At 51.0% G+C, this 69,764-nt stretch overlaps 2 protein-coding genes and 1 long non-coding RNA gene across 9 annotated transcripts; 1 reads left to right on the top strand and 2 right to left on the bottom strand.

Annotated features, from left to right (window-relative positions):
• The first annotated feature begins 15,333 nt into the window (after positions 1-15,333).
• On the top strand, positions 15,334-28,988 carry LOC133232716 (uncharacterized). The gene is made up of 2 exons (XR_009731442.1): positions 15,334-20,608; positions 27,165-28,988. It is a non-coding gene; the product is annotated as an uncharacterized LOC133232716 (long non-coding RNA).
• A 10,171-nt stretch (positions 28,989-39,159) lies between these two features.
• Positions 39,160-42,644, bottom strand: CD7 (CD7 molecule). Of its 2 annotated transcripts, none has more exons than XM_061392475.1 (4): positions 42,358-42,639; positions 41,008-41,322; positions 40,619-40,752; positions 39,160-39,611 (listed from the first exon to the last, which is right to left on the bottom strand). In XM_061392475.1, exons 1-4 carry the CDS (start codon positions 42,407-42,409, stop codon positions 39,504-39,506), a joined length of 609 nt encoding a protein of 202 aa, XP_061248459.1. In that variant the 5' UTR covers positions 42,410-42,639; the 3' UTR covers positions 39,160-39,503. The 2 variants fall into 2 exon arrangements, with proteins under 2 accessions (XP_061248459.1, XP_061248460.1); XM_061392476.1 differs by having other exon boundaries at positions 39,524-39,611; positions 40,541-40,752; positions 42,358-42,644.
• Positions 42,645-44,872: 2,228 nt separating this feature from the next.
• Positions 44,873-56,451, bottom strand: LOC133232712 (secreted and transmembrane protein 1-like). 6 transcript variants are annotated; one of them, XM_061392473.1, is made up of 6 exons: positions 56,330-56,451; positions 48,040-48,193; positions 47,538-47,852; positions 46,929-46,961; positions 46,518-46,678; positions 44,873-46,145 (listed from the first exon to the last, which is right to left on the bottom strand). In XM_061392473.1, the coding sequence occupies exons 2-6, from the start codon at positions 48,125-48,127 to the stop codon at positions 46,131-46,133; spliced, it is 612 nt and encodes a 203-aa protein (XP_061248457.1). In that variant the 5' UTR covers positions 48,128-48,193; positions 56,330-56,451; the 3' UTR covers positions 44,873-46,130. The 6 variants fall into 6 exon arrangements, with proteins under 6 accessions (XP_061248457.1, XP_061248455.1, XP_061248458.1 ...); XM_061392471.1 differs by having other exon boundaries at positions 46,929-46,964; positions 56,330-56,446; XM_061392469.1 differs by lacking the exon at positions 44,873-46,145 and adding an exon at positions 46,152-46,292 and having other exon boundaries at positions 46,929-46,964; positions 56,330-56,449.
• Between the last annotated feature and the right edge of the window lie 13,313 nt (positions 56,452-69,764).

Genomic DNA, 69,764 nt, shown 5'->3' with positions numbered 1-69,764 from the left:
GTGGTTTCCCTCTGTCAGAGCTTGGGGCAGCCCAGGGTCACCAAGGAGGGGTTTTGTGGCTCAGGCTCACACCCTGGAGGGAAGGCTGAGCCGATGGCTACCTTCCTTGACTGGGACCTACCGGAGCACCCAGGAATGATTCTCCTCCTTTCTGCTAAGTTAAGCTAAGCTAAGCTAAGTCACTTCAGTTGTGTCTGACTCTGTGTGACCCCATGGACTGCAGCCCACCAGGCTCCCCTGTCCCTGGGATTCTCCAGGCAAGAGTACTGGGGTGGGCTGCCATTGCCTTCTCCGCTCCCTTCTGCTACATGTCAACAAACCATAGGAATGCTGATTCATGTTGTTCCCTTAGAGATCATCATTACATCATTACAAGATGCAGAAACAGGCCTAGAGAGGCCATCTGAGTAAAATTCCAAGATTTTCTGGGGCACCTGCAATTTCAACTTCTCTGTGATTTTAATAAAAGCCAACAAAAAGAGAGATTCAAGAGAGGATGGGATAACCAAAAGATGAAAGCAACCCAAGATGGATAAAGGGATAAACAAAATGTAGCATAGACAGGCAGGACACCTGGGAGATATTTCAGGTTCAGGTCCAGGCTATCAAAACAAAACAAATATCACAGTAAAGTCAGTCACCTGAATTTTTGGGTTTCCTAGTGCATTTGAGGAGAACTCATTTGAGTACTCTTGCCTGGAAAATCCCATGGATGGAGGAGCCTGGTAGGCTGCAGTCTATGGGGCCGCTAAGAGTCCAACGTGACTGAGCGACTTCACTTTGACTTTTCACTTTCATGCATTGGAGAAGGAAACGGCAACCCACTCCCGTGTTCTTGCCTGGAGATCCCAGGGACGGGGGAGCCTGGTGGGCTGCCGTCTGTGGGGTCGCACAGAGTCGGACACGACTGAAGCGACTTAGCAGCAGCAGCAGCAGTGCATTTGAAGAAGGCTGAGCGCCAAAGAATTGATGCTTTTGAACTATGGTGCTGGAGAAGACTCTTGAGAGTCCCTTGGACAGCAGGGAGATCCAATCAGTCAATCCTGAAGGAAATAAACCCTGAATATTCATTGGAAGGACTGGGGCTGAAACTGAAGCTCTGGTACTTTGGCCACCTTGTGCGAGGAGCCAACTCATTGGAAAAGACCCTGATGCTAGGAAAGATTGAGGGCAGGAGGAGAAGGGGGTGACAGAGGATGAGTTAGTTATATGGCATCACTGACTCATTGGTCATGAGTTTGAGCATACTCCAGGAGATAGTGAAGGACAGGGAAGCCTGGCATGCTGCAGTCAATGGGGTTGCAGAGTCAGACATGACTTAGCGACTGAACAACAACAGTCATATGAAAGCTGTGTTTACAGTTTTTCCAGAGAGGAAATGTAGATGGCCAAAAAGCAAGTGAGAAGATGTTCAACATCACTAATCATCAGGGAAATGCAAGCAAAACCATAATAAGATACCACCTCACACTTGTCCGAATGGCTATCATCAAAACGAATACAAATAACAAGTGTTGGTGAGGATATGGAGAAAAGGGAACCCCAGTTCACTGTTGATGGGAATATACATTGGTGCAATCAGTATAGAAAACGGTATGGAAATTTCTCTAAAATCTAAAAATAGAGCTACCATGTTACCCAGCAATTTCACTTCTGGGTGTAGAATATAAAGAATATAAAAACACAAATTCAAAAAGATACATGGACCCCAATGTTCATAGCATTATTTACAGTTGCCAAGATATGGAAGCAACTAAGCGTTCATCAACAGATGAATGGATAAAGAAGATGTGTATACAGTGGAATATTACTCAGCCATTAAAAAGAATACATTTGAGTCAGTTCTAATGAGGTGGATGAAACTGGAGCCTATTATATACAGTGAAGTAAGCCAGAAAAAAAACACCAATATGGTATACTAACGCATATATATGGAATTTAGAAAGATGGTAATGATAACCCTGTATGTGAGACAGCAAAAGAGACACAGATGTATAGAACAGTCTTTTGGACTCTGTGGGAGAGGGCAAGGGCAGGATGATATGGGAGAATGGCATTGAAACATGTAAATTATCACATGTGAAACGAATCTCCAGTCCAGGTTCAATGCATGATACAGGGTGCTCGGGGATGGTGCACTGGGATGACCCAGAGGGATGGGATGGGGAGAGAGGTGGGAGCGGGGTTCAGGATGGGGAACACATGTACACCCATGGTGGATTCATGTCAATGTATGGCAAAACCAATACAAAATTGTAAAGTAAAATAAATAAATAAATAAAACTGGAAAAAAAAAAAAAAGAAGATATGTATATATATAATGGACTATTGGTGGCTCAGAGGGTAAAGCGTCTGTCTGCAATGCAGGAGACCTGGGTTCGATCCCTGGGTCAGGAAGATTCCTTGGAGAAGGAAATGGCAACCCACTCCAGTACTCTTGCCTGGAAAATCCCATGGACAGAGAAGCCTGGTAGACTACAGTCCATGAGATTGCAAAGAGTCGGACACGACTAAGAGACTTTAAAAAAAAAAAAAGAATTAAAAAAAAACAAAGAATTGCCATTTGTAACAACATGGATGACTTGGAGGATATTATGCTAAGTGAAATAAGTTAGACAGAGAAAGACAAATACTGTATGATATCACCTATATGTGGAATCTAAAAAATATAACAAACTAGTGAATATAATAAAAAAGAAATAGACCCACAGATATAGAGGACAAACTAGTGATTACAAGTGGGAAGAGGAAAGGGAGAAGAAAAATATAGGGGTAGGGGACTAAAAAGTACAAACTATTATGTATAAAGTAAGAAATACGGATATATTGCACAACACAGGGAATGTAGCCAATTATTTTATAATGTAAAATAATAGCCGTTTATTTTAATGGGGTATAACTTTTAAAAATTGTCAAACACTGTATTGTACACCTGTAGCATATAATACTGCTGTACAACTATACCTCAGTAAAAATTATGTTTACACTATTCTACAGTCTATTAATTGTGCAAAAGCATTATGGCTAAAAATACCCCAATTTTATTTTAAAATTTTATTTGTCTTTTGGCCACACCACACAGCATGTGGGATCTTAGTTTGCAGACCAGAGATGGAACCAGCGCTCCCTCCATTGGAAGCGCAAGGGGAAGTGCGAGGTCTTAACCACTGATGGCCAGGAAAGTCCCTACACCTTAATTTTAAAACAATGCTGTTGAAAAATTGTGTCTATAGACTTGCTCAATACAGAGCATCAATGTTCAAATTTGTAAAAAAAAAAATGCAGGACTTCGCTGGTGGCACTGTGGATAAGAATCTGCCTGCCAATGCAGGGGGCATGGGTTTAATACCTGGTTTGGGAGGATTCCACGTGCTGTGGAGCAACTAAGCCTCTGTGCCACAGCTACTGAGCCCACGCTCTAGAACCTGCAAGCTGCAACTACTGACCCCGCCTGCTGCAACTGCTGAAGCCCTCGAGCCTAGAGCCTGTGTTCAGCAACAAGAGAAACTTCTCAACAGTGAGAAGCCTGCACACTGCCATGAAGAGTAGACCCCACTCACTGCAACTAGAGAAAGCCTGCTGCTGCTGCTGAGTCGCTCCAGTCGTGTCTGACTCTGTGCGACTCCATAGATGACAACCCACCAGGCTCCCCCGTCCCTGGGATTCTCCAGGCAAGAACACTGGAGTGGGTTGCCATTTCCTTCTCCAATGCATGAAAGTGAAAGCCTGCACACAGCAACAAAGATCCAATGCAGCCAAAAACAAAAATAAATTAAAAAAATGCAATATCTGCAAGGCACAATAAAATGAGGTGTGCCTGTACATACATTAGAATATTACTCAGCCATTAAAAAGGGAGGAAATTCCAACAAGTGCGTAACGTGGATGAACCTTGAAGACATTGTACTAAATGAAATCAGCCAGTCACAAAAGGCCAAGGGCAGTGTGATTCCATGTGCATGAGGTCCCTAGAGCAGGCAAATTCATAGCAACAGTCAAGTAGAAGTTCCCAGAGGAGGGAGAGGGAGAGGGAGAGGGAGAGGGAGAGGGGAAGTTAGTGTTTAATGGAGACAAAGTCTCAGTTTAGGAAGGTGAAAAAGAGTCTGGAGATGGATGGTGGTAATGGTTACACAATAAACTGTGGAAAGTTCTGAAAGAGATGGGAATACCAGACCACCTGACCTGGCTCTTGAGAAATCTGTATGCAGGTCAGGAAACAGCAGTTAGAACTGGACATGGAACAACAGACTGGTTCCAAATAGGAAAAGGAGTATGTCAAGGCTGTATATTGTCACCCTGCTTATTTAACTTATATGCAGAGTACATCATGAGAAACGCTGGACTGGAAGAAACACAAGCTGGAATCAAGATTGCTGGGAGAAATACCAATAACCTCAGATATGCAGATGACACCATCCTCATGGCAGAAAGTGAAGAGGAACTAAAAAGCCTCTTGATGAAAGTGAAAGTGGAGAGTGAAAAAGTTGGCTTAAAGCTCAATATTCAGAAAATGAAGATGATGGCATCTGGTCCCATCACTTCATGGGAAATAGATGGGGAAACAGTGTCAGACTTTATTTTGGGGGGCTCCAAAATCACTGCAGATGGTGACTGCAGCCATGAAATTAAAAGACGCTTACTCCTTGGAAGGAAAGTTATGACCAACCTAGATAGCATATTGAAAAGCAGAGATATTGCTTTGCCAACAAAGTCAAGGCTATGGTTTTTCCAGTGGTCATGTATGGATGTGAGAGTTGGACTGTAAAGAAGGCTGAGCACTGAAGAATTGATGCTTTTGAACTGTGGTGTTGGAGAAGACTCTTGAGAGTCCCTTGGACTGCAAGGAATCCAACCAGTCCATTCTGAAGGAGATCAGCCCTGGGATTTCTTTGGAAGGAATGATGCTAAAGCTGAAACTCCAGTACTTTGGCCACCTCATGTGAAGAGTTGACTCATTGGAAAAGACTCTGATGCTGAGAGGGATTGAGGGCAGGAGGAGAAGGGGACGACAGAGGATGAGATGGCTGGATGGCATCACTGACTCGATGGACGTGAGTCTGAGTGAACTCCAGGAGTTGGTGATGGACAGGGAGGCCTGGCGTGCTGCAATTCATGGGGTTGAAAAGAGTCACACACGACTGAGTGATTGAACTGAACTGAACTGAATGGTTACACAACAGCATGAATGTACTTATTGTACTTAATGCCACTGAACTGTACACTTAGTGGTTTAAATGGTGAGTGTATGTTATGTATATTTAACACATTAAAAAAAAAATCCATGGATTAAAAAAGAGACAGAGGGGAAGAGGGGCAGAGGAGTGGCTGGTGTAAACAGCTTTCTGTCCTAAAAGGCTCCAGGGGCCTTGGGACCCTTCATCCTAGAAGACTTTCCCCCTTCAGCACTTGCTCTTTCTTACCCCTCCGCTGCACACACACACCCCTCCCCCACCCACCATAACTCTGATGGCTCCAGTCTTTCTTGCTTTCCTCACTTGGGTGTCAAGAGCTTCACACAGCTGCAACAGTGTTGTGGTGTCTGCTGGAGTCTTGCTTGTTTGTTTGTGTTTTAACTCTGTAACCGAGACTGTGGATAAGGCCACAGGTGCCGTGGAGATGGTGCCAGGAAGGGGGCAGGTGGGCCAGCCCATGGCAGCAGCCAGCCCAGGGCAGCCACCAATCCAGGACAAGATGATGGCTTCGTCCTCTTCACTGGTGGGACCACAGATGCTGAGCCCAGTATCCCCTCCCATCAGACCCGGCACCAACGAGGCAACGATGCAGGGGGACGAAGACCCAAGCCCAGGAGTCAAAGAGGAAGATCTGCCAGAGGAGGCAGTGTGAACATCCCACCCCTCTGCCCCGACAGAGAAAACCTGTGTGCACACATTTGAACACACACACACAAACACACACACTAGTGTGCTCACACGCAGAGAGGACTCCCTGCAACTGAACTAGAAAAATGAACTGAAGGAGAGGTGGCTGTCAAAGAACACCTGGATGTCCAGGTAGAAGGAACACCTCATATCACAGAGGGAAAATGTAAGGAGAGGCAAAGCACACAGGAAAAGGTGAAAGGCTTAGACCTCAGTTGTGGATGGAGTCCCAGAGGAGCAAAAGCAACAGGTGGTCAGTGCAACCAGGAGCACTGGATAGATAATAGAACATATCCCAGAAGATCCAAGGCTGTAGGCACACTAGCCCCGGCGAGCTCCAGGCAGGAGGCCAAGGTAGGCCCCGCCCAGCCCCATCCTGGTTAAACTCCTAAACCCCACGGGTAAAGAGATTTTCAAAGCTTCATTGAGAAAGAGGTTGCTGACAAAGGAAAGACAGTCAGACTGGCATTGGGCTCCTTATGTGACCAGAAACCTGCAGAGGCGGGGGAAGAGCATCTTTGAACAGCCTGGACCACTCCTACAACTCATGTGCCGGCACCTGACAACCTGAGCCCAACCAGAAAGGGGCCCAGAGAGGCCTCCTGGTAAACAAGAATGAGACGGAGCCAGACCTCCGGGCGGAGACATAAAGGAACCAGGAGAGCTGTGCTGAACTGTTTTTCCCCTAGCCCCTTATCTGTACATATGCACACCTGCACAGACAGACATGCACATCGTGCGTGCCTTCATGTGTGCACCTATACATAGGCATGTGAGCACTCACGTGTGTGTATATGCACACCACAGTCATGGATGCATCTGGGAGTTCATGTGTGTGCCTGCACGTATACCTGTGCAGACATGCATGCAGATGTGTGCCCAGATACACATGTGCACATACATGTGGTTTGCATACATGTACTCACATGCGTGCTGACATATAGTGGAAAATAGGTAGTGATCATATCCAGGGAACTGGGGGAAGTAAGTGTTAAAAATAAAGATCCTTGATACATAGAGGTGGCTGCCAAGAAGTCTATCAGCCGACTGAAAGTGAAAGTTAGTCACTCAGTCATGCCTGACTCTTTATGACCCCAGGGACTGTTAGCCCACCAGGCTCCTCTGTCCATGGAATTCTCCAGGCAAGAATACTGGAGTGGGTAGCCATTCCCTTCTCCAGGGAATCTTCTTGACCCAGGATTGAACCCAGGCCTCCCATATTGCAGGCAGACTCTACCGACTGAGCCGCCAGGGAAGCCACTATCAGTAAGCTAGCACTACCAAATCTGAAATTGAGGGGAAGGGGTCAGGGAATAGACTCCTCCCCAGGTCTTATGATAGGTGATCAGGAGCGGGGGAAACAGGAAAGATTGTTCCACAGATTTCATCTTGTTATGGGGCGGAGGGTGAGGAGTAGAGCATCTTGGTGAGAAAAATAGTTGGTGTCTTCCTTTCAAATAACAGCAGAAAAAAAAAAAAAAAAACTGTGCTTATTAACGTCAGGAAGGGGAAGGAACGTCATGGATGAATGGAAAGTACTGCAGGGCTTCCAGGGCAGAAGCAGAGCGCGGGGGAGCCCATGTGGGGAGAGGAAGGAGCAGGGAGGGCCAGGCATGGCTGGGCAGCCTGAATCTGGGGGCCAGAGCAGGGAGCAGCTACGACTTCCTCCCCGCTGTCCCGAGCCTGGTCTGAGAAAACTGCTTTTCCAGGCCCGATGGGTTTTCTGGGCAGATCTGTGGTTTCTGGCCTCTTCATTTATTAAAGCCCAAGTCCCAGGGGGCTTCCCTGGTGGCTCGGTGGTAAAGAATCTGCCTGCCAATGCAGGAGACACATTTGATCCCTGGTCCCGGAAGATCCTGCAGGCCTCTGAGCAACTAGGCCCATGTGCCACAACTACTAAGCCTGTGCTCTGGAGGCTGCAATTACTGAAGTCCTTAAGCTCTGGAGCCCGTGCTCCCCAACAAGAGAAGCCACTGCAGTAAGAAGCCTGGGCGCCACAACTAGAGAAAAGCCCAAGCAGCAACGAAGACCCACCACAGCCAAAAATAAAAAATAAATAAATTAAAAAAAAAAACCAACCCCAAGGTAGTTAGCCTTCCAGAGATCCCAGGTCCAGTCTCTCGCTGGCCCAGGTCGCCTACAGTTCTTGGAACTGGAGGGGACAGTCCCTTCATCTCCTGTGTCTGCTTTTTTACCCTGGTGGTTGGAGCTGAAGAATTGATGCTTTCAAACTGTGGTGTTGGAGAAGACTCTTGAGAGTCCTTGGACTTAAAGGAGATCAAATCAGTCCATCCTAAAGGAAATCAGTCCATCCTAAAGGAAATCAGTCCTGAATATTCATTGGAAGGACTGATGCTGAAGCTGAAGCTCCAATACTTTGGCCACCTGATGTGAAGAACTGACTCATTGGAAAAGACCCTGATGCTGGGCAAGATTGAAGGCAGGAGGAGAAGGGGATGACAGAGGATGAGATGGGTTGGATGGCATCACTGACTCGATGGACATGAGTTTGAGTAAGCTCCGGGAGTTGGTGATGAACAGGGAAGCCTGGTGTGCTGCAGTCCATGGGGTTGCAAAGAGTCAGACACAACTGAGCAACTGAACTGAACTAAACTGGAGCTGGAGGAAGAACAAGGAAAGTGGGCGAACTTCTGGACCCTCAGTGCTCTCTGTGGGGCTGGTATGCCGCCTCCCAACACTTGCTCTCTGACTGACCTTCTCCTGGGTCCCCACAATGAGCCAGTGTTTCTTGCCTGAGTTGGGGTTGGGGGGCGCTCCTAAGTCCCCAGCCCCTTCCAGGTAGCCACCTTCCAATCCCCAGCCCTGAATACATTGAGATCAATAAGTACAGACTGTCTCAGTCAGGCCTGGATGGATAAGCTGAGTAACAAACAGCCCCCAGACCTCAGGGACCAAAAGCAAGAGTTTCTTGCTTATCCCCCATCATGGCTGGGAGGAGACTCTGCTTGTCAGTCATTCACAGGCCCAGAGAGATGAAGCAGCTGGCCTCTCAAAAGGGAGAGCACATGAAGAGACTTCGGTGGGTCAGCAGGTGTGGGAGTACCACTTCCGCACACAGTTCACTGCTGCCCATCCCTATCCAGGGGCCTGATGTGCAGTCAGAGAGCTGGGAACTCTCTCTTGGGGCCCTCATCTGAGCATTGGGAAGAGCTGTCTGAGAGCTGCTCTTCTGGGCCTTCCTAGTGGGGAGGAAAGCTCCCCTAGTGCTGGCTGGGGGCATAAAGGGTCCAGGGTTCCACTGCCACCAGGATAAACACAACCAACCTTCCTTTTGCTCCCAGGGTAGAGGGGGAGGGGAAGATCAGCCCACAAGACGTGCTCACTTCCTCACTCCTCCCTGAGACCAAGGTGAAGCTGTGCTTCCTTCATGGGGAGCACAACCTTGGCTGATGGAAACCACCTTTGACCTTTAAACAGTAGGCCTACACATCAGCTCTCTCACTCTCTGTTCCAAGCTCCCACTCTCCCGGGGTGCGGCCCAGAGCCTGGACTGTCCCCATCACCCTGGGGTCACCATGCAGCCTGCTCTCAGCCTTTCTCCTTCTTTTACTTTAAGAACTTTGCTCCCTGTTACTGAAAGACACGTCTTTTCTGCTAACAGCTTCTCCCTGGAAGCAGGAGGAGACTCTGGGGTTAGGGCATGATTCTAGGACTAGCATGGGGATCGTGGGGACCACAGCAGGGCCTGCCTCAGGGACCACAGACCAGGCCCAGAGTGCAACCACTCTGCCTGTGCTTTGGGCCTGGCTTTTCCAGCTGCATCCTTGACTCCCAACCTCCATGGCATCTTAGGCAGCAGAGTGCCCTCCAGGCAGGGATGCTTTCTTCATGTCAGTCCAGGGCCAGGCCCTCCTCAGGAGCCTCCTGCTCAGATCCTGGTGCAGGTTCTATGCCCCCACCTTGCCGCCAGTTCGTATGATCATCCCCACGAAATTAACCAAACTTGCCCAGTGAGTCCCTATCTAGGGGACTGAACCCACCGTCAGGAAGTGAACTGTGGAGCTCCCAGACAGGCTCCAGACGGGCACAGGGGGGCATTGGGCTATGGTTTCTGGCTTCCAGCAGCTTGTGTGTGTGTGTGTGTGTGTGTGTGTGTGTATGTGTGAGTATTTCCCGAACAGCTAGCATGCAGCCACCGGCCAAGGAAAACTCCACAAAATACCGGGGTCATCCAGGGTCCCCGGCCTGACAGAGTACCCTTGGGATCGGGCAGAACAACCTTCCAGGCTCTGGGCGCTCCGTGCCAGCCTCATGACTCATCAGGTAGAGGCGTGCAGCCCCAACCCACACCAGGAAGGAAACAGAAGTGAGTTCATGCCGCCGACCAAACTCCCACAGTCAGCCCAGGCCCAGGCCAGACTGGGGTGGAGGCCAGAGCTGGGCTAGGACTGAGGGGTATTTGCTGTAGAGGCAGCCCCTAGCCATGCATAGCTATTTAGCTTCATTAGAATGAAGTAAAATAAAGACCCGGTTCCTTGGTCTCACTAGCCACGTTCCATGTGCTCGGTGATGCCTGGATTGGACAGCACAGAACAGAGTATTTCCATTGTTCCAGAAAGCTCTCTTGGGCAGGGCTGCTGGAGACCGATGGGGTGGGGGTGGGGCAGCGTTTGGCAATATTGGGTTATCACAATCAGGGGGTCACTGGCACCTCATGGGTGGACACTCTCAACATCCTACAGTGCATAGTATACCGCACCGCCCCCCTCCCCCCGGCAACAAGAATGATCTGGCCCCAAGTGTCACGGGGGCCAAGGTGGAGAGCTCCCTGCCCTGGACGGAGCCCAGCACCTGATTAGCATCTCTGCATGCTGACTCCCACGTGGGTCCTTTACTTGGGTCAGGTGAGAGTGGGAGCTTGGAAGAGGCCTGGTCGATGGATGGCTCTACTGTGTCAGCCTCTGGTGGGGGTGGGGGGCATGCTCAAGGACATCCACAAGTGTGTTGCCCTTCTCTATGTAAGGCAGGGGACTGGACATTTGGAGTTCTGAGCCTCAGATCTGTGGGGGGTGGAGAGGGGCACACTCAACAGGCGACTGGTCACCTGGGTTGGGTATGGGTCAGGTCTTCCATCTTTGTGTTAGCAGGCCCAGCTCGAGAGCGCCCCAACCCCGCCCCAGCCTCTCCGGAGGGCAGGGACTTGGCTACACAGCCTCAGCAGGTGCTCAGCACTTGGATGGGACAGACAGAGAGCCAGCAGGCGCTGAGGCAGCAACCTGGCTCTGAAAGCAAATCAACACTGACCTTTGATCCCAAGCTCCCCACCCCCTCTTTGTGGTTCCCTGTTACTTCTCAGCCTCAGGGAGCTGGTTCCGGGTCTGGATCCTTGGCTCAGGCGGGCCTGTAAAGAGCAGGTACTTCCCAGAGCTCGCACTGCTGGCACCCATGGTCAGTGGATGCAAGAGGGTCCCCCCAGAGTGGTCCCCAGCCCTATTCCTGGACAGGAAGCAGGTCCCTACAGCCTCTCTGGAGTCCAAGGGCAGCACCCCTTTGGCCCCCAACCCTGCCCCTCTGGAGGTAGCCCCTTCTGCAGGAGGCCTTTCTCCTGGGTTCTCACCTCTACTCTTGGCCCAGAGCCTGACCCCGCCACTCTCTGTCCACTGTCATCTCCTGTAGGCAGATCGGGGGTGTCCTCTAGTTGGGGTCTAGACCGGCTCCTGCCCCTACTTGTCCACACAGCTCCCTCGAGAGCCCCCTCCTCCTCACCCTGAGGATGGGCAGGGCTGTAGATGCTGTCCCAGATGCCAGGGATGGCAGCCTATGGGCAGGAAGTGATGCCCACATGGCTGAGGCACCTGTGGTTTTAGCCTGGATAGAAGGAAGTTGGAGTCACCCTCAAATCCCTTCTCTGATGGGCTGCAGCTTCTGGCTTTTCTCTGGCCTCGGGTGGTCTCCCCTTTCTTGTGGCCACCCTGTGTGCCCCATGGACAGGCCAGCTGGTAGAGCCCAGACCCCTCACCTGCCAACCTTTGCATCTCCAGCTGTACTATGTGACTGGGCAGTGAATCACTGGGCCGAGATTCTGCCCCAGGTGGGCAAAGCCTCTATGGATGCCACCGGTGAGCTGGCGACCACAAGCGCTTCCGTAACACCCCTTCCCCTGGGGCCTCACACACCTGGAAGGTTCCATGGCACAGTCTGACAGGGTGGTGGCTGGGGCTCTGAGGGGGCCCTCCAGCCAGAACACCCCACCATCTCAGCTGGCAGAAGGTGTCTGGTTGAGTGACCCAACCCCAGCCAGTATGAAACCTGTTCCCTTGGGAGGCCTCCAGGAGAGGTGCCCTGGGAACTGGGACAAGAGCTGAGGATTCCGGGGTCAAACCAAGGCTAGACTTGGAATATTCTCAAATGAGGCTGAGGATACCTGCCTAGGAGTGCAGGGCAGGGGTGGAGGAGAATGTGGTGCAGGGTCTTGCATTACGCAGGATGCACAAACTCCGGGAAAGGGCAACAGTCACGACTGTTGGAAATAATCTCTGTAACACAGAGAGGGATGGGGTGGGAAAGGCAGCTGACTCAGGACCATCTCTGCTCCAACCAAGCATGGCTTCCAGAAATGTAGTTTAACTCATGGCAAGCCCAAAGAAACAAGAAGGAGAAAACACAAAAAGAAATTGAAAAGGGCAGAGATCAGTGGAGGAGGGAGAGATTAGGAAGAGCAGAGATAAACAAAACCCTAAGCTGATTCATTGGAAGAACAATCACATGAAAACACTCTGGCAAGAAAGAAGGGGAGAGCACGACACTCCAAATAAAACATACAAAGAGGGAATAAGTGCAGACACAACACAGATTTTAAAATAATAGAATTAGGAACACTCATAAACTAATAAAATTGAAAACCTAAATGAAGTAGATAAATTCTTAGAAAAAAATATATAATCACAAAAAGAAGGGCAAACAGCAAGAGACTAAAAAGTGATGGTCCAAGCCCTCCTCTCTCCCAGTCTGGAGCCCAGGCTGCTTTGTGAGTTGAGTCCCACCCTGATTCCAGGGACCAGTTAATTCCTGCTTTGGACAAAATGTTCCAGAAAGTGGAAGAGTGTGGGATGCGTCCAGCTCACTGTGTCTGGCTCTGAACCAGACAAATGGGAAGAGAAAACGAGAGGCCCATTCACTCAGGAACGTGGGTGCAAAACATCTGAAATAAAATATTAGGCCCAATTATAGGGGGCTTCCCTGGCAGTCTGGTGGTTAAAAACCTGTGCTTCCAGTGTAGGGGGAGTGGGTTCCATCCCTGGTCAGGAAACTAGGATCCCACATGCTGCGAGGTGCTGCTGCTAAGTTGCTTCAGTCATGTCCGACTCTGTGCGACCCCATAGACGGCAGCCCACCAGGCTCCCCCATCCCTGGGATTCTCCAGGCAAGAACACTGGTGCAGCAGCCAATGAAAAAAGTTCATGATTGTAAGTGAGAAATAGACCTCATGGTCTGGATTTCTCTAGTTTAACACCAAACACATCAATCCAAATTCATTCCATGAATAAAGGAGAAAGATCCTATGAATAAGTTGATAGGGACAGAAAAGCACTTGACATGTGTCTTGAACACAACAGATCTAGTCTATTTTGTTACTGATTAAAAAGCTGTCAGCACAGTAGAAACAGAAGACCAGTGGGAATCATGCCCCCAAGCCTATAGAACTGGTGGTTGGAGAACGTGTGGTGGCTCAGACCAAGACCATCCCAGAGACTACAATAGCCAGCAGTCATGCCCTGCTATTGAATGAATGTTGCCCCCCTGCCATTTCCTATGTTGAAATCCTAGCCCCCAGTGTGATGGTGTGAGGAGGTGGGGCCTTTGGTGGGGTGAGTAGGTCAAGACTGAAGGTAAAAGAAGGGGCGGCGGAGGATAAGATGGTTAGATGGCATCATTGATTCAATGGACACAGACTTGGGTGAGCTCTGGGAGATGGTGAGGGGCAGGAAGGTCTGGCATGCTGCACTCCAGGGATGACAAAGAGTTGGACATGACTTAGTAACTAAAGAACAACAACAGGTCAGGAGAGCAGAGCTCCTGATGAGATTAACGCTCTTCTAAGAAGAGGCCTGAGAGCTCACTCTCACTCTGCTTTCTGCCAAGTGAGGACCCAACAAGAAGATGTCTTTGCAAGTCAGGAAGCAGCTTCCATCAGACGCCAGGTCTGCCAGCACCTTGATCTTGGCCATTTTCATCTTCCAGACTGTGAGAAATAAATGTTTGTTTTTAAGCCACCCAGTCTGTGTGTTCTGTCACAGCAGCCTGAACCAAGGCATGCTGCTAGGAATCTACCCAACAGGTAAAAACGCACATCCATACAAAAGACTTCTTGCAAATAGTTTTAACAAGTTTGTTTATAATTGCCCCAGACTGGAAATACCCAAGATATCCTTCACTATATGAGTGGATAGCAAACTGGAACATCTACACAATGGAATATTATTTAGCAAAACAAGCTGTCAAGTCACACAAAGCATGGATACATCATAAATGCATGTTACATTGAAAAAAGTCTGTGTGAAAAGGCTATATACTGTATATTCCTTTTATATGACATTCTGGAAAAAGCAAAAAGATTAATGCTTACCAAGGGTAGGGGTGGGGATAGGGAAAGGGAAGAATAGCTGAAACACAGAGGATTTTTAGGACAGTGAAACTACTCTGTTTGGTAATGTAATGGTGGATACATGAAACTGTACGTTTGTTAAAACCCAGAGACTATATGAGGCTTAATGTATGCAAATTTAAGAGGATCATTTAGGAGACGGGGATCTCCAGATGGAATGACAGAAGAATCCAGCTGCGTTACAAGTTGTTGTTGCTCAGTCACTAAGTCACGTCCAACTCTTTGGGACCCCATGGACTGCAGCACGCCAGGCGTCCCTGTCCTTCACTATCTCCTGGAGTTTGCTCATACTCATATCCATTGAGTCGATGATGCCATCCTACCATCTCATCCTCTGTCACCACCTCCTCCTCCTGCCCTCGATCTTTCCCCGCATCAGTCTTTTCTAATGAGTTAGCTCTTCACATCAGGTGGCCAAAGGATTGGAGCTTCAGCTTCAGCATCAGTCCTTCCACTGAATATTCAGGGTTGATTTCCTAAAGGATTTACTGGTTTGGGCTCCTTGCTGTCCAAGGGACTCTCAGAGTCTTCTCCAGCACCACAGTTTGTAGCTGAGACCATCTTACTGAAAGGGGTGAGGGAAGGTGCTGACCCAAGTGACATTGGGACTGCGTGGGTCTCTAAGACTAAAAGTAAAGGAACAGTACATAGACCTGAACTGTAGTTGGTAATGCTGTTTCCCACTGGGACTGGTTAACTCTGAAACCACCATGCAGGCACATTGAACTATTGAGTGTATGATGGTAGATGCTGTGAGCCGCTTCTCTCCGTTGGAGTGGGAGTTTACAGATACGGCAGGAAAAGGCTGGGAGGAGGTAATAGAATTAGAGACAGCAATAGGAATTCATGCTTATTATGGATACTTGTGGGAACATGTAGAAATATTTATAGATATGTGAATATATACAGGTTAGTACAGTGAACTGTGGCCAAAAATCTACCCCCTCCACCCCGCCACAAAATTCATAGATTGCAGCCCTAACTCCCCATGTGATTGTATTTGGAGACGGGGTCTTTAAAGAGGTAACTAAGGTTAGATTGGGCTTCTCAGATGACACTAGTGGTAAAGAACTTGCCTGCCTATGCAGGAGACATAAGAGACTAGGGTTTGATCCCTGGATCAGGAAGATCCCCTGGAGGAGGGCATGGCAACCCACTCCAGTATTCTTGCCTGGAGTCCACAGGGTCGCAAACAGTCAGACATGATTGAAGCAACATAGCATGCACACAAGGTTCAATCAGGTCATAAGGGTGGGGCCCTGATCCAATGGAACTGGTGTCCATACAAGAAGAGAAAGAGACATCAGGAGTGAGTGAGTAAATAAAGGAAGGGCTGTGTGAGGACACAGGGAGGAGATGGCCATCTAAGTGCCAAGGCGAAAGGCCTCAGGAGAAACCAAACTGCAAGCACCTTGATCTTGAACTTCCAGTCTCCATATCAGTGAGAAAACAAACTTCTGTTGTTTAAGCCTCCCAGTCTGTGGTGCTTGGTTATGGTATCCCTAGCAGGCAAATCCCATGGACAGAGGAGCCTGGTAGGCTGCAGTCCATGAGGTCACTAAGAGTCGGACACTACTGAGCGACTTCACTTTCACTTTTCACTTTCATGCATTGGAGAAGGAAATGGCAACCCACTCCAGTGTTCTTGCCTGGAGAATCCCAGGGATGGGGAAGCCTGGTGGGGTACCCTCTATGGGGTCGCACAGAGTCGGACACACGGACTTAGCAGTAGCAGCAGCAGCAGCAGGCAAATATAGCTAGAAAGGAAAGAAATGCTCAAAACCAAAATGAAACAACAACCCAGAACAAAGGGGCTCTGTTAAAAGGGATACAAAGTAAAGGAGTTCCCAAGCCTGAGGCTGGAATAGCTTGAGCAACAAAATAAACAGGGAAGCCCTCAGATGAAAACACAGTGTAAAGATAGGTATCCATGAGTCCATACTGATATAAAAATGGCTGAATAAATACAGGAATGAGGAGAAGAGACAAATCTGTGTGAAAGAATCTGAAGGTACGTATGTAGATGCTCTGCCCTCTGGGAGGGAGACCAAACCCTCCTTAAGTGTGGGCCACAAGTGTGGGTCCCCTCTCCGGTGAGAACGGGGTGGATAGGGGGAGAAAGAGGAACTCCTCAGTGGTGACACCTAACAGACACCTCGTCAGGTGACCAAGGGCACAGGAGGAGTCGTGTTGAGAGAACAGCCCTGACAGGATGTGATGAGAAGGGCAATTTCCCTCTGCGGTCTTCCTCCTACAAACCCACAAGCCCAGAAAAACAACAAGAAAGCATCAGACAAACCAGCAGAGGGACAGTGTGCACATTTCTGTCCAGCCCTCCTCCAAACCATTGGGGTCGTTCAAACCAGGAAAGTCTGAATGACCCTCCCTGCCAAGAGCATCTGGGAGGAGACGTGATGACTACATGTCATGTGAGCTCGGGACAGGTCCTGGAGCAGCCGGAAGTCGTGAGGTTAAACCTGAGGAAGCCTGAATAGTGTGCATGCATGCTAAGTCACTTCAGTCATGTCTGACTCTTTGCGACCCTATGGACTGTAGCCCTCCAGGCTCCTCTGTCCATGGGATTCTCCAGGCAAGAATACTGGAATGGGTTTCCCTTTCCTCCTCAAGGGGATCTTCCCAACCCAGGGATCAAACCCAGGTCTCTTAAATCTCCTAGATTGGCAGGCGGGTTCTTTACCACTAGCGCCACCTGAATAGTGTGGACCTTAGTTAATAATAATGTATCAATATTGACTCATGAATTATGAGAGATGTATCATACTCATTCATGTAAGATAATAATAGATGAAAATTGGATGTGGGGTATATGGGAACTCTGTATTCTCTTCACAGCTTTTCTATAAACATGTTGTTGTTTAGTTGCTAAGTCGTGTCTGACTCTTTGACAACCACATGCACTGTAGCCCGCCAGGCTCCTCTGTCCATGGGGTTTCCCAGGCAAGTATACTTGAGTGGGTTGCCATTTCCTTCTTGAGGGGATCTTCCCAACCCAGGGATTGAACCAATGTCTCCTGCTTGGCAGGGGGATTCTTTTCCACTGAGCCATCAGGGAAGCCCTTTCTATAAACATACATGTGTACTATAATAAAATAGTTTATGGAATTCCCTGGTTGCCTAGTGGTTAGAATTCTGGTATTTCACTGCCGTGGCCTGAGTTCATCCCTGGTTATGGAACTGAGATACTGCAAGCCACACAGTGCAGCGAAATAAACAGTTTAAAGTTAAAAAAAAAAAAAAAAAAAGGATATTTGCTGTAGGCTTGGCGTTGTTACCATAGCAAGTTAAAGATCTTTATTATTCCTAGCTTGCTAATAATTATAGTAAGAGTTAGTGTTTAAATCTATCAACTCTTGAGATTAAAAAAAAAATACATGCGCACATACCTCTGAAGGGCTGTCTATGAGGTCAGGCATATGAGAACAGAGAATGAATGAGTAAAATATAAATAGATGAAACAAGAGAGGGCCTTGCAAGTACTTAGGAAACATGATCATCTTCCATGACCTGAGACATGTGATGAACCTGACCCTCAGAGAAGGAAACTGGCTATGAAATTGGAAGGCTAGCCTGCAAGCCGTAGAGCCCCCTTTACCTTCTGGTGAGCTTGGCAGGGCCTCCCAGCTTGTTTAGTCTGCTGTGAAGGAGAGCAGAGAGGAGAGGCACCAGACTCAATCCCCATCAGCGGGACCATCTAAGTGAAAGGAAGGGTCACTGAGCTGCTCAGAGACCAGTACCACATCATGAAATTGTGGGAAATAGTCAAAAACAACAAAATTGAAATGTGATTTAAGAAGCATACTGACTGCAGCCATGAAATTAAACGATGCTTATTCCTTGGAAGAAAAGCTGTGACAAAACTAGACAGTGTGTTGAAAAGCAGGGACATCACTTGGCCAACAAAGGTCCATATAGACAAAGCTATGGTTTCTTCAGTAGTCATGTACGGATGTGAGAGTTGGACCATAAAGAAGGCTGAGCGCCAAAGAACTGATGCTTTTGTACAATGCTGCTGGAGAAGTTTCTTGAGAGTCCCTTGAACTGCAAGGTAATCAAACTAGTCCATCCTAAAGGAAATCAACCCAGAACATTCACTGGAAGGTCTAATGCTGAAGCCAAAGCTCCAATCCTTTGGCCACCTGATGTGAAGAACTGACTCATTAGAAAAAAAACCCCTGATGCTGGGAAAGATTGAGGGCAGGAGAAGAGGGTGACAGAGGATGAGATGGTAGGATGGCATCATCGACTCATTGGACAGGAGTCTGAGCAAACTCCGGGAGATAGTGAAGGGAAGGAAGTCTGGCATGCTGCAGTCTATGGGTTACAAAGAGTCAGACAAGACTGAGCGACTGGACAACAACAAATAGGACTATTTTTAAATATAGAGAGAACTAAAAAATATGGAAGCAGGATCATTGCAGAAAAAAATACATTCACGAAATGCCTTCAGGGCCTGTGAGACCTGAAGTCGCCCTCACTCCCTGCTCCTCTCCCTGAGCTCCTGTACCTTCTTCCATGGAGACTGTTTCAGGGATAGTCCCAGAGGACCCATGCACAGCCAGAAATTGCTGGATGTCTGCCTCTTTGCAGTTCCATTTTCTTGGAAACTATACCCTGTGGAAGTATGTACTATGGGCAGATCTCACACTCCAGTCAATGCCTTGGTCCTCCTTCTCAAGCCAGAGTGCTTGAATACTCCCCTTTGAGGGGGCCAAATTTAGCCAACAAACATACAAGATATCCTGTTAAACTTGTACTTCAAATATACAAGGAATAATTCTTCAGCATGTGCAATATAGGTAAATCTATATGAACCAAAAATAGATTAGTGGTTACCTAGGGCTGGAGGGTGGAGAAGGAAATGGCAACCCACTCCAGTACTTTTGCCTGGAAAATCCCATGGACAGAGGAGCCTGGTGGGCTACAGTCCATGGGGTTGCAGAGAGTCGGACACAACTGAAGTGACTAAGCACTAAGCCCGGCTGGAGGGACTGGGAGGAAAACGGCTGCTAACAAGCGCAAGTTTTTTCCCATCTGAAATGATGAAAATAGAAATTCAACTCTGAATCTGACAACCACTAAACCGCACACTTTACTTATTTATTATTGATAATATTGTTACAGCTACCAAAAGCCTAGACATTTTTCAGGAGACTGAGTGTTCTCACACTTTCTCAAACCACAACTGCACTATATCTTAACACCCTCAACCCTCACAGACAAGCCTTGCAGCATAACTAGAGAAATGCAAATTCTAGAAACTGATCAAGGAAAGAAAGCTGGTTCACAAGCGCACACTTTAAATAAGTGAACTTTACAGTAAGTGTATTGGCTGTCAATAAACGTCCGGTATTTAATCCCGAGCCCCTGTGCTCCTTCCAGGGGCGCGTCCTTGTCACGTTGAGGGGGCCAAGAGGCGGTGGGACTGCGAGAGAGGCCTGATGTCCGTATCGCCGGTCTCTGGGCGGGTCCCCTGGGCCGGGCTTTCTCGGGACTGGTGACTCAGGACGTCAGGATCACCACGCCAAGGAACCTGCTCACACCCTGCGTGCTTTTTAGGGAGATATTCCAAGTCGTCCTGCAGCAAGTGCCGCGTAGTCCAAGCGGGCGCCTCTCGCGTCTCCGCAACTCTCCAGATCCCCCAGCTTCCCGCCCGATCGAGGCCAACGCAAGAACTCACTTCCACGATACAGACCTCGGTCGGCAGGGCTGAGGATGTGAGGCCGGCTCAGCCTTAAATAGGCTTCCCTGGGCTCTGATTGGTGAGGTAGGATCATGTGTCAACCTCTGGCCCAATCGCAAAGGCCGCAGCTTGTGGTACGGTGATTGGTCAGGTCCAGTTACGTGCCTAGGAGGTGCTGGACTGCGGTGGGTAGTTGTGGTTACTCCGGGCCTGGAGGTCCGGTCGGAAGGGTCCGCCCTAGGCATCCGGGTCCTGGGGCTGGCGTTGGGGGGCTGGTGTCGGGGGTGGGGGCGGGGTTCCCAGTAGCCTCCGGAGACTGGGTCAAACAGGCCAGCTCTGAGCGCTCGAATCCCCGCCTCCTCTCCTCCAGCAAAGCGCTCGTCCAGGGTGGACAACCCAGAGGTCAGAGCACTGCCTCACCCCAACCTGCCCTTCGGTGTTTTGTTCAGTGGATAATTTCAGACTCAGCAAAGTCTGTTTTCCAGTGAACACCACCACGTTAGTATTTACACCCACAAGCCCGCCTACTGTTAGGCATCTAAATCCGTTCAGTTAGTTCAATTCAGTCACTCAGTCGTGTCCGACTCTTCGCGACCCCATGAACTGCAGCACTCCAGGCCTCCCTGTCCATCACCAACTCCCGGAGTCCACCCAAATCCATGTCCATCGAGTTGGTGATGCCATCCAACCATCTCATCCTCTGTCGTCCCCTTCTCCTCCTGCCCTCAATCTTTCCCAGCATAAGGGTCTTTTCAAATGAGTCAGCTCTTCGCATCAGGTGGCCAAAGTATTGGAGTTTCAGCTTCAATATCAGTCCTTCCAATGAACACCCAGGACTGATCTCCTTTAGGATGGACTGATTGGATCTCCTTGCAATCCTAGGACTCTTCAAGAGTCTTCTCCAACACCACAGTTCAAAAGCATCAGTTCTTTAGCACTCAGCTTTCTTTATAGTCCAACTCTCACATCCATACATGACCACTGGAAAAACCATAGCCTTGACTAGATGGACCTTTGTTGACAAAGTAATGTCTCTGCTTTTGAATATGCTATCTAGGTTGGTCATAACTTTCCTTCCAAGGAGTAAGCATCTTTTAATTTCATGGCTGCAGTCACCATCTGCAATGATTTTGGAGCCCAGAAAAATAAAGTCTGACACTGTTTCCCCATCTATTTGCCATGAAAGTGATGGGACCAGATGCCATGATCTTTGTTTTCTGAATGTTGAGCTTTAAGCCAATTTTTTCACTCTCCTCTTTCACTTTTATCAAGAGGCTCTTTAGTTCTTCTTCACTTTCTGCCATAAGGGTGGTGTCAACTGCATATCTGAGGTTATTGATATGTCTCCCAGCAATCTTGATTCCAGCTTGTGCTTCTTCCAGCCCAGCGTTTCTCATGATGTACTCTGCATACAAGTTAAATAAGCAGGGTGACAGTATACAGCCTTGACGTACTCCTTTTCCTATTTGGAACCAGTCTGTTGTCCCATGTCCAGTTCTAATTGTTGCTTCTTGACCTGCACACAGATTTCTCAGGAGGCGGGTCAGGTGGTCTGGTATTTCCATCTCTTTAAGAATTTTCCACAGTTTGCTGTGATCCATACAGTCAAAGGCTTTCGCATAGTCAATAAAGCCGAAGTAGATGTTTTTCTGGAATTCTCTTGCTTTTTCTATGATCCAGTGATGTTGGCAGTTTGATTTCTGGTTCCTCTGACTTTTCTAAATCCAGCTTGAACATCTGGAAGTTCTCGGTTCACATACTATTGAAGCCTAGCTTGGAGAATTTTGAGCATTACTTTGCTAATGTGTGAGATGAGTGCAATTGTATGGTAGTTTGAACATTTTTTGGCATTGCCTTTTTTTGGGATTGGAATGAAAACTGACCTTTTCCAGTCCTGTGGCCACTGATGAGTTTTCCAAATTTGCTGACATATTGAGTGTAGCACTTTCACAGCATCATCTTTTAGGATTTCAAATAGCTCCACTGAAATTCCATTGCCTCCATTAACTTTGTTCATAGTGATGCTTCCTAAGGCCCATTTGACTTCACATTCCAGGATGTCTGGCTCTTGGTGAGCAATCACACCATCGTGGTTATCTGGGTAATGAAGATCTTTTTTGGTATAGTTCTTCCATGTATTCTTATCCCCTCTTCTTAATATCTTCTGCTTCTGTTAGGTCCATACTGTTTCTGTCGTTTTTTTGTGCCCATGTTTGCATGAAATATTCCCTTGGTAGCTCTAGTTTTCTTGAAGAGACCTCTAGTCTTTCCTGTTCTATTGTTTTCCTCTATTTCTTTGCATTGATCACTTAGGAAGGCTCGGGGGAACCCTTTAAAGCAAGAAAATGCTAAAAATTTTGGGGAAAGGGATGGGGACAAGCTCACAATAGACTCAAGTTTCTGGAAATGCTCCAGTTTTGATGCTGGTGGTAGATTTGCAGGTGCTCATTATTAAACCATTAACATAAAACTATAAATTTCTAATGTTTCTAATATTATTAAATTGCAAATATAAGCACTTGTCCCCCCAAATACTTTAGCATGCATAGCATTAGCACATAGTATTTGTTTATAGATTTTTAATGTTAAATTTACAATGAAGTACATAAACCCTAATCATAGTTTTGCTGAGCTTTAGCAAATACACACTACTGTGTGGCCCAAGACACAGTCAGGACAAACAGAACATGCTCATCACCCCAGAAAGCTCCTTCTTGCCCTTCCCATTCTATGTCCGCCTCTACTGTACAAAGACATCCACTGTTCTGATTATTTCCACTCTAGTTTTGCCTGTTCTAGGAGTCATATAAATGAAGCACAGGGTACACACTCTTGTGTAAGGTTTCTTCACTTAGTATTATGGTTTTGCGACCCACTCTCGTTTCCTGCATTGATAGTTTGCCCTTTTGGCTGCTGGTAGGGCCCCATTGTAAACTCCCTGTTGATGGACGCTTGGACTGGCTCGTTTTTTGGCGATTGTAAATTAAGCTTCTGCAAACATTCTTTTTGAAGCCTTCCAGTGGACATAGGCTTTTATTTCTCTGGGCAGATATCCAGGACTGGGTCAAAGGATAGGAGTGTGTTTGTTTCACCAGAAGCTGACAGAGCTTCCTCCATCATGGCTTTCAATTTTCAGGCCACTAACAGTGTATGAGGGTTCTAATTTCTCTATATCCTCATCAGTACTTTTAAAAAAGTGGTAGCCATTCTAACAGAAGTGAAGTGGTATCTCACTGTGGTTTTAATTTTCATTGTTCTGATAATGAATGATACTAAAGCACTTTTTTCTTCTTTTGAAAATAACAAATCTTTTGTCCATTTAAAAAAACTAGGTTATTTAGCTTAAATTTGTTTTTCAACAGTGGCATTTTGTTAATATTAGAAATATACTATCACAGGTAACTTCCAGGAGGGCTTTTAAAAGGGATTTTTACACAGAAAAGGAATTTTCGAATACCCCTCCCAGTGTTCAAGCCCTTGTTTAAGATAGCAGAAGTGTAGTTAGTCTAATGGGACCACCTAAACGTCTGTGCTGCAAAAGAGGATTTTTAGGCTTTTGGTAATTCTGAGCAGCACACCTCCCTCTAACAGCTTTACTCATGTTGCAAGGAGGGTATTTGATAATTGAAGAGTGAGGAGGTTAGTGTATATTTTATGTAACTTTCTATCATGTAGGCAATTAAGTTGTTACATCTGGGGACTTCCCGGGTGGTCCAGTGGTTGAGACTTCACCTTCCAATGCAGTGGGTGCAGGTTCGATCCCTGGTCAGAGAACTAAGAACCCACTTGCCTTGTGGCTAAAAGACCAAAAACATAGAGCAGAAACAATATAGTTACAACTCAATAGAGACTTTAAAAATGGTCCACATTAAAAAAAAATCGAAAAAAATATTGTTACATCTGGAAAAAAGCAGATATTCCAATTTCTGATACATTAGCTTCTTCCTGGGTGCTTTTGCTTTGTGTCCTTCAGTTGATGACAGCTCCCAATTCACTTTCTTGGGCTGGTTGGCTCTCCCCGTCAAGGTGCAGTGGAAATAACCCCCAAACCACGGACTTTGTTCCGTAAAAGACAGTTGCATTCAGCTCCATGCTTTGGCTGACCCTTTTTCAAATGTGACCAAAAAAACAAAAGTGAGATAGGGTGAAGTTTTCCAAGTGGGTAGTCTGAATTTTTCATTTAGAGCAGTGGGAGTTATTTATATAGTCTGGAGATCATTCTTTGTCAGATATTAGTTTTGCAAATATTTTCTCCCATCCTCTGGATTGCTGATTGATCGTCTTAACAGTGGATTTTCTTGAACAGAAATTTTTTTGAATTTCAATGAAGTCAAATTTCTCCATTTTCTCAGAACTAAGAAGCCTTTCCCTAAGTCAAAAGATATTTTCCTCTAAAGCTTTAGGGTTTTAGCTTTCACTTTTAAATCTATGGTGCATTGTAAATTAACTTTTGCACACAATGTTGAAACTGTTGGGTGTCATTTTTGGGGGAGTTCTGAAGAGCTATAATACTATAATCCTTTATGTCTCAGCACAGAAAGAATTCAGCGAAAGGCAAAGTGATAGATAAGAAGTGATTTTTTAGAATAGGATGCTTATGAGGCCTACACACAGGTGGGCAAGGGGGTACCATGTCCTGAGAACGTACTGAGCTACAGTTTTATAATCAAAGGAAAAGTGGGGAGGGGGAGAAGTTCTTGGCTTTCTTGAGTAGACATCATGCTTCCATCATCAGTTCCTCCTCCAGGTTGAGCGGGGGAGTTTTCTTGTCCTTATAAGGTCAAGCTGGGTCCACAGATTATTGTTTTTTACATGCTCAGAGAGCATGTCCTAACTTATTGAGTTCACTGGGCAAAATGTAGGCCTCATTGTTTTATTGTTTGGCGGCATGTCTCATGCTTCTGTTGTACAGGTTTGTTGCTAAGCAAGCCTGCTTGGTTTTGTGGTTAAGCAAAACTGCTCTCTTGAGTAATCCTTAACTTACAAGAGTCTCATGTATTTCTTCTGCTTATAATCCCCTAATGGGATTAACTATTTAATCACCTATTTCGTCCCTTCTGGGGCTTCCCTGATTCGTTCAGATGATAAAGGATCCACCTGCAATGCAGGAGACCTGGGTTCAATCCCTGGGTTGGGAAGATCCCCTGGAGAAGGGAATGGCAACCCACTCCGGTATTCTTGGCTGGAGAATTCCATGACAGAAGAGCTTGAGGGCACTGCAGTCCTTGGGGTCACAGAGCCCGACACGACCGAGTGACTGTCACACTTTTCACTTTGTGCCTTTACTCCGCCATTATCAGTGTAGCATAGGGTTCATTTTTTGCCACATGCAGGTCTGGTTATTGTAGCATCATATGTTAAAAGACTTACCTTTGTTTGCTGGGCTGCTCTGGCACCTTTGCAAAAAGTCAGATGGCATATAAAGTGAGCAGTTGCGTTGCGCCTCTCCTGGAGAAAGCAGCATTGGCACTGACCCTCAGTGTGTGTGGGAGGGTTGGCATTGGGCTCTGCAAGGAGCCCCTTCACTCATGGGCTGACTCCTGGGCTCTGGCCGGAGGGTCGGTGCGATGGCTCAGGTCCCCCGAGGCTCCGCATTCTGATGAAGACACGGAGGGGGATCTCCTCGCAGGCGTGCCCAGCTTTCTGGGTCTCTGTCCACCGGGTGCCATGCTCACAAACCCTTCTGGAGAGTCTGGTCTGGTCCGAAGCCAGCCTCCTGGCCCTCCCTTGATCCTCAGTGGTCCCTGCAGTGCAGAGGGGGCAACCCCCAGCTCAGCAGGCTCCTCTACTTCAGGGGCGCCTCCAAAACAGTCTGGTCTGGAGCGGCCTGGATGCCTAGCTTCCCCCATTCCCTCCGCCCCCTCAGCGCCTGCAGGTGGGTGGGTGTTGGGCTTTGAGCCTGCACGCCCTCCCTTTTCTGCACCCACCTTACTCCTCCCTACCCTGCTCCTTCTCTCTCCCTGTGATGTTTCTCCCCACTCCCCAGCCTGTAGTGACCCCCACCCTGCCCTCCTCCCCTTCCTGGATCCTCTCTCCGCCCTTCCAGGTGGTGCCCGCACGCACCCTAGCTGCACCTTCCGGGGGCCAGGTGCAACACGGGGTCTCCAGTGCCTCTTTAGCACCAGGTAGTGGGCAGTTCTAATTCCTGTGAGACTTTAATGTTTACAGGTCTTCAAAGCACAAGGGGAACACAAGGTTATTTTTGTTTCCTTGTGTTACTTGTTTCCTTTATTCTATTCCAGATAGAATAAATCATCTCCCGGCTTGCAGTCACCACTGTGGTCCACTGACCTTGGTCTTACTTTTCCTGTATCTTGAGGCGTTTTGCTAGTTCATCATTCTTGGGAATATTTGTTACCCAACCAAACTTGGGTCTGCTGCAGTGAAGCCAATCTGCTGACACCCAGTGGTGAAGGAAAGTGCAGCACTTAATGTCAGAAGCCTTAAAAGGGGGCTTTCCCAGGTGGCGCTAATGGTAAAGAACTGGCTTGCCAATGCATTAGATGTAAGAGACTAGGGTTCGATCCCTTGGTCGGAAAGATCCCCTGGAGAAGGGCATGGCAGCCCACTCCAGTGTTCTTGCCTGGAGAATCCTATGGACAGAGGAGCCTGGCGGGCTACAGTCTATAGGGTTGCAAAGAGTAGGACGTGACTGAAGCAAATTAGCACGCACACCATAAACAGAATCTGGGATAGCTAGTGCTGGGAGAGCCCGGACTCCGGATGGGTTTCAGGAAAGCCTTTTTAAAGGCCAGGTGAGGGGAGGGGCATCCCAAGGTGCCCCTCAGAGATCAGCTCGGGCATAGTTCTCTGATTGGTTGATGGTGAGGTAACTGGGAGGTGTCACAGGGGTTGACAGTATCCTTAGGCTCCAGAAGGACTGGGGGCTATGGGCTCATGGACGTGAATGTCTGCCTTTTGGTAGGGGGTTTAGTGTCTGTAAAACTGCTCTGCTCAGTTACAGGAATAATTTCACCATTACTCATCAACTCTTACCAACTGTGCCCACAATGACTAAACGAGCAAGAAAACAGGAGAGTGATGACGTCCCCTGAGAGGATGATGCTGCTTCCTTCAGTTTCCCACGTAGCCTCGGAAATGCAGACACCCGCTCTGTGGCTGCAGTTTGTTCTACTGAATGCAGTGGAGGGTCTGGAATCTCCCATCTGCTGCCCGCAACGCAGAGAAGCCTGACACGAGAAGTAAGGGCATCAGAAGATGCACAGAGCAGCGCTGGGCCACAGTGACGGTGGGAGCAGATCCCAGTGTCTCGCCACCAGCACCTGGACCATCTCACATGACAACCCAGGACAATATTCTTTCATCTTTGGTGATGTCTGTGCTTTAAAACCACTTGATGAAAGTACGGAGGCTGTATTTAGATTCTTATTAAAATTTCTAATACAATTTTTCTTCTTTAAAAAGAAAACCCGGAGCCTGGTCTAGGGCTGACGTGGGCCCCTGCAGGGTTTCGGTTAAATGAACAATTAGTGATGCCTGTGCCCCATACCCCCGTGGCACACACCCAAACCTCCACGTCTGCTGAGGTTGAATTGTCCAGCCAGTTTGAGGGGTGAGGTGTCCCCCACCTGTCTGGCTGCATCAGCACGCCTCTCCTGGTTGGTGGTGGGGGCCACAGGTCCTGTGTTTACAGCCACAGTTCTCAGCTGCTGGGAACTGAGGGCTCCTTTGGCCCGTGTCTCTTGCTGAGTTCATCTCTGTAAACAAGATGTTGTGTGTGAGGGGTTTGATCCTCATAGCATTGCCAATCCTGTATTTCTGAGATTTCTGAGACTTTTGCTCAGTTGCAGGTGAAAATTGCACTTGGCAGCTGCCCATTGCTTTTCTTTAATTGGGGGTGAGCATTTTTTTTAATGCATCTACATCAGCTGTTACCTTGTTTGAGACCTGCCTGCTCCTTCCTATCATTCTTATATATTTCCAGAGTGCTTTTTCCCAGGAAGAAAATTGGATCCTTGCCCTCTGTTCTTTCCTGCTCCCCAAATCTTGACTTTGGGGTGTGAGCTCTTCTGGCCCTCATAACCCCAGCCTCTCAGGTTGATTGTTAAAGTTCCCAAACCCAAGACCCCCAAACCATCAGAAATGTTGTGAGGATGCTCATTTCTTGGGGACAAGGTGACAGTCTGGTGAGACCCTCTTACCGGTCCATAATCAGCATCTAGCCCACTGGGAAAGTCATCTCGAGGCTGGAGGTTCTCTGTGTCCTGTCAAAGGCCCCTGCTGTGCCTGGACCTCAGTTTCCCCACCTGTCAATGAGGGGCTGCACTCCAGGAACTTGGTGTTCCCCTTCTGGCCTGATGTGTCAAACCAGGAACACTAGCAGGGCCGGCTCCCTGCCGTATCCTGGTCCTGCCGCCAGAGGGCAGGAGGCTCTGCACTTCACATCACTCTGAGGGGAGGCAGCTGCCGCTGCATAGATGTGAATTGGTTAAGGCTCCTTGGGCTCCATAGCACCCACAGGGACTGGGGGACCTGGTTCAGACCCCGCCCGGCCACCACGCTGTACCAGGCTGGGTGCAGGCAGGGACACCATCTGGGAGCTCCACCTGCGAGCACTGAAGGCCCTTGAAGGCAGCTAGGGGCCAGGTCTGAGGATTCCAACAGAGAGAAGAGGGTGGGTCACAGGCAAGCCAGGGGAAAGAAAAGGTGGGTGTGGGTGTGTGCAGGCTGTGTTGTGGGCACAGCCACTACTCAGGGCCCTTTTCCTTGTTCAAACCTTTCCCGTGGCTCCAGAGGAAGTAGGTGGAGAAGGCTTCAGTCCCACAAAACCAGCCAGGGGTTCTGGGGGCAATGGGAGGATAGCCGGCTGAGATATTGGGAAGGGAGAGGCTATGACATGTGGGCCCAACTGGACCTCCTAGTCACAAGTGCCCAGAATGGACTGGGTGGGGCCATCAGGGTTTGGCCTAGACACGAGAGGGCAGAAATGGAGGGGCAGATCTCAGCTCAGAGCAGGCTCTCTGGGTGAAGAGTGACAACAGCAGGGAACCAGAAGAGAAGTGGGCGAGTAGGGAGGGGCAGCACATGATGGTGGGAGCCCGGGCCCCGGAACAGAGAAAAGGGTCCAGGCAGGAGTCCAGCATGCTTGAGGTTGACCTGGGGGACATACAATGTCCTGGGAAGGGATGAGAGAGGTAGCCCCACTTCCAAGTGGCCTGGCTACAGGCAAGATGATGTGATGGGCCATGTCACAAGAGATCCCATTCAACACCAGCTATCCTTTCTGATGACGCTGATGAGGCCCAAGTGAGGGGCATCAGTGTGTCCCCAGGATGCCATAGCTGGAGGATCATAGGAGGACAGCTAATTTGGGGGGTTGACCACTGTTTTCCACCCCTGTAGTTTGGCAAGTGACAGCCCCTTGGCAGGGGGAGGTCGGGACCCAAGGAGTTGCAAGAGTGGGCAGGGGATCTTTCCAGCTTCTGCTGGTCCCCCAGGAGACTGCCCACCTGTGGCATGTGAAGGCCAAAGCCTTGAGTCTAGGTGAAGTGAGACACTCAGGCAGAAGGTGTGTGTGTGGGGGGGAAGGTAGGTAGAAGGAAGTTAAGGTGATTGTTTTCTGGATGTACCAAGTACAGCCTGGAACTTCTTGCTATGTACCATGTTCAGGAGAGAAAGTGGGGTTGCCCAGAATACCCTGCACCCATGGTTTGGTCCTCTGATCTTCCCCCAGGAATCCCTCTTTCTGGAGATCACATGACTCACACCCATGCCTGAGGCAGAGCTGAGGGTCCCTGCTGAGAGTCCCATGCCTTGTTACTCAAATTATATATGGTAAAATCACAAAATATGGGGTTTGGGTTCCCTCTTGAAGAGATCTTCCTTCTGAGGTCACCTATCAGGTGGGGACCAAGGTGGCTTTGAGCAGGTGGGACATCCTCTGGGCCTCATGCTCCTGGCCTGACTGTGGGGGATGGCTGTTGGGTGCCTGAGCCTTTAAGAGAGCCAGAGAGTGCCATCCCACCATGAGTGGGGTCTTACAGGGTGGGGATCCTGGAATGATGGAGGGTGGTCCAGGCTGGAGAGTGCCATCCCACCACGATGGGTGGGGTCTTACAGGATGGAGATCCTGGAGGGGAGAACTGTGTTCCTGCTATGGAGGCACCTGGTGGAGGCCCCAGGAGAGGGGAGACAATGGTTGGGAACGGAGAGAACACTGCCCTGGAGCAGAGTATGTTCAGAGAAGTGCACCCCTAGGAGAGGCAGGATGTGGGCTCTCTGCCCACCTGTGAAAAACAAGAAGCCTAGCCTCCACAGCATCTACCTGTAGGCCCTGCTGGGTGAACTTGGCCTGCAGGAGCTGTAGGTCTGGGCTGGCTCCCCCGATGGTGGCCTAGCATCATGAGGTCCGGCAGGTTCACAGACAAGGTGGGCTATCTCCTCTAGCCTCTGGGAGCTGTTCCTGGATCCTGAGTGGCATTCCCACATTTGTGGGTGAGGAAGAGCTGGGTGGCCAGAGTGCGCTTGGAGCTTATGACACAGGGGACAGGTAACTCTTGAACTCAACTCAGCTGTAGCCCAGGAGGCTCCTCAAAGACCCCCGGACCCAGGGTACCACATCTTGCTCAGAGTCAATTTCTTGGAAATAGAAACTATTCCACCACTCTGGTGACCACTGTGGGTATGGGGATGACTGACAGGAGTCCAGGATGGGGTCCCTCAGCTTTCTGCGGTCTTTCTCCATGGTATCTAGGCAGGTTTGCTCTGACTCAGGAAGCCCCAAGACCATGCTGAGCTGTGAGTACAGAGAGGGGTGCAGGCTGCTGTTGCCAGGAGCTGTAGGGAAGGGCCTTGGGCTGTTGGGTGCCTGAGCCTTTAGGAGAGCCGGAAAGTCCCATCCTACCAGAGGGGTGGGGTCTTACAGGATAGGGATTCTGGAGGGGTGAGCTGTGTTCCAGGCTATGGAGCTATGGGGAAGGGACACATTGGGGTATGGGGGACTGAGGCCCAATGCTGTGTCGCTTGGCCTTCTGAGTCTCCACGTGTCAAATGTCAAGTGGGGAGATTCCCCTGTTTGCAGGTCTTTCAGTGAAGCGAGCCCCCTCCCTTTCATCTCCTGGGGCTGCTGTGTCTGAATGGGGTGGGGGTGGGGCAGCAGTGGTTTTGATGCAATTCCTGAAATGCAACCATAGGACTTGATGGTGACCCCTTACCTTCAGGGAGATGTGGGGTCTCTCCTTGGAACCAAGCAGAACCCTGCAGACCCCCCTCCCCAAATATAAAACTAAACAGTTAATGATCAGGACAACAGAGTCACAAAGAGTCTGGTAACACATTTTTGAGTTGACTTTACAGATACTGTAACTATCTATCGCAATTCCAAGAACTGGCCTCAAGAGAATGGGATTAACATTTTTTCTCATAATAATCCATACCTTTTGTGGGCATCAAAACAACTGTAGCTTGCTCTGCCCATATATGTAAGCAGGCAATCCTAAAATTGTCAGCAAAGAGTTGCTATAGGCCCAAGTTGACATCTTCCACTCTTAGGAATATGGTGTCTTATATCAGCATGAAGTTACAGAAGATGGAACTTCACCCATAATTCTATAGAAATGGAATGATGTTTGACAGTGGGGAGTTGAAAGCAGCTCTTTTGCCTCATTTCCTATTTGCCCATTTCTGTTCCCTTCCAACCTTAAAAGACTAATTCTAGGAACAAGATCACTAGGTAACTTAAGCTAACTCTTGGCTTATGCTCTCCTGAATGCACACCATGTCTTGCCTAATTTGTTATCTTGTTTCCTAGATAAAAAGAAGTAAGAATGAAGAACTGCGGAGTTAAAAAATGACCAGCTCTCACAATCCTGCAGGCAGATCACAAAGGCAAGATAACATCGAGAGAGGCAGCCAATGCATGCAAAGGAGAATGATATAGCACCCAACTTCCTGCCTCAGTGATTCACTGAGATTCTTTCCCTTTTTTCCCCTTTAAAAACTGTCATGGCTGATCGGCTATACCCCAGTACAAAATATTTTTGGTGTTAAAAAAAATAAAAATAAAATAATAAAAAATAAAAACTGTCTTGTCTGAGCAGAATCTTCAGAGTTGGTCTCCGTACATGAGTCCACCTTCTCCCCAGATTGCCGGCTTTTGTGAGTAAAGCAACTTTCCTCTCTACTGATACTTGCCTCTTGAATTATTGGCTTTTGAGTGGTGAGCAGCAGAACCTGAGTTTTGTAACAACCTGCAGGGAGCCCTCCTTCCTGGGCCATCTGTCAGAAGTGGGGGCTCAGGGGGGCCCCTGACTTGGTCACCCACCCTGACTTGGTTTTGTCACTTGGGGGGAGGCAGACTGTGGCCTTTTGAGGACTGAAATGCCTGAAGCCCAGGGCTTGAGGCTGAGAGAAGCAGAGGCCATGCGTGTGTTGGGGGGCAGGTCTGAGGATCTGTGGGAGCCCCAGCCTGAGAAGACAGGCCACCTGCCCATGGTCATCCATCCCCAGGGAGACCAGGGAGGCTCAGGAGGCCCTGGACAGCATCCACCAGAGAACAGAGTGGTCAGAATCTGAGGAGGGGGAGGAGGAAGAGGGGAGGGATGAGGGGGACCCAAGAAGAGGAGGGAAGGGGAGGAGGCAGAGGGGAGGGAAGGAGGGTGAAAGAAGCACCCAGAAGCCAGAGACAGGTGGAGAGGGCTGGCCAAGGGCTCCAGAGGAGGTGGGGCAGGACCCAGTGAGGTGGGCATGGGGGTCAGGCCTGGGCCTGCCAGGACTCTGGCTGCACCAGTAGCTGGGTGGGGGCAGGGGGACAGGACAGGGTGCCCAAGGGTCCCTGGACCATATTGAGGCTGTGAGTTTTCATTTGCCAGGGTGGCGGGGGCAGGGCTCACTTTATGAGTCGCAGGTTCCTGGGTTTAGGTGTGAAAGATAGTTGCCAGGATACAGGCACCAGACACCACTTGCGCTATTACCCGTGTGGGGGTTGGGAGCTTGTGGGGAAGGATGGGGGGCTGCAGGACTGAGGAGGGTTGGGGGCGGATGTGAGGCCTGCGGTGTCGGGGGTGAGAATTTGGTGAGGGGAACTGCAGGTCTTGCCTCTCCTTCCTGTGGCCCTGAGAGAAGCCCCTGTCGTGGCAACCACAGCCTCTGCTGATGCGGCTGACAGGCGCCTGTGGGTAGCCTGACATTTCAGTGGCTGCCCATCTCTATGCCTGGCTCCTCATGTTTAGCCCTCCCCCTTGCTCAGGCCCGTAGTGACCTGAGTTCTCCACGGGGGCAGTGAAGGCAGCAGATGGACTTGTCTATAGCCCTGACCCTCAGCCTGGTGTCAGGCTGAGATCCTTCTGTCCCTCTTGCGGCATGGTCCCCGGGAGTCCCCAAGCTGGCCCCGTGAAGCCTTGCGGCCCTTCCCCGGCCCCGGCTCCCTGAAGCCCCTCACGCTATTTCTGTCACCTGCACCCAAGTGCTTCTTTCCAGACCTCTCTCCTGGCTCCTGGGAGTGTTGGCTCCTTGGGGGTTGGGCCCTGTTTTACCGGTGTACCCACAGGGCCTAGACCACCGTGCAGAATGGCCACTCGGTCAGTATTTGTTGCACAGACATGAAAATTGTTCAGTGAGAAGAACAAAAACTGCCCTGGTTCTGCCTTTGGACCCCAAAGTGGTTACATCACTCAGGCACAGCCCGGCGTGTTCTTCAGGCCAAGCAGCCACTGACCCTGAATTGGGTGTCCCCTCCTCGGAGAGCCCAGAGCTGACCCCACAGCAATGTGGTATGTGGCCGGGCTGGAAAGCTCCACAGTAGGGTAAGGGCTTGTGGTGGTCTCAGTCCTGATGGTTGAGAGGCCCATAGCAGACCCTCAAGGAAGCTTCAGGATGTGGGGTTGAGGTGGGTCTTTGATCTGGGATCCATGCTGCCCTTCAAGGATCTGGGCCCCATCTCACCTGCCATACAGAAATAACCATCCCCTCTACGGTATCTAGAAGCAGTGCGTAGGCGGTTTGAGCAGAATCAGGGTGGACACCATCTCCTGGAAATAAACTAGCCAGTGGGCCCAGGCGGCTTTGCTATGTGGTTCTGACAATCAGGCCTTAGGCGCTCGCAAGGCCTGGAGCATCGCGTATGATGTAAAACTTGGTGAAGATGTGTAACCGCAGTGGTCCAGACCCCTGTCTCCCTCCAGTCTGCTTGCGTGTCAGGTGGCCTCAGTCTGGCCCAGAGCGTCTCTGAGGCCTGGCTAAGAGCAAATTGAGCTGAGAATACATTTAGTTGGTTTGTGAGGTCTATTTATGGGTGTGCAGTGGCTCTTAAGATCGATGAAGATTTCGCTATCTATCTGGGAGAGGAATGGAGCACTGAGGGTGAATACGTGTGTGCTAAGTTGCTTCACTTGGGTCTGACTCTTTGCAACCCCATGACTGTATCCCACCAGGTTCTTCTGTCCATGGGATTCTCCAGGCAAGAATATTGGAGCGGGTTGCCATGCTCTCCTCCAGGGGATCTTCCTGACCTAGGGATCGAACCCACGTCTCCTGCAGCTCCTGCATTGCAAGCAGGTTCTTTACGGCTGAGCCACCAGAGAAGCCCAAGGGTGAATGGTACTCCCCCAAATTCATGTCCATCCGGGACGTGTGAATGGAACCTTATTTGGAGACAGGGTCTTTGCAGATGTAGTCAAGTCAGGATGAGACCATCCTGTCTGGCCTTAATCCCGATTCGACTGATGTCCTTATAAGGAGAGACGATTTTGGATACTGGGAGAAGGCCATGTGGTGACGGGGCAGAGAGTGTGGAGACGCGGCCATAAGCCCAGGAAGCACGCATCGCCGGCACCACCAGGAGCTGGAAGAAGCCTGGGGCAGGTTCTCCCTTGGAGCCTCCAGGAAGTACCAACCCTACGCTGGTTTTGAACTTCTGGCCTCTAGAATTGTGAAAAAATTAATTGCTGTTTTTTAAACCACTACATTTGTAATTCATTCTGGCCTCCAGGTACAGATTTCTTCCCTACACGCCCCCTGCTCTGGGCAGGCTCTCTGGCTTCATGACAGGAAGGTGTGAGATGTGTCATTCAAGGGGTGGACAAAAGGGATCCGTGTCCTTCGCATCCATGTCCTGGCAGCGTCAGGTGAGGTGTATAAGATGTGAGATTGTTGGCAGAGGCCGTGGTACTTGTCCATGCTGGTCAACACACATTTTACTTCTAGGACTGCTCTCCACGATGCAGTCAGACACAATTATAGCTGCGCCCCCCCCGCCCCCACCCTTTTTTCTTTTTGTGTGAGACTCCTGAAAAGTAGAATTTCCTGAAATTCCTGTGTTTGTAGGGAGCCAAGGCACCTGTTTCACATCCCCAGCTGGCCAAGCACATCCTGGTCCCTCATGAACATCTTGTCCTGGCCAGGCTTGTGCTTTCATAAGGATGATATTTCTCTGTGTTCTTTCGTGGTCATTTGAAGAGGCCACCAAAGAGGAGGCAGTGAAATTATGCAGCCAAACAAAAACAAACAAAAAAACCAGAATGGTCAGCGGTGTCAGTTAATTTCAAAATATTGTTATTTCCTGGATATTTTGGATGCTTTATAAAATTTGCGATTTCTTTCCTCATTTCAAATAAGCATTTGCTTCTGTCTCTGGTTTTGTACTGGTGATTTCATGTTGGTTTCCTTAGAGAGTCCCTCTTGGTGTGCGTGAGCTCTGGCTCCCCTGGGCTGCACATGCTGCCTGAACCTTGGAGCGAGCCTCCCTGCCGCACTCTAGGGCGAGCCCGGGGTGGATCTTGGGGCTGGCCACATGGCCTCGGCTGGGTCCCTGTCAGAGGCCCCTCCAGATCATCCAGGATAACTCACAGCCTGCCCCCTGCCCCGCTCAGAAGCTCAGGGCTGACTTCTCATGGGAATGTCTAGTTAGGATAAAACGGGCGTTGCTCTTTTGTGCGGTTAACATTTGCAGCTCATGTCAACAGCGTTGAGTCTGCAGGCTTCATTCTGTTTCTGTTTTTGCTCAGCTCCTCTCGACAGTAAATGATCATTTTTAAAAGCTTTTCATATGCCGTGCCGTCGTGTCTGTTTTCTGTTTGATGAGTGTGGGATTTCACGTTAACTAACAGCTTAATTCACATCTGAAGGGGCATTTTGAAATCTCAGGCGTAAGTGGTTGATCTATCTATTTCTCCCTGTGGTTATGTCCTTCCTGTTCGTACCTATTTTGCTAATTTTAGATACACGGGTACATGTTGGTTATATGTTTTTGTTCTGTTGCTGCTTTGCCAGAAGTACTGTTTTGTCAGAAAATAGAATTGGTAACTCTGTAGTTCATGCTAGCTTTTTATATGTTTTCCATACTTTTTGTCCCACAGGTGTCCTGTGGCTCTTTGAAGAAAATATAGTGTTGAATCTTTTCTTTTAAATCCAATTTGAGACTTTCTTTTAATTTGAGAGTTTAGCCCAGGGTTTTGGGGCAGGCCAAACTGGAGTGGAAAGAGGGCCCCCCTGGGCCAGCCAAGACCCTCCACTCCAACCCCTCTGCCCACCATGCCAGCCCCTCCCCCTTGGCTGCAGCCCCTGGCCAGCCCCTGTGTCAGGAGGGTCAGTGGCCATTCTCGGGCTTTGGGGGCTTGAGAAGGGAGGAGCCAATGCCTAGAGGCCCGTGTTTCCATTGCTATCCCCAGTGATAGGCCAGCCTGGGCCAAGCTGAACTCTGTTTCTCCAATTCTAAAGGGCCCACCTTGGAACCCCCAAAGCTTCAGTCTGAGGATGGGGGCTGCTGCCTGCAGTCAAGGCCTTTGCCTTCAGCTTCCAGGGGCTCAGCCCATACCTGCACAGGTGGTGGAGCGTTTGCTGTACAGAGGCTACTCTGAGGGCTGTCCCGAGATATCTCAGTCCTCATGCCCCCCCACCCCTAGGTAGAGCAGACCCTGTCCTTCTTTTTTATTTATTTATTTATTGGCCACGCTGTGCAGCTCTCGGGATCCTAGTTCCCTGACTAGGGGTCGAACCTGGGCCTTTGGCAGTGAAAGGACAAAGTTCCAACCACTGGACTGCCGGGGAATTCCCTGTCCCCATTTGACACTGAGGAAATCAAGGCCCAGGGGTAGATGTGGGAGAACCAAGACCCAGAGCGCACTCAGGCTGTCTGTCACAACAGAAACAAAGCCAGCAGTATTTAAATGCCAATGTGCTTACGTGTATGGAACACGTCCAGCAAGCATGGGGCTCGATGTGGGGCAGGGGGCACATGGAGGAGGGACTCAGCCCTGCCCTCCATAGAAAGGACAGAGAAGCAGACAGTTAAGGGTGATCATGTGAGGGGAGGACGGTGGGCAGCATGACCCCCAGCACAGACCACAAGAAAGGGCAGAGGTTGGAGGGGGCACGACCGCTGGTCACTGGGGTGGAGTCAGGTGGAGAGATGTGTCCGATGACAAGGGCCCCTGGAGGTGGGTTGATGCTGAAGGTGCTGTCTGCTTTTGTCTCAGGAGCTGGGAAGAGGCTAAAGCTACGGTGAGAGCTGAGGGTGGGGGCAGTGGAAAGGGCACTCATTGTGACTGGGAAACCACAGAGTCCAGCTCTTTGTAAATTATTATTATTGTTATTATTTATTTGGCTGTGCCAGGTCTTAGTCGCAGCACTCAGGATCTTTGATCTTCCTTGCAGCATGTGGCATCTTTAGATAGCAGCACGTGGGATGTAGCTCCCTGACCAAGAATTGAACCTGGGCCTCCTACACTGGGGGCATGGAGTCTTAGCCAATGGACCCCCAGGGAAGTCCTGAACCCAGCTCTTGAAGGGAGCATGGGCCCACTCCCCTAATTTACAGATGGGAAAACTGAGTCCCAGAGGGTCAGGACTAGCCCAGTGACATGCTGCTGAGTGGTCAGGAGAGGGACCAGAAGTCATCAGGTAACAGGTGAACACTTGCCGCACTTGGCTCAGCGGGACAGCCTGCCTTTCCTCGGGCCCCTGGGAGACGGGCGTGCTGTGTTCCTTGTCTCTGCCTCCCCATCTGGGTCCCAGCCGCAGGTCCTGGTACCCTCCACAAGAGCTGTTGAGATCACATCCCAAGCTGCCCACCCCAAACCCAGTGTGTCTCAGTGAATCCCTGCCCCAGTGACACACACCCCACAGCCAGACAGAACCACCTCTTCTGTTCTTCCATTATGTCATCCGTGTAGACGTAATGGTGCTGCCAGGCATTTAAACAACCACACACTCCCATCTGTACATGTGTGGGGTCACACATATACTCTGCACCAGCTTGTATCCTTATGGCATCTCGCAAAGGTCCTAGCATGATGTTTCGCTCTTCATGGGGTCTTTTTAGCACTTGGTGTGTGTGCGCACCATAATCGGTAGAGCGGTTCTCTTATTTGGACATCTAGGGAGTTTCTCAGTGGCTGGTTTTGTCATTGAAAGCAACACTGACATGGCTATCACTGTAATCTTGTTTCTGTGACCAAAGATCATGTCCCCAAGACTCAATTCCAGCTAAAAGGAGTGTCATTATTTAAAGACATTTTAATCTTTGCAAACCCAGTGGATGAAGGGCTTTCTCATTTCAGTTGGTGGGCAGCATGGTCTACCAGTTCTTGGCTCCAGGTCCGGGAGGATGCAGCTACAGTTCACACCCATGCGGGGTGCATTTGTTTCCCCAAGGTCGGTTCCCCAATTCCCATCACACCGCAACATGAGCGCCCACTGGGAGCAGCCCAGTTAAGAGCCCAGCAGCTCTGCTGAGACTCTCAGATCACTGCTCCCCTTCCTCTGTCCGCAACTCACCCTGTGGTGGAGGCCAGCGAGGCTGGGAGGGCTCTGGTTGATGTGCACCTTCTCAGCCATAACAGGAACTGGAGTGAGTTTGTGTTCCCTGGCCCCTCCCTCCTTCCTGAAAATCTCACACAGAATCCTTTAGGCTGCAGAAATTCTCAGCGATGCCAGAGAAGGTGTCAGGCAAACCTCCCCGCCTCGACTCTGAACTGGCTGAGAAATAGACACTGGAGTTGGAAAGGGGAGAAGAGAAGTCCTTTATTTCTGGCAAGGCTTGACTGGGGTCAGAGTTCAGCTCCCAGCCTCCCAGTTGACCACTACCCCAAGGCAGGTCCATCCTTCAGAGCAGTCTCTTTTACCATGCAAAGGCCAGGGTAGCCGTGGGACAGAGAAGTTTCCTTTCCAGTGGTTCCAAGGTGCCAGGAGCAGCCTCAAGGGTGGGAGGCAGGCAAGGAGGGCTTCCTGGAGGAGGCTGTGGGAGCCTGACTGCTGTGGGGAGCTGCCTGTGTGTTTGTTCTGGGTGGATGGTCGGCCCAGAGCTCTGCTAGACAGAGGGAGGCCTGGGGTCCTGCTGGGCTCACTGGTACTGGTTGGGGATGGACATGGTGTTACAGCGGCTGTGGGACATGTCCTCATAGATCACGAACACTGGGCTCTTATCCTTCGCACAGCAGAGTTTCTGGATCTGAAAGAAAGCCTGCTGTCTCCCACTGGGGCAGCTCGCTCAGGAGCACCCTCTGTCTTCATGGCATTTCCCCTCAGGAAGCTTTTATAATAGATATGGGGGCCTGCATGAAGCCGTTCCAGGAGGGTCCTCAGCCAGCCCCTCGGTTCTCCAGCGCTGCCCAGGCCTGGGTGATGTGGGCAGAGGCAGGGCCCCGGGGGCAGCGGTGGGGAGGTGGAAGGTAGAATTGACCTTGCACCCTGGCCCTGGACAGGGAAGGGGGCCTGGCTCCCTGGGGATGCAGAGCTGGAGGTGCTGGGCTAATGTGGGGGTGAAAGCTGAAGGACCAGGGGTGAGCTGACCACTCCCTGGCCCCTGTTTCTGTTGGCCCCTCCTTTCCCACCTCCAGCACACAATTGCACGTGGTTTTCACATGCTCACAAGCCTCACTCATGCACGCATGCACACATATGTATATGTGTGCACACTTTCACAGTCACATGCAGCATGCCCATGTTCTCTGAAAGGATCTCTCTGGAACCCTCTGTGAAAAGTATTAGTCACTCAGTCGTGTCCACCTCTTTGCAACCACAGGGACTGTAGCCCACCAGGCTCCACTGTTCAGGTGGATTCTCCAGGCAAGAATACTAGAGTGAGTAGCCATTCCCTTCTCTGGGGGATCTTCCTGATCCAGGGCTCAAACTCGGGTCTGCTGCACTGCAGGCAGATTCTTTACCCTCTGAGCCACCCTGAACCTTGCTAATCCCCCTTAAATAGCTGACCAGGACCTGTGTTCCTGGCACCACGATCATCCCTGCAGGTGGTTCCAGTTCTTGGGCTTCCTCTCACCTTGGGCCTCACCATCCAAACCCTCTAAGCTCCCAGGGCCCCTGACAGAAGGAGTGAGTGGGTGCTGGGGTTTCCCATGAGGCCAGATCCCCGAGGCTTACCCACTTTCCTTCCCGTCATGCTCTCTGAGAGAAGTGGGCTTCTAGGGACACTGGTGACACCCGAGGGTCCATACTGACCTGTGTTCTTATCAGCACACACACTGCTCCCAGTCCCAGCCCGATGAGGAAGAAGCCCACAGCCAGGGCCGTGGGGAGGGCAAAGTGTATCGGCCAAGACTCCTGGCATGTGTTCGCTGCCTGGGGCAGTTGGTCTGGGAAGAAGGAACAGAGAGAGGCATTCGGCAGGTGAGGGAGTCCCTGGGAATCTCTGTGGTTCAGGGCAGGGTGGGTCTTTGGAGTGTGTATGGGGGGTGGGGGGGAATCCAGGAGGCTTTCTAGAGGAGTTGGGCTCATGTTGGAAGGAGTAACTCAAGCAAACTTAGAGGGAAGGTTCCCAGACAGGGGCAGATGGAGCCCAGGCTGGCGAGTGGCAGGTGGAGAGGTCCCAGGACTGGCATACTCCCTACCTGTCACCATGACCAAGGTGCCGGGACCAAAGATCTTATCATCCATGATGGCCACACAGGTGTAGCCACCGGTGTCGGCCAATTGCAGGTGGTACAAGCTGATGGTCAGGTTGCTTTGCAGCCCTGAGTAGGCAATGCGGCCCTGGAACCGCGGGTCCACGGTGGGCTCCGACCCATCTTCATAGTAAATCACATCGCTGTTGTTCGGCCACGTTTTTTTCAGGTAGATGCCATGCAGGGTCCCCGGGGTGGAGCAGGTGATGTTGACGGAGTCCCCCTCTAAAGCGATCGTTTTGCGGGGAGACTGCCACACCTCTGCAAGGAGGACCTGCCACCATCACCATTGGCCTGGCCAGAAGGGCAGGGACCCATCTCTGTGCAGGGGATGGTGACAGGGCAGTGGTGCCCAGGGACAGTCCACTGTTGACATGTCACCAAGGATGAAGCAAATTTTGGAAGCCTTGGAGCAAGCGACACATGATGCCAGCACCCTGGGCTGTCCTCAAGTTCCAGGGGGATCCCAGAGGGCCAGGCCACCTGTGACCTCTCCCCACCCTGAGGGTCAGGGGAAGTTGGAGGTGGGGCCTCTTCCTTCCAAAGCACTTAGACCTCCAACCACTCTTCCTGGTTCTACACCTTCTCCCCCTCTTAAATGGCAGCTCCCGCAAGAGCCAGGGGCACTGTCTTCTCTCCCTGTTTCTTTTAACACTAACTGCCTCAGTTTCCCACCATTTCCAGGCACTTGAAGCCAGTGGCTCCATGAGGTGGGCACATCTGACTTGTCCCTGAGACACCCAAAAATTTCCCTCGTCTGCCTAGTGGGGCCCAGCAGGGCCAGCTTCCAGGTGCAAACATAATCCAAACATCGACTTCTCCAGAAACTAAATTTTGCAGCTCTTTTCTGGGGGGAGGGGGCACAAGAATTGTGCCCGCCAATTCCCCATCCCATTTTATGGAACTAAGGGCTCTTGCTCACTGCAGAACTTTGCACAAAAGGCAAGCAGAAGGACGATGTTTTCTCAAGACAAAAACAGCCTTGATGGTTGTAGGAGAAAATTCAGATAAAGAGAAAGAAGAGTTTCAACCACAGAGACTCTGTACCCAGACATCAGCCACATCTCAATGCCCATGGTTTTGGGTCCAAGTGTCCAAGGCTGGACTTGACCCCCAGCAGGGACTTCCAGGGCCCGAAGGGAAGGTCTCCCTCAAAGTCACCAGAGATCACCCCCTTCCCTGGAAAGACAGTCTGAGGTGGGGAGGGGAGGGCTGCAACGCGGCTGAGTGGAAGCGCTAAGCCTGCTGCGGGGGGTGTGGTGGGGGATGGGGTAATGGAGAGTCGGGAAGCCTTACCTCCAGCAGCCTGGAGCAAGGGGAACAGCAGGAGCCCCAGGAGCCCAACCATGCTCACTGCAGGAGGAAGAGCAGGGGCCCCTCTCACTGGGCTGTCACGGTTCTTCCTGTCTGTAGCGCCCAACTGCGTGCCACCACCACCTCCCAGGTGCCACGTTCAGGCGCGGTGGGAGCAAGATGGAGCAGGAGGTAGGCAGGGGGGCTGCACACAGTGACGGGCGGTTGAGCCCTCCAGGAAGGCTTGCTGGAGGTGGTACCATGAGCGAGGGGACGTGCTGTAGGCGAGGCTGGGAGGGGCAGCGCTCCTCCCCAACTCTTAAGTCTGAGCACTCACATGTAGATCTGTGATCCTGGCCCTCTGCCCAGGTTGCACACCAGGGAGAGGAGAAAGGAGGGCAAGAATGGGCAGGGGCAGGACCAGGAGAAAGACAAGGGGGTACCCAGGTGGGGATGGGGGTCAGCTTCCAGATATCCTGGTCTTCTGGCTCACTTTCTGCTGGGACCTGATTTATGTCCAGAAACTTGGAGTATCAAGTCAGTCACCACTGCAGCCTGGGGGCTGGGTGTGGTCATAGGGAAAGTCCCGGGGCATGTGCCCAGGTTGTGGCTGCCCGAGTGGCTCACGATTCTCTTTCCTGTGGGTGCAAGGGCTGGACACCGCTCAGCTGGGCTACCATCCAGTATGTTGGTGCACCAGGGTCCTGGTGAGCAGCCCTCAGGGCAGAGGGAGACCCATGCCTGGACCCTGACCCCGAGGGCTTGGAGGTCCTTGAAGAGGAGACAGACTCTGGGCAACCAGGAAGAGGAAGACGTTTCTGTTCTGGCAGCCTTGGCTAGAGGGCCAAGTTTCCAGTGTTGGCCCAAAGCCACATGTGCGTGTGCCGGGTGTGTGCACGTGGCTCACACATGGCCAGACAGTCCTAAAAGATTTCCTCCCTGGAGACCCCCTCCTCTGACTGGACGCTCCTGTGCTGATGGTTCGGGGTCCTGGGTGGGGTCTAGGGTGGGAGCAGATTAGGTTTGCTGGGTGACCGCCCCTAGCAGGGGCTGTCCACCTATCTACAGACACTTCTTGCGTGAGGGGGTATCTATTTCAGGGGCAGAATCTTGCCAAAGGCCCAGAGGATCCTAGCAAAATTGTTGCCAGGAAGCAATAAAAGCGTCTGAGTTGTCAAACACACCCCATTCCAACCTCGTCCTGCCTTTGTTCATCACCAGCACTCTCTGGGCGCCCGTGTGTGCCAGCGCCAGTGCCAAGGGCAGAGGGTGAGATGAACGAGAGGCCCGTGGCCTGGAGACGACTCCAGGGAAGGACGAGCAGACCTGCGGCAGGACACACAGCACCTGCTGGGAGAGGGGTGCCGAACCTCAGGGGCCACAGGAGTAAAGGACTGAGGAGGTGAAAGAGAGTCAGGTTGCATATCTGGGAACAGGGTTCCAAGCAGAGGCATCAGCACACGCATGGTCCCCAGGGCCAGAGAATGCCTGGGGTTTCTGAGTGCCTGCAGGAGGGCCAGTGTGGCTGAGGACGAGCAAGGGGGGTCTGGGGGGAAGGGTTTCTAGGACACTGCAAGGACTCAGAGCTAAACTTCCTTTAGAGAAATCCTTGAATGTACAGATAAGCAACAAGTCGAAAATTAAAATTAGTCAAAGACCCAGACACAGTATTTCTTTCTAGGCTTCCTGCCTTGGGTGTGCAGGGGCTGAATGACTTAATGTGAGCCCGTCCCACCGTAATAGCAATATTAAAATGACCTTTGAACGACTTTCAAAGCATCAACACCTTTGGTTTGCCTTAGGCAAAATGGAACAGATTTCCTTGGCCCCCAAAGCATGGCGGTCCCGCGTGCCGTGCCCACTGTGTCTGAGGGGCCTGGCCCAGGGGGTGGAACAAACCCAGCATTTCTGGCACGAACCTTTCTTTAACCTGGGAGATGCAAATACGGTCAGTTCTAGACCTGGAGTCTGGGTGCCAGCGAAGCTGTTCTGGGATCGTTACCCTCCTGTGAGGACAGTCGCCAGGCACCGTGCATTGATCCAATCTGAGATTCTTCAAGATGAGTGAGGACTCCCAGATATCTGGCCTTCTGCATGTATTTGTTTTTTTAATACTTATTTATTTGGTTGTGTCGGGTCTCATGGGCTCTCTAGTTGTGGCATGTAGGCTTAGCTGCCCCACAGCACTTGGGATCTTAATTCCCTCACCAGAGATTGAACCCATGTCCCCTGCGTTGCAAGGCGAATTCTTAACCACTGGACCACCAGGGAAGCCCTCGTTGGGACTTTTTAGCTTTAAGACTCACAGCAGCTTCTTTCAGATTTTTATTTTCTTCACTTAAAGATGTATTTCTCAGCTCATTCAATGATTTGCTAGTCAGTTTAGTGTATTCATCTTGAAGATTAGCAATGTGGATGTTTGCTTTGCAAAGTGCTGAATGTAGTACTTCTAGAAAAACCTTTTATCACTTTATATGTATCTTTTAAGAATACAGTCAATGAACCACCAAACCAGCTCTACCTTTTTACTCATTTATTTATTTTAATTGGAGGCTAATAACTTTACAATATTGTATTGGTTTTGTCATACATCAACATGAATCCGCCACGGGTGTACACGTGTTCCCCATCCTGAACCCCACTCCCACCTCCCTCCCCAAACCATCCTTCTGGGTCATCCCAGCAGCTCTATCTTTAAAGGAACTTCTCTATGCTGAAAAGAAAAGGCCACAACGAGAAACAAGAAAAGGATGAAATGGGAGGGCTCATCGGTAAAAGCAAACATACAGTAAAAGCAGGAAATCATCCACACACACACACATGATATCAAAACCAGTAATCATGAGAGGAGGAGAGTACGCATGCAGGATATTTGAAATGCATTGGAAAGGAAGAGATCAGCAACTTAGAGCAATCATGCACGTGTATATAGACTGCTGTATCAGAGTCTCATGGTTACGGCAAACCAAAAATCTATTAATATCATAGATATACACACACAAAAGAAAAAGGAATTCAAGCGCAGGACTAAAGATAGTCATCCAATCATAAGAGAACAAAAGAGAAAAGGAAGAAAAAAAAACCTACCGCCACCCACCCCCACCCCCCCCCCAAAAAATGGATACACTCACAGGAATTGTACAATTTTTTTTGTAAAGGCATCTGGCATATACAGTTTGGGGTACTGTTTGATATACATTTGGGAACAGGAAGGGGCAGCATGTGGGGCAGGTGACAGAGAGGTCTGGGGGAGACCAGGGAGGTTGGACACAGATTCCACCAGCAGCCACCTGTCCGGCCTCCCATCCAGAGGGACTGCTCTACCCTTTGGGGGTGGTGGAGGAGGCTTCATGCATCATCTCAGGCCACTGATATCCTCATTTTGGTTCCACAGGTGCTTCCTGGCAGGTCCCTCAAACTGGTTCTTATTCATGGTCCAAAGAAAAGAGGGTCCAAGAGGGTCTTATTCATGGTCCAAAGACATGATCGGCCGAGGACCCCATACTGGGGCATCTCCCAGGTGACTGCAGCGTGGCACTCCTGCCCAGAGGAGGAGCCCAGGCATGGGTTGGGTGGAGGAGGGGGGAGGGTCCTGTTAGGTCAAGTGCTTTGGAACTTGAGATTTTTGTACTTTGGACCCCAGGACCTACTAAGGACCCCTCCTTGGCATGTGTGTTAGGGAGAGGCCAGGATGTTGTCAAGCTTCCTAGTTCTTGGCCTGGTCGTGCCCACAGCGATTCCGCTCTGCGTAGTGCGGTGCGCTGGGTACTCCGGGCTCAGAGCCTCCTTACCTGGGGAGAGAGGAGGGAGGGAGGGAGATGAAAGCCACATGCAGACACCCCTCTGTCTGCAGGTGCATCTGCAGACACATCCACCGCCCACACATCTTAGGTCTCGTGGAAGGAGAAGGAAGCCCGCATGCCATCGTCCAGGGGGTCCTAGGGACAGTGTGGAATCAGTGGCCTGTCTGCGGTGGGGCATCTGTGTTCTGGCACTGGGACTGCATTTGCTGGCTGGGGTCCTCCAGGGAAGGGGCACTGCTCACTCTCTCTCACTAGTCTTGGTGGGTACATGGACATGGGGCAGAGTGTTTATGCCAGGTCTGAGATGACCCCATGCGAGATCCCCTCCCCAGCCCACTGACCAGGCACAGTGGCCCATACCTGCTGGAGCCTGGAGAGTGGGTAACCACGCCTTCGTTGCCAGGCCAGCGCGCAGATCAGCAGGATGGAGAGGACGACCAGGGCGAGGATGGGGAAGACCACGTGGTTCTGGCTCTTGTCCTCGGGATCAGTCTGGAGACTGCGCAGCGTTATGCACGGGCCTGCGGGGTGGGGCCAGGCCTTGCCTCCTTTGTTCAATTGTGCAGGAGCCCCCACCACCTTGGGGGCACCCTCAAGGGGGACATTGCTTGTGGTTGGGAAGCCCATGGGTGGGAGAGTGGCAGGGGGATGGGTGCATGGGATGGGCAGGGCTCCAGGCACAGAGGGTGAGGGTGTCTGTGGAGGGAAGACCCAAGGGGGCTTTCTGGGGGCTCCCCTCCTGTAGCCCAGGATGAAGATAGGAACACCTACCTGTGGGAGGTGTGAGAGGCAGGTAATGCGGGTCTGCTAAAGAGACACAGGGCAGGTTGGTGGGGGCCTGCCCAGGGCCTGCCCTGAAGTAGCCCCTCCACCCCAGGTGTCAGATAAGCCCTGGATACAGGAGTTCATAAAGGCCTCACTGTGTCCCCCGCCCAGGGCCCGGCTAGGCTGAGGGGTGCCTCTCAGCCCCTCCCACTGTTCCTGGTCGGGGCAAAGCTGGACCCCTGCTTCCTGTCCCCAGCGCTCAGGGTGACTCTGACTGCGTATGAACAAGCGAGGGTGGGGAGGGAGCGACGGTTACTTGGGGAGTTTGCAGCAAAGCAAGGGGTGGGGGTGGGGGGATAGGCGGTGTTTAGGGAGGGAGGTTCCAGCTCCCTGAGCACACGGGGACAGTGAGCAGGCACACGTGCTGGGGCTGCCGTGAGAAGCTCAGAGAGAGCACAGCCGTGGGTGGGGCAGGGTAGAAGTCCTCTTCAGGCCTCATCTCCGTGGCTCTGGGCACCTCAGGTGGGCAGGAGTCACTCCTCCCAAATTGTTCCCCCGCCCCCAGCCAAACAGAGCAGTTCTTGGGGTCAAACCCCCGCTCTCTGCTCCGCTGACCTGAGACGTTCAGGGTGGTGCTTTCGACATTTCTCTGGCGCCCCTGTAGACTCCACTTGTACTGCCCTGCCTGGATGTCCTGGGCTTCTTCAATCACCAGATGGGCCTCACCCTCCCAAATCCGGAGCTGCCATCCATCCTGGCAGAAGTCTCCTGGGGGCTTTACACTGAAGATGAGCTTCCAGGGTGTTGTGTGGTTCGCTTTCAGGGAGATGTTGATGTGGGAGAAGGCATTGGAGATGCTGCAGCTCATCGTGGCTGGCTTGCCCCTCAACACAGAAACCACACCCTTGGTGCAGTTGGGGTTGTCCCAGGCTGTGTGCGGGGAAAGTCACACGTGTGGGTCATGGCTAGACCTCAGGACATCCACTGACTGTCCTTCCTGGGGTCACTGGCATGACCTGGAGCCTGGGCCCCTCCTGGCCTGATCTAGGTCTCTCCTCCCACACCCATCTTGCCCCTGCTGGGGTCCCCCTGGCAGAGTTGGGACCATGCGACTTACTTCCACTCTGAGCACTCCTGAAGGCGGCCAACAACAAGAGGACCCAGAATATCCGGGGAGCGAGGAGAGTGGATGCTGACGTCAGCATGGCCAGCAGGACGTGGATGAGTTTTAAGGGGTCCCTCGTCCTCCTTACTGGTTTTGGGGACACTCCCTGAAGGAAGGAAAGCTGATGAGTCAGAGTTCCCTTAGGCTCCTTGGGAAGCCAGTGAGAGGGGCTGCAGCCTGGCCAGGGTGGGTGAGGGTCTCCAAGCTCCTCCCTGACCCAACTGTGTCATGACCCTTCTCGACACCTTTATAATGTCTGCAGTGGGACCACTGTCAGACAGATGAGAAACACGGATGAGACAGAAAACAAGTCCCTGGGACACAAGTCCATTTATATTGCTGGGTTTATCTTGAATTTTATATAAAACATGCAAAACTCCCTGAGCATGTGTCCTGTAGAGACGGTCATGACACACAGAATCTCGTGTGGCCACTTGAACCTGACACCAGCCTAAGACCACCTTGGATGCTCCCTGTCCCTCTTCGGCTCTTGCATTCTGAGGATTGGCATTTGGGGACATTTGGTCCACTCTCCAGATTTGCTTTTATCAACAACAAGAGTCTTCCTGTGCTACCCGTGAGTTACAGTCCGGAAAGCTGAACTTTCACTTCCTCTGAAACAAATGATCATCTCAGGCTTTGACATCCAGTAAAACTGACATTTGCGCTTCCCAGACGGCACAGTGGTAAAGAATCTGCCTGCCGATGCAGGAGACACAAGAGATGAGGGTTCAATCCCTGAATCAGGGAGATCCTCTGGAGTAGGAAATGGCAACCAACTCCAGTAGCCTTTCCTGGGGAATTCCATGCACAGACTCAGACATGACTGAGCAACTAACACTTTCACTTTTCATAATGACATGTAGCTACCATTAGGTACTATACAGAGGATGAGATGGTTAGATAGTATCACCAACTCTATGGACATGAATTTGAGCAAACTCAGGAGATAGTGGAGGACAGAGGAGCCTGGCGGGTTACAATCCATGGAGTTACAAAGAATGGGATGTGACTTAGTGACTGAACAACAACAAAAAGTTGCTTCACTGCCCGAAAAATCCTCTGTTTTCCATCCATTCATCCATCCTTCCCCCAACTCCTGATAACCATTGATCTTTTTACCATGTCAGGAGTTTTGCCTTTTCCAGAATGCCATGGGCTTCGTACCCTTTGGTTTTGAATTCAGTGTCTCTGATTTTCCTTTTCCACTTTGCTGGGTACTGGGCAGAAGGGCCAGGAGCAAAGGAAAGTGTGGATGTAATTGCTTCCAGGAGCTGAGGGCCATTGGTGACCAGCCCCAGTCCTGACTCCAGGAGATTCTGGGTCAAACAAGGAGAATGACATGGCGAGGGACAGTCTCAGCCCCCAGACCCCTGTGACTGGTGCTCCTGTCTCTGGCTTCCCTTGATTTTCTAAACTTGCTTCTATTCCTAATTTACTGTCAGAAGGACAGCCTTCTTTTCTCACATAAGTACAACATTTGTAGTTGAGGAAGAAAGACGTCACCTGAGAGACACGTGTTCTGTGCACACACATGTATGTGATTTTACATACGTGGAATCAGGTTAAACAGCCCACTACTGTCTCTCTCTTCTCGCCCTCTGTACTGTATGTACAAGGGTGAATGTTGTTGCTCTTTAGTCGCTGGGTCATTTCTGACTCTTTGCAACCCCATGTACTGTAGCCGACCAGGCTCTTCTGTCCATGGGATTTCACTTGCAAGAATATTGGAGTAAGTTGCCATTTCCTTCTCTAGGGGATCTTCCCGACTCAGGGATCAAACTCGCATCTCCTGCATTGGCAGGCACTTTCTTTACCACTGATCCATCAGGGAAGGGTGAAAGGTGGCCCCAAAACACATGTCCACCCAGAATCTGTGAAGGTGATCTTACTTGGAAATAGAGCCTTTGCAGCCATAAAGAGGAGGTCGTATTAGGGCAGCGTGGACCCAATCTAATGTGACTGGCTTTCTTGTAAGAAGAGAGAAATTTGTAAGAAAGAGACACAGGGAGAGGCCAGGAGCTGACAGAGGCACAGACTGGAGGGATGTGGCCACAAGCCAAGGGACGCCAGAACCACCAGAAGCTGGAAGAGACAAGGAAGGATATTTCCCTGCAGCTGTGCTGATACCTTGATTTTGGACTTCCGGCCTCCAAACTGGAGGAGGGCAAACTTTGCTTCTTTTGATTCCTTGTTTGTGGTTCTTGGTCTCGGCTGCCCCAGGACACTCATACTGGCCCTCCCTCTTTCCCCAGACCTCAGCTTTCCCCTCATTGGAATAATCATGCACAAACCACAGACACTGGAGGGAGTGTTCTGGGGTCACGTTCTGTCCACTTCTCTGTGTCTGGTTCTCACTTTGTAGTGTGCTGCTGGTGAGGTCTGCCTCCCCCGATCCTGAAAGCTTGACTTCAGTGGCTGCAAGGATTCCCTTTGTCTTAGCTTGTGAGCTGCCCTGTCCCCTGGGGTTCTAGCTCCGCCTCTTCCTGGTGACACCTGGTGCTGTGGAGGGCTGACCAGCTCATCCTGTTTCTGGCCCTTCAGATTTCCGCATTGTCACTGCCTTTGCAAACCCTTTGCTCCTCTTCCTGGGAGTGTCTGTCTTCTCCTTACAGCTTTATAAGACTTTAACCCCTTAAAGAAACAAACTGCCTTCCAGGGTAAGTACATTTCCATCATCATTTCTCCCCAGATCGTCTTTGGAATAAGGACTCCACGTGTTTATGTCGTCCTGTCTGTCTTTTCCTTCAAAGCTCCAGGGTTTTGTTTTAGTTTTTGTTTGTTTGTGTACAGTATCCTTTTTAAAAGGCTTCCCAGATGGTGGAATATCCATCACCGTCAAATTTTGTCTATTTTTATGCTCAAATCTTGAATATTCCTCAAGGTCTGTTTGCAAGTGGCATGTCACAGGTCTAATGTTGCTCCTTTCCAGGAGGACAAGTGGTGCCTGAGGCACTGAAGAGTGAAGCACCCTGTCGCCCTGGCCAAGGCACCCCCACCATGTGCGGCCATTCAGGCCCTGCCAGCCGCAGGGTACAGGCCACTATGCTGTCCATCATGCGTTTTCACCCCAGGAAGGTAGCTTCTCTCTATGGCTGTTTATCTTTCCTTGGACATTAGTTTCTCACAAGAACATTAACACGGTTTTAATTATTTTTTTTTAGGACCAAGTATTTGGTGATTGAGTGAAGAGAGACAGCTGCCCTGATCCTGCCCCAGCCTGCTCAGCATAATGCAAGAGAGGCTGAGATTTCACATGTAGACACAACCCAGTAGCTGCCTTTCAGCAATTGCCAGGATGGGGCATAAATAGCTCAACACTATTACTTACTGCTGAGAACCTCATGTGATGGAATGTTCTAGAAAGAGGTGTTGCAACTTCCTGTGCTGGGGCTTTTTCTGGCACCTTAGATAAGATCTGCTCAATTCTTTTCCTGAGTATTTTTTATAAAATAACTTTTCTTAAATTGGAAGGTTCTCATACACAGAATGGTGCCCAGTGACCCATCGGGCCCGAAGGCATCCTTGCTGGTGTTCGACAGTGACTCTTGGCCTCCTAGCCAGAGCCCTCAGGGCTGCCTGAAGGGAGACCCTTGCCCAGGGATGTCCTCCCCTGAGCCTGCCTGAGCAGGCAGGAGATTGATCTTGTGTGCTCATCTCTGGCCACTGACCCGTCCTGGAGGAAGCCTTGGGCAGGACCCCCAGCCTTTCCAGTCTCCTTGAGATCTCCCCTCGGATCCCAGCCACTCTGCTGCTTCCACTGACCTCAGAACAGCCTTTGCCCCCCTGTTCCCCATTGAACGTGGGCCTGTGTGTCCTATCGATGGGGAGGCAGGCCAAGTCTCCCCAGGCTGAAAATACGTTTCCAGGGAGGCCTGCCCACTAGCCCCAAGGCTGGAGCAGGCAGGTGTCCTCAGGGTCACATGGAGGGCTAACCCCCCAGGGACCCAAAGGAAGAATGCCACCTAAGCCTGTGCTCTGAGAGCAGTGATCCCTCACGTGTGACAGGGGGAGCCTCCTGCTGGTGACCTGGCATCATCACCGAATGCCCAGTGCGACCAGGAGACTTAGTGGGAAGGGTAGGCTTGTTCTCTCTGGGAGGGAGACAGCCAGGGGTCCACAGTATCCAGAAGGAAACTCACCCCCTCAAAACCTTTCCTCATCACGTTTTCTGACCATTGTCCAGCTTTCACTCTTCCCATAAATTTAGGAGTCGTGTTTCAAGTTCCTAGTGCACTTTCTGGGATGCTGAGTGAAAAGTGAAAGTGAAAATCACTCAGTCCTGTTTGACTGTTTGTGACCCCATGGACTGTAGTCTGCCAAGGTCCTTTGTCCATGGGATTTTCCAGGCAAGAATACTGGAGTAGGTTGCCCTTCCCTTCTCCAGGGGATTTTCCCAACCCAGAGATTGAACCTGAGTCTCCCGCCTTGGAGGCAGATTCTCTGAGCCACCAGGACGTTGATTGAAAGTAAATGAATGAGTGGGTTCATTCACAGTCCTGAACCACGCAGGGTCTCACTCCATGTGGAGCCAGGACAAGCTAGCCTGGAGAAGCCACCCCCTCTTCAGAAGTTTCCAGGATCCTACTCCCACTCCCTGGGAGAGCACCCTGTCCCTGCACACAGCACACACACACACACACACACAGACACACACACAGACAGACAGACAGACACACACACACACAGACACACATAGACACACACACACAGACACACACACAGACACACAGACAGACACACACACACAGACACACACACACACAGACCCACACACACAGACACACACACAGAGACACACACACGTACACACACACACACACAGTGCTGGGGGGCGGGCCCCTAGGGCCCCCACATGCTCTGCCTACAATAGGTGCTCAGTCCCTAGACCTGCTCAGAATTCCCTGCAGGGCCGATGCCACACGAAGGGTGCGGTCAGTCCCCTCCAGTGAGCTCTGGGCAGGGGCCCGGCGGAGCTGAATGAGTCAAAGGTCAACCTTGGTCTGCACCTGGACCAGGTGACATGGAGAGGGGGTGACCTCAGCAAAACGGTGTTTTTGTAACACACGCTGACCTGTCCGACTGGACTCTGGGAGGGAGCGTGTGTGTTGACAAGTAAAAGGAAAGCAAAAGGGACGAAGCAGGCTGAAGTCCAGAGGTCAGGTGGGAGGGCAGATGGTGTCTTCCAGCAGCGAGCGCGTGGCCCCCTGGGAAAGGTGTGTGGGGTCTCCTGAGCCTACGTCAGGCTCACCAAACCACCCTCTGCTCTCAATATCTCATATTTTGTCTACCTGCCAGGGAAACACCCTAGAGAGCCTGTCTTGCCAGCCTCCCTGCGCTGCCAGCCTCCCCACCCTAACCTCTGTGGTTTTCACAACACTATCCCTATGTCCTAAAAATTAGTTCTTCCCTGGTAGCTCAACTGGTAAAGAATTTGCCTTTAATGCAGGAGACCCCGGTTCGATTCCTGGATTGGGAAGATCCCCTGGAGAAGGGATAGGCTACCCATTCCAGTATTGGTGGGCTCCTCTGGTGGCTCAGATGGTAAAGAATCTGCCTGCGATGCGGGAGACGTGGGTTTGACCCCTGGGTTGGAATGATCCCTTGGAGGAGGGCATGGCAACCCACTTCAGTATTCTTGCCTGGAGAATCCCATGGATGCAAGAGCCTGGTGGGCTACAGTCCATGGGGTCACAAAGAGTCAGACATGACAGAGCGACTAACACTTTCACTTTTCACATACCCCTATGTCCTAAAAATTATTTAACATTGACTCATTTTTAAACATTAGTATCTGTTTTAGCTTCACCTTAAATACCCATTTGTGTTATTTATTTAGATGTGTTATTTATAGGTATGTTCTCACAGATAATGAAAAGACCATAAGACTATGAAAGCAGGAAGTGTCACAGACTTTCTACCACCACTTGCAGTCCTCCTGAGGGCGTATGGCCTGTGCACAGGTGAGCCCTGGCCATCTTCTGTCATGTTGTCCAAGGTTGCTGAAGGTGTGGGCTCCCAGATGGGCACTGGCTGGGACTCCCTGCCGCTCTTCCCACTGCCCCTAAACCTCCAGTCTTCCCTGAGCCTTCCCTAGGCCATGGCGGGGCTCTGCCCTCACACACACAAGCCTCTCAGTTCAACTTCATGTGCTCCCTGAGGTTCTCCTCACTGGGAAAGCCCCTGGAGGGTTCCAGAATCTGGACAAGCAAATGCCAGGGTCCCTTCCCACCAGGCTCTGCTCCCAAACTCCAACCACCATGGGCCTGGCTCCTCATCGTCAGACGATACAGCCTAGGAGCTGGGAAAAACTCCAGGTTGAGGCAGATCCTGGAAACCATCGACCAGTCTCAATTAAACCAAATCTGTACAATGGAGATACAGACTTTTCCACCTTATAGAGTTCAGAAGGGCTGTCTGCAAAGAGCTGGACTGGGGGTAGGAGGAGCTGGACTGGGGGTGGGAGGAGCTGGACTGGGGATGGAGGAGCTGGACTGGGGGTGGGAGGAGCTCCCCGTGTCCTCAGGCACCTTTGCCGCCCTTTTCAGTCTGGGGTTCCACTGCTGTCTTATTTTTAAATATAGGTATATTTTATGCAATATTTGCCACATATTTACATTTCAAAGTGATTCGTTATCTGAAATTCAGATGGGTTTTTAAGTTTGGCATTTCCATTCCTCTGCCTGAGTCTCTCCTCTTGTCTCTGATGCTGCAAAGGACAGGAAAATGGGAGAGAGAGGGTGAGAAGGCAGAGGGTGGGGGGTGCTACAGGAAGACTGCATGATGCGGCAAGAGCTGGAGGGGCCCTGAGGTTTCTGGAGTTGGGAAAAGTGAGGCAACAATTCACCATTCTCTCAGATCACTGTCACAGCTGCTGGTATCTACATATATTAAGCTGGGGCACACAGCTGGGATTTGTGCTGTCACTGCGGACCTGATCACATTTGGGAGTCAGTGGAACACCTTGGAAAGTGCATGCCCTTGTCAGCACTTTGTCCTGCCACAGGACCTTGGGCAAACTGAGGCAGCAGGTATGTGGCTCGAGGCTTATCAGCTGACCAGGGCCACAGGGGTTCTCCGTCAGCAGGGATCTCCATACCTGCAGCACCTAGGAGAAGCTGGACAAGGTTTTCCACGCAAAGGCTCAGTGGTAATGTGTATTACCTGGATATTTACATGGGAGGGTGAGCACCCTGCTGTCCAGGCAGGCCTTTGACCAACAGTGTGCAGGGAGGCGACCAACCACCTTCAGGAGACACTGAAACGGAGCCCCAACCCTGGCTCAGAGGGAAGGGATGCCCCAGTCCAGGGAGCCTTTGCTGTGTCCTGTCCCTGCTGCTATGGCCAGGAGAGATCCCTACTGGGCAGTAATAAGTTCCTTCAGGCCTGGGAGCTGAGTCTGTAAACCCTTTCTGGCTCACAGCCTCAGTGCAGGCCAGCCCATCAGCTGAGCTACTTCTCACTCTCTTTCACAAGGCACTTCCTCTGAGAATCCTCCCCCTCCTTGCACCTGCTGGTTGCACCCTCCGGGGGGTGGAGGGGGGAGAGGGGAGGGGTGGTCTGTACCTTCCCACCACCTTCATTATTTAGTCCCAGGGGATGAGGGCCTCCCAGGGGCTCTGGCTTCTCAGGCACTGGGAGTGGAAAGTGGCTTTCAAATGGCAGATCATTCACCAGTAGTGGGTGGTGAATTGAATTTTGAGATTGCTGCTGCAGCTTAACCAAAAATGAAAGGAGAGCGTAGAAAGAGTCAGTGGAGTGCCCCTCTCCCCCGACCTTAGGGGAAGTCTCAGAGGTTTCGTTCTGTCTTAATGAGTGTTTGTGAGTGAATGAGCTGAGTGTGCATGTGTGCCCCTTGTGAGTGCACACAAGTGTGTATGTGCATGAAAGTGAGCGTGTGGGCAAGTATGAGAGCCACAGTGTTGGCTTGGATGTGAAAGTGTTCCGTCCCAGATGTGGTCCTGGGCAGCAGGGGCTCTGTGCGGATGTGTGGACGTCTAGGAGCTCGAGATGCCAACTCTCCGTCCTTCCACAGAGGGGCAGAGCCAAGCCTGGGGCCGCGCTGCAGAGACGCAGTTCCCCACCAGGACTGCGAAGTCTTTGTCTTTTTCACTCCCTCAGCGGAGGCGCAGAGCGCAGAGCCTGAGAGCTCAGCGCCCCATCTCCATCAACCCAGCCCCCATTTGAGTACGCTGAGTGGTCGGACACCAGGAGCCCCGGCCACCGCCCCTCAAGCTCTCACCTGCGCCCGGGTACCCCGCCTCCTCCACGCCTGCGTCTTCTGCACTCTGCCTGCCCAGCCGGTCCGCAGCTTCAGCCTGTCTGTGCGCTGGTTTGCGCGGCTGGACTAAACCCAAAAGATTCCAGGGCGGAGCCAAGCAAGGAGGAGGCGGGAAGGAGGATTCAGAATCCATGCACGTGAGGTCTGACACTCACGTCCAACATTCAGGAAGGAAACATCAAGTTATGGGAAGTCACTCAAGTTTCAGGAACTGCCCTGAGTTCAGGGGAAAAGATGAGTTTCTTGATAGTGAATTTCTTATTACATTTTTATTAAACACAGGGCATTAGATGATCATTCTAAAGAAAACGGTAGGTGGCAGTTTTCCAGGAGACCAAGTTCCTGGAGTTCTCCACTTTCAAGCTCCGTCTGAACAGATCCTCCTTTGGGGAGCTGGGTGTGTTCACCCCACTGCGTGGATCTGGGGACCTGCTAGTCCCCTGCTGTGTACATCACCCCCACACACAGACACTGGGCAGAGCCCTGCCCATTGAGAATCCTCAGAGCTTGATTCCATCTTTCAGAAATGCAAGTTGGGTCCACCTAGATAGAAGTCATGCTGGGGACACAGGCAGGGATAAGGAGCGAGAGTGAGTAGGAGCAAGTGGTAAAGAGTTTAAACTATAAAATGTCCTTCATTAGCCCTTGAGCAGAAGGAGCCCCTCTTCCCGGCTCCCTCCCCATGGAGAGTCCTAGCAGGGGGATATAGAGACACTCTGTGGCCAAAACAGGTGTCCCTGGGGCATACCTGAGTGCCCTCATTCCCAGAGGGTGGAGTCCAATAGGTGCTGACCTCAGAGAAGTGCTGGAAGCCAGGAGTTTCCTTGCAGGGATGTGTACGTCTCTCATGTAGAAAAGGTTTCGGTGCTTATAAAAATCACTAAGATAGAAGTCTCTCTTTGAAACTCTGAAAGTGGGGAATAAGGGCAATGTGTGAGAGTCACAAGAGTGGGGAAGGACAGAGGTGTTTCAATCATTCTTTGTTCGACTCCAGGCTCTGTTTTTTTCAAATTGCTGGAGGCAAGCGGCTGTTGTTGAGTTGAACCCGGAGTCCTTGGTCCACGTCCAGCCTCACTAGCTTCCGGGCTCTCACCAGCAGTGCCCAGATTTCCTGCAGACCAGGAGGAAGGCTGCTGTCATCATCCCGCTGCCTAGCCTGCCTGCGTACACCCTCCCAGCTCCATCTTCCTTGTGTCAGAGGGCCAGGTGCAGCCTCAGCTGTGGGCAGCATGTATCCTGGGAGCTCACACCTGGGGCAGCGGAGTCATGAGCCAAGGGTGACCAGAGACAAAGGGGCATGTGCAGGGCTGGGCCTGGCTCTGTCCCCGCACCCCTGAGGAGAGAGCCTGGGAGAGAGAGACCCAGCAGGGATGCTGTGGCAGGGGTTGGGGGCAGGAGAAAGAGTTTTTCTCTGTTCACTGTAGGACATCCCTCATCAGACCTGCACTTCCAATAAAGCCCCCTGGAAGGCAGGAGTGGGGTGGGGGCAGTGAGTCTGAAGGTCCTTCCATGGGGGAGCAGAAGCCTCGAAGGTGTATGGAGAAGGGAGACCCCACAGTTATTGATGGTTTGGAGGTGGGGTGAGGAAGCCCAGAGGTCCGCAGTACCAACTGAGTGCCATGTGGACTGTCCCCTTCCAATAGAACCTAAAGTGACCTGCTGGCAGGGTGTAGAGCGGAGTAAGGGGCAAAGAAGTATTTCTGGGCCATCAGGGGAGAGGCTGTGGACTCAGGCTGGGCAAGTACTCATCAAGTGGGCAGAGAGTTGCTGGTGTGGGTGATGCCCAGCTTTCATGTAAAGAAAGGAAAATGCAGAACCAAGTTCTAGGGGATCCCTGAATTTTGTGGGTGGCAGAGGAAGGGCCTAGACTGGACAGGAAAGAACATTGCAGCTGCCCCACAGGTGGATCCTCTAGATCTTTAAGGAGATCAAGGGCAAGAAGGGCCATTCTCCAGCTGGACTCAGGGCCTGAACGTTGAGCAACAACTTGGTGTCTGGAGCTGAGTTGAACAGGACAAAGTCCTGGCTGTGCCAAAGGAGTAACCTTTGCCTGGTGGATAAATAAACCTCAGAGTCAGTTGTCCTCACAGGAAGGTGCATGAAAGTCAGTGTGAAATTCATCCTCCCCACAAAGAGGCACGAAGGCCTGGGTCCCTGGCCCCATCCGAAGGGCCTCACATATGATCCAGCCTGGGGACCAAATTGCCACACGTTGTGTTTGATGCTTGCCCACCATTCTCCTCTGTGCTGGAGGGAGGGTCTAGTTCCAAGGCCACCTTCCAAATCAGTCCTTGCTTGCCCTCACATCCAGCCTTGCCTAGGGTCTCTCAGTTCATGGGGGCTCCTGGGAAGGGGCTGTTGCAGCAGGAGGAGAGGAGAGTCCCACACACTGATGGGCCTTGAGCTTCAGCTGAGCACTTAGAGTCTTGTCCCTACAGAAAGAGACCTCCTGGGACCTTGATGACAATGGGTATCCTGATAAAGCATTGGAAAATGAAACTAGTTTATGTTGAAAGTAAAGCACTGCAGATGGTGATTGTGGCAATGAAATTAAAAGACACTTACTCCTTGGAAGGAAAGTTATGACCAACTTAGACAGCATATTAAAGAGCAGAGACATTGCCAACAAAGGTCCATCTAGTCAAGGCTACGGTTTTTCCAGTGGTCATGTATGGATGTGAGAGTTGGACTGTGAAGAAAGCTGAGCACAGAATTGATGCTTCTGAACTGTGGTGTTGGAGAAGACTCTTGAGAGTCCCTTGGACTGCAAGGAGATCCAACCAGTCCATCCTTAAGGAGATCAGTCCTGGGTGTTCATTGGAAGGACGGATGTTCAAGCTGAAACTCCAATACTCTGGCCAGCTGATGCAAAGAGCTGACTCATTTGAAAAGACCGTGATGCAGGAGGAGAAGGGGACGACAGAGGATGAGATGGTTGGATGGCATCACCGACTCGATGGACATGGGTTTGGGTGGACTCAGGGAGTTGGTGATGGACAGGGAGGCCTGGCATGCTGCAGTTCATGGGGTCGCAAAGAGTCGGACACGACTGAGTGACTGAACTGAACTGAACTGAAACCACTCAAATGTCCCAAGAAGATAAGAGAAATGAACTGTGCTGTATCTCACTGGGACTCCTGTTTACTTCCCAAAGGTAACATTTGTGGACACTTCCTCTTAGAGCTTTCTAGACATTTCTTGTGTCTGTACAAACACTCACGCTTGTCTAAGGCGTGCATCTTTTGCTGTGCAACCTGGGAACCTGTCTTTCAAGGGCACTAGGCTCCCTCAATGTCATCCCTTTACTTCTCTTGAAAGTTTCACCCTCAAATCATAGCATCTGCTGCATCACGGGAAGGGTGGAGTTTCGTTTTGTCTTGGTTCTAGGAATTTGTCAATTTCAGTTCTGATTTCCTATCTGACTACAAACAAATATTCAGCAGCACATTCTTCATATTCCAGAAGTGGTGGCATGTTTATCTTTCTGTTAGCAGCTTGTGACTTCTTTCGAACTTCTGTCCTCATTCTCTGGGCTCCCTCACTGGGACATTTTGCCATTTTGTGTCTCAGTTGCCACACAGACACACACACACAGTTTTTGTAAATGCCTCAGGTCCTTGAGACATCCCTGTATCTTCTGGGGTCCCTCCCATCAAAGTGGTCAGTGGGGTAATGTAGATCTTTTATGTACTTGCCAAATGTTTTCAGCTTGAGCTGATTTGTCAATGGTTGGGAGAGGTGGGTTGGAACTGCTCCGAAGACAGAGGATCATCCATTTCTCCCTGTGGTTCTAGCAGTCTTTTATCATATATGCTATTAGAAGCATTTATGGAAGCTATACTATTAGATGCAAAAATACTTAAAGTGTTATACACTGAGTCCCCTACATATGAACCTTACATGTGTGTTTTGAGAGCACATTCACAGGTCTAATTTGTGAGTCCAACAAAGCTAGCCTTGGTACCCGACTAATACAATGGCTATGTTGTCCTGCTGCTGCTGCTGCTAAGTCGCTTCAGTCGTGTCTGACTCTGTGGACCCCATAGACGGCAGCCCACCAGGTTCCCGTCCCTGGGATTCTCCAGGCAAGAACACTGGAGTGGGGACTGCTATACTGTAATCGGTTTGTAATGCATGCGTGCCAAGTTGCTTGCGCTGTGTCCGACTCTGTGCAACACTATGGACTGTAGCCCGCCAGGCTCCTCCGTGCATGGGATTCTCCAGGCAAGAATACTGGAGTGGGTTGCCATTCCCTCCTCTGGGGGCTCTTCCCTACCCAGGAACTGAACCCACATCTCTTATGTCTGCTGCATTGGGAGGCGGGTTCTTTACCAGTAGGGCCACCTTTGAAGACCAATTGGTGTATAGTACTTTTTACACAAATAATACATAACACCCACAAACACAAGAAATGGAACGTTTAAATCTTAGAGTGCAGTCTGTTGAAAAATCCAGTAGTGCAGTACTGGCATACAGGGTCTGGCGTCAGGTGAAGAGGCAAGCAGAGTTACTAACTGCAAAAGGAGGGAGAGGAGGTGGGAGATGGTAGACATGAAGGGTGATCAGCAATAGGAGACGGAGGGCGAGCTGCAACTTCATTCATGACCCACGGGCATAGGTTCCGGTTCCTCACTGAATTCAATTCTATCTATCCTCTTGAAAAACAGATCGGTGATGTCTGGACAGTACATTGATGACTTGGTAACACTGGATTGCGTTCTGAGGGCTGCTGCACAGGTCATGCACTGTTCCATATTCAGGTCTTGTCCCTGAAATAAAGACTCTATATACTCTATATAGTACTGTGAGGTGCCCGAAAGCACAGCAGCTTGTGCAGGACGCTTGCATATGGCAATACATGCCAGACACGTGGATCAACTTACGTGAATGGACATGCGAACACACGTTAGCAGTTTGGAAAGCTCTCAGTTTGAAGGTTCGTATGTAGGAGACTTTACCTTCTTGGTAAACTGAGCCTTTGTCGTCAGATAGTGACCCACTTCACCCTAATCATCCAATTTATCTTAGTCTCTTTTGTCTGATATCGGTACAGCAACACTAACTGTCTCTTGTTAGAATCTTCACGGTAGATTATTTTAAAGACTTTTACTTTCAGCCCTTTGTGTCCACAAGGTAGGTTTATCTCTTATAAGTAGAAGCTATCTAGATTTTTATCCAACGTGACAGTCTCTGATAGTTGAGTTCTCTTTCCAGGCATCCAGTTATGGATCCTAGTGGACCAGCCCTCACCCATCCTATGCTGACATGTGTAGACTTGTATTCTCTCTTTCTGGTTGAGCAGCTTCCCCGAGGCATGTGGCCACGTTCGTGAACACATGTCTGCTGGCATCTCAGACACTCGGCACCCCCACTGAAGGGCAGGTCTCAGAGTGCAGACCCTCCAAGGGCTCATGGGCCTAAGGATGTGTTTAAACAGGGCTTTGTGTTTGTGAGCTTTGAGGCTGGGTTCACAGCCCCAGAATCCTGGCTTCTTGTTTCCTCGATATTTCGAAAGCCCTGGTCCAGTGTCGCCTTATTTCCAGAGCAGCTGAGGAAGAATCCGCTTGTGCTCATTCCTACGTACATCATCCTTGTGGGGAAGATTTAAACTTTTCCTCTTGTCTCTGGTGAGGAGGGCTGTGCTGGGCTCAGTTGCTGAGTCGTGTCTGGTGTTTTGCGACCCCGTGGACTGCAGCCCACCAGGCTCTTCTATCCATGGGATTCTCCAGGCAGGAATACTGGAGGGGGTTGCCATTTCCTCAGCCAACGGAGGGGGTTGCCATGTCCTCCGCCAGAGGATCTTCCTGATCCAGGCATTGAGCCCGTGCCTCCTGCATCTCCTGCTTTGTCAGGCAGCTTCTCTACCACTGAGCCACCTGGGAAGCCCTTGGTTAGGGGAGGGGAGTGTTTTACTTACTTCCTCACCCTAGTGCCTATATCCCCCTTCCAACCAAAATCTTGCATTTTCTTTTCTTCTTTTTTCTAAACTCCAAGAAATGCACATCCTTCCTTTTCCTTTTGAGTGATCTCCCTAGGGCTCCTGCAGTCCAGATGTCAGCATTCACGTCACAGTCTTTTCAGTCTCAGGTCCAGAATGTTTTCAGCCAAGCTGGCCGTGCCACGTGGCTTGTGGGATCTCAGTTCCTCAAGTAGCGATTGGACCCAGGCCACGGCAGTGAAAGTGCAAAATCCATACCATTAGAGTACCAGGGAACGTCCGTACTTTAGAAATTTTTAAGTTTTAAAATGTAAGACTAAAATTCTTGACCCATTAATATTTCTCTTTCTGATGGAGTCACCCAGAAGCATGATGTTTGCTTTCTGAAATGGCTGCATTCCTCCAACATCGGGTTATTTTGTCCCCAGCTGCCCCAGCAATCAGTGCTCTTGAGAATTATTTGTCTTTACAAATCATTTTTTGAAAGAATCACATTTTCAGTATTCATCCTTCCTCAACCAACACCCAGATATGCCTTTCCCTTTATCTAAACGTTCTTTTATTTTCTTCAAAATAGTATAACATTTTACTTATGGAAGTGCTTATAACTGGGGTGCCTGTTGCTGCTTCGGGGATCATGAGGTAGGTCTGGCTGTGCCCCGCCTCCGCCGTGCATTGAGTAACTCGGTCCTGAGGGTCTAACTCCTGCAGTGGCCCCTCAGAGTCAGGGAGGAGGCGGGCTCCGCCAGTCTGGCTGAGCCACGTGGTCCCCACAGCTCCCTCCAGGGTCCCTGATGCTTCCGGGCTGCCCAGACCCTGGCTCGAAGGCCACCGCCGACTGGACGCTCTCCTCTCCCCTCTGGGGACGAGCCCTGTCAGTGTACCTTAGGTCACCTTGCTGATGGGGCAACAGGAACGGAGATTCATTGGCCACAGTAGACATGGGGAGGCAGCTCTGCCTGGAAGGGAAAGGGCTCACTAGGTGATTTAAACATTAGAGCACTGTTTCCCCCTTATCCTGACAACCTGTTCATTGCCCAGCATTTACAAAAGCTGTTGTTGTTGGGTTGCTAAGTTGTGCCTGACTGTGACCCCATGGGCAGCAGCATGCCAGGCTCCCCTGTCCTTCACTGTCTCCCAGAGTTTGCTCAGATTTGTGTCCATTGAGTCAGTGATGCTGTCCAACCACCGCATCCTCTGCTGCCTCCTTCTCCTTTCAACTTCAATCTTTCCCAGCATCAGGGTCATTTCCAGTGAGTCAGCTCTTCGCATCAGGTGGCCGATGTGTTGATTTCGTTTAGGATTGGCTGGTTTGATCTCCTTGCTGTCCAAGGAACTCTCAAGTGTCTTCTCCAGCACCACGGTTCAAAAGCATCAGTTGTTCTGCACTGAGGCTTTTTATGGTCCAACTCTCACATCTGTCCATGACTACTGAAAAAAACATAGCTTTGACTATATGGAACTTTGTCAGCAAAGTGATGTCTCTGTTTTTTTAACATGCTGTTTAGGTTGGGCATAGCTTTCCTTCCTTGTGAAAGAAGCAAGTATCTTTTAATTTCATGGCTGCAGTAACCATCCACAGTGATTTTGGAGCCCAAGAAAAGAAAATCTGTAACTGCTTCCACTTTTTCCCTTTCTTTGCCCTGAAGTGATGGGATCAGATGCTATGGTCTTAGTTTTATAAATATTGAGTTTTAAGCCAGCTTTTTCACTCTCCTCTTTCACCCTCATCAGGAGGCTCTTTGGTCCCTCTTCACTTTCTGCCATTTAGAGTGGTATCGTCTGCATCTATGAGGTTGTTGGTATTTCTTCCAACAGTCTTGACTCCAGCTTGTGCTTCATCCAGCCTGGCAATTCACATGATGTACTCTGCATAGCAGTGAAATAAGAGGTAAACAGAAAGCAAGTCTCCGGGGATGGTATCCCAAGAGGGAATCCCCTGGTGTGCTCACAAGCGCTGAGTTTATGTACAGGAGGCACAGTGCCATGAGGGGGTTGGTGGCCCCATCCCTCGGTGGCCCTGACTGAGGCGGCACTGCCTGCCCCCTTTCCTCAGTTAAACACCCATCCTGCTGCTGTCCCCCTGCCTCTGCACAGGCTTACCAGCCTGCGCTTCCCCCTGGTCCCCAAAGAGCAAGTTCTCCCTTGTTCTAGTGCCTCTGAGCACAGAGTGCGCAGAGTGGGTGTCCTTCCCCCGGTGGGGCCCAGTCGGGTGTTTACCTTGGAGGGCAAGTCCTGTGCAAGCGTGACGAGCTCCCTGGCAGCAGCTGGGGCATGGCAGGCAAGTCACTGGTGGGGCTGCAGGCACAGGAGCTGGGGATACCAGACGAGAGTCCCTGAGCCAACTCAGACCTTCCTGGGGGACTGGCCTGGCTACTCTGGGCCCTGGGGGAACACCCTCGGAAACTGCCAGGGTGCCAGAAGACTTGGGGTGTTCAAACCTGCTCCCCACAGAATCCTCACCTGTAAGGTGAGAGGCATCCTTAGCAAGGGAATTTTGGGGATAGGATAAGTCCATTTTTGTGTTGGTTGGTTGATTTTGTGTTGTTATTTATTGATTTGTTTAAAGTACTCTATTCTAACAGTGTGAATTCTTTTCCAAATCAACTCTAGTTTATTCAACAGACATTTGTGGAGGGCTGAGTGGGAACCAGTGCCGGGGGGTGAGGCTTATGCCCCAATCCCGGGAAGTCCCTGGACCAGCAGGCCCGGGAGGGACATGCAGTTACAAAAACATACATAAAAGTTAGAGCCCTTCAAAGAGGCTTCCCTTCATCCCACTGAGCGTGAGACTGGCCCATACACCCTGGCTTCTGGCTCTCTCTTGCCCTAGTCACCCCGCGTGACCCCCAGAGAAGGTGGTGGAGGAACCTTCACACACAGAGTCTGCTCTCTCCTTTCAACTTTCTGCCTCCATTCCCAGAATTACCCGAGAATCAGGACGCTTCTCGGGAAGACTCTAACCCCAGACCAAAGAGAGGGCAGGCCAGGGCCCAGGATGCGGCTCCTTCTGATCTTGGGAGATGCCCTCCCTCCGCGGGAGTTTCCAAGAGGCATCTCAGAAAGAGCGCTGCGGACAGAGGCAGACTCCTCAGCTGTTCCTGGGGGAGGCAGGAGCTGGTAACGACCATCTTCAGGGGCTGCTTGAAATGGTCATCAAGGGGGAGGACCCCTGGGGTCTGTCGTGTGGCAGAGAGGGGCCCTGCTCCTGGAAGTGCCGCTGAGCCTGGAGGAGCCAGTGCTCCTGGGATCACCTGAGGGTCTGTGGGGAAGCAGAGGATCTGGTTGGGGCCCTCCTGTGACCGTAGCTGCCTCAGTTACAGGTTCCATAACAGCTCCTGTGTGTGGATGTGTCTGGTGTGGACTGAGGGCCTGTGCTGAGGCTGGGCAGGTCTGACAGTACTGGGGGCATCAGCAGAACCAGGCAGCCTAAACCCCCAACTGTGCAGACAGCATCGTCCCAATTTCCCTTTGAATGACTGCCTGCATGCTAACTCGTTTCAATGGTGTCTGACTCTTTGGGACCCACTGGCCTGCAGCCTGCCAGGCTCCTCTTGTAATGGGATTTCCCAGGCATGAATTCTGAAGTGGGTTGTCATGCGATCCTCCAGGAGATCTTCCCAATCCGGGGATCGAGCCTGCATGTGCTTATAGCTCCTGAATTGGCAGGCAGGTTCTTTACCACTGGTGCCACCTGGGAAGCCCGTTCCTTTTGAATCCATAGAAACATATACTTCCAGAAAAGCTAGATGAACATAAAATATCATCAGGAAGTATGTCTGAGTTTGGGAACTATAGGTTTTTACAGTTTCTTCAACTTTTTTTCCTCCAGAATTTCTACAATGATCCTGTGCTCAAGTAATCAGAGAATACTGTGTTCTTTAAGAATAAACAACAATTTTTATTAGATTAAAGAGAGTGGGGTTGATGGGATGTGAAGGGACAGTAAAATAATCCCCCACATGGCTATCTCAGGGCTTCCCCAAGGCCCCGGGGCGGTGGGTGGAAGGGCTTGGGCCAGGCTGAAATGCCCACGGGCTCTAAGTGCAAAACCCTGGGTCCTTTGAAGGCCATCACCTCACTCTTCTGACCCATCTGGGGCCTCTCCCAGGGGAGGGGCTGTGGGACCCTGGCACCACCATGCTGCCTTTCCTGGGAGGACTGTCACCCTCAAGACCATCTGGAGAAGAGGGGGAGCTCCCAGGGGCTCCTGGATGGTCACCAAGGCCGAGGGGCCATCCCTGAGTGACTCAGCTGAGGGCTGCAGCCTGCTGGGCTTGACCCTGCACACAAAAGAGGAGCACAGAGTGTCTTGCTCACTGTCCAGTTCTGCAAAGATGAATCCTCTGCAGCCGCTGACTCACAGTGCACTTCTGTGCTCAGACAGGAATTAGAGACGTTAATGGACTCTGTGTATCTGGACAAGCAGCCTCTTAGATCATTAGGTGACTCAGGAAGAATTTCACTGACCCCACCTGCTTGCGTTTTCCCACACAAAGAAAGGCACCGTCGCCCTTAACTTGTGATATATCTGTTCTCTGTGGCAAGCAGTAGAGTCACCTTTGCCCAGACGTATCCTTCACCATCTGTGCATCATGCCAAGTCATTTCAGTTGTGTCCGACTCTGCGACCCTACAGCCTGTACCCCACCAGGCTCCTCGGTCCATGGGATTCTCCAGGCAAGAATACTGGGGTGGGTTGCCATGCCCTCCTCCGGGGATCTTGCTAACCCAGAGATCGAACCCAGGTCTCGTACGGTTCCTGCATTGGTAGGCGGGTTCTTTACCACTAGAGAGCCAGGAAAGCCCACCTGTACTCCTGGCCAGAAGCCGCACGAACTGGCCTCCCCCATCTCTTGGGACGGATTCTCTCACTCCATCACAGCTCTCTCCCTGTGTGGTTTTCTTTTAGTCAACTGCATCCCCCCAGAACACTCCTCCAATGCCACCCTGTTCAGAGACTCACTCAGCCTTGAGTAGGGGTCAGAAGGTTCAAGGGTCTTCCCGCCCTCCTGGCCTGAGAAGATTGGCCCTCAGCGCCAGGACACTCCAGGAGCACAGATGCCCCTCCTGTCCTCCCCCTCCTCACCCCAAGCCTGGGGCAGTGCTTTCTTCCTCTGCATCCTCATTTGAACTCTGACCTCCCCTCCTGGCAGAGCATCCTGACCCAGGGCTAGAATATACGGGCCAGAGGCCACCAGGTCTGAGAGTGACTGAGGGTCAAAGTTTAAAATTGGGTGTTTTCCACAAGGGGCCCCAGGAGGGCTGTGAGCAGGAAGCTGAGGGCAGGTGCCCTGGGGACAGGTCCAGGTGCCCAGGCCTCAGCTGGTCAGCACACACCTGAGGGTTCAGGTCCCCACCTTCCAGAATGTGCCAGAGTCAGCCTGAGGGGGAGGTCCACAGGCTGAAAGCAGAGACCAGCCGGCTGCTCAGGCTTCATGGGAACCCCAGGGGACTGTCCACACTGAGGCTGGGCCCCCTGGGGTGGGGGTGAGGAAGGGAGAGAGGGTGCAGTTCCCTTCTTCGAGGGGTCAGTAAACAAGGGTGTTTTGTTCTGACGAGGTCCCTGCTCTCCCAACGGGGTGAAGGCCAGCCATTCTGAGCACAGTGGGTTCTCAATGAAGGCTGCTCAACAGCCATGGGTGTCCCTGGGGCAGAGGAACACGTGTTTACAGAGTCGGCTTCCCGCCCCTCCCCACTTTGGAGGTGGCTGCTGCTGTTTTATTTGCTGAGTTGGGTCCAGCTCTTTTAGCATTCCATGGACTGTAGACCGTCAGGCTCCTCCGTCCTTGAGATTTCCCAGGCAAGAATACTGGAGTGTGTTGCCATTCCCGTCTTGAGGGGATCTTCCCCACCCAGGGACCAAACTTGCCTCTCCTGCTGGGTAGACAGATTCTTTATCTCTGAGTTACCTGGGTAGCTTTTGGAGGCAGACTGCTAAATTCAGGAGATGAGTATGGTTTTCGGAGAGCACTGAGTCCCACCTGCTTCATAAAATATGCACTGCTGCTGCTAAGTCACTTCAGTCATGTCTGACTCTGTGCGACCCCATAGACGGCAGCCCAGGCTCTCCCGTCCCTGGGATTCTCCAGGGAAGAACACTGGAGTGGGTTGCCATTTCCTTCTCCAATGCATGAAAGTGAAAAGTGAAAGTGAAGTCGCTCAGTCGTGTCTGACTCTTAGCGACCCCATGGACTACAGCCCACCAGGCCCTCGGTTCATGGGATTTTCCAGGCAAGAGTACTGGAGTGGGGTGCCATTGTCTTCTCCAAAACCCAGTTTGTTGCCATTTGGCACAAAATCTTGGGACTTGACTGGTGGCATGTGAATGGAGGTTCCACACTCCTTCACTCCATCGTTTTTGAGCATGGAGTATTGGCCACCCAGTTGCCATTTTCTTGTTGAATTTTCACTGTCTCAGCTGATAAGGGGTTCTAAAAAGGATTCAGAGGCTATAAGAATGTGGGAATTGTTTGCTACTAAAGGAGCAGATGGGATTCCCTGATGGCTCAGATGGTACAGAATCTGCCTGCAATGTAGGAGACTCTGTTTCCATCCCTAGGTCGGGAAGAAGCCCTGGAAGAAGGAATGGCAACCCACTCCAGTATTCTTGCCTGGAGAACTCCATGGGCACAGAAGCCTGGCAAGCAACAGTCCATGGGGTCACTAAGAGTTGGACATGACTGAGCGACTCACACACACACAGAGGAACACGTGGACCTAGAACCAATGACATGGCCTTGGGCCTGGAATACTCATCCCTCCTGCACGTCTCTGGCTTGCACTCTGCTAGGGGGAGGGGAGGTGGGTGGGGAAGGCACTTGTCGGGAGTGGGAGGTCATCCTGTCTCAGAAGCCAGACTAGGGACTAGGCAGAGGCCTTGACAGAACGGCCAGCCCGCAGAGCAGCCCAGCCTCCTGCCTCCGTGTGCCCGTGAGGGCTCTCGTGCCAGAAAGCTGAGAGGACTGGGAGGCAGGTGAGGAGACCTGTCAGGGTAGGGTGCTGGTGAGTTCCTCCCTCACTGTTTACAACTAGTCCATGTTTCCTTGTAGAGCCGAGCCTCAGCAGCATCTGCAAGGAAGAGCTGAGTCAGCCGGACAGCCTCTCCCTGCCGACCCCCGGGCTCCCCATGCTGCCCTGAACTGTGCCTGCTGTTCTGGGAACTGGTGCTGGTCTGACAGGCTGTCCATGGCCTCACTTTTAAAATCAGAAGAAGCTGGAAATGTGGACATCTGCTCGAGGATGCAGGTGCTGGGTGTTCAGGCTATGAGCCCAGATGGGGACCAGGCTCACTGGGGGAGGCCCCTACCATCCAGGCAGGCCTTCTCAGGATCAGTTCAGCCACTCAGTTGTGACTAACTCTTTGGGACCCCGTGGACTGCAGCACGCCAGGCTTCCCTGTCCATCACCAAATCCCAGAGCTTGCTCAAACTCATTTCCATCGAGTCAGTGATGCCAT

This window comes from Bos javanicus, chromosome 19 (genome assembly GCF_032452875.1).
Source record: "Bos javanicus breed banteng chromosome 19, ARS-OSU_banteng_1.0, whole genome shotgun sequence".
Classification (NCBI taxonomy): domain Eukaryota; kingdom Metazoa; phylum Chordata; class Mammalia; order Artiodactyla; family Bovidae; genus Bos; species Bos javanicus.
This window is presented reverse-complemented; position numbering and strand designations above follow the sequence as displayed.

Excerpts from the sequence above, each read along its gene's own strand:
- CD7 (XM_061392475.1), bottom strand. The coding sequence starts at position 42,409 with ATGGTTGGGCTCCTGGGGCTCCTGCTGTTCCCCTTGCTCCAGGCTGCT. Across the intron at positions 41,323-42,357 it reads CTTGCTCCAGGCTGCTGGAG|AGGTGTGGCAGTCTCCCCGC; the intron begins GTAAGGCTTCCC and ends TCCTCCTTGCAG. Across the intron at positions 40,753-41,007 it reads CACCTTGGTCATGGTGACAG|ACCAACTGCCCCAGGCAGCG; the intron begins GTAGGGAGTATG and ends CCTTCTTCCCAG.
- LOC133232712 (XM_061392469.1), bottom strand. The coding sequence starts at position 48,127 with ATGCTGACGTCAGCATCCACTCTCCTCGCTCCCCGGATATTCTGGGTC. Across the intron at positions 46,679-46,928 it reads GCCTCTCACACCTCCCACAG|GCCCGTGCATAACGCTGCGC; the intron begins GTAGGTGTTCCT and ends CCCACCCCGCAG. Across the intron at positions 46,293-46,517 it reads CACTCTCCAGGCTCCAGCAG|GACCCCCTGGACGATGGCAT; the intron begins GTATGGGCCACT and ends CACTGTCCCTAG.